Below are 72089 nucleotides of genomic sequence, written 5' to 3'. Positions count from 1 at the left end.
AAAGCTACAGTTAGTTTGAATAAGTTATTGTGTTCTATTAGGCAGTAGTTTAACTATAGCTAATAATAATGTACTGTGTATTAATAGCTAGAAGACAGAATTGTAAATATTCTTTTTATGCTGCATGTGAATATCTAGTTTTCCAATAGCATTTATTGAAGGAACTGTCCTTTCCCCATTGTGTGTTCTTGGCCCCTTTTTCAAAAATCAATTGACCATAGATGTGTTTATTTATGGGCTTTCTATCCCATTGCTCTTGTCGATGTGACTGCTTGTAAGCCACTGCCATGTTGTTTAGATTACTATAAATTTGTAACATATTTTGAAATCTGGTAGTGTGATTCCTCCAGCTTTGTTTATTTTTTTGGTCAAGATGGCTTTGGCTTCACCAAGAGCATAATATCTGATATATTAATTAAAATAATAATATGCTTGTTTGTTATCAAACTTCTGATGACATATCAAATGGCTACTTTTTTTTGAGACAGAGTCTCATTCTGTCACCCAGGCTTGACTGCAGTGGTGCGATCTCATCTCACTGCAGCCTCTGCCTCCCAGGCTCAAGTGATTCTCGTTCTTCAGCCTCCTGAGTATCTGGGATTACAGGCATGTACCACCATGCCCATTGTAGCTACTACTTTAACAATTCTGTTTGTACTTATGCCGTACTTACACATATTTTTATTCCTACTTTCAATGTGGAAACAAGCATACAATCTTCATAACACCAAAAATTTCACCAGTGCATTTTTAATAACATAAGAAACTATAGTTTTTATCATCCAATTATATACTTTAATAGTTAACATGTATTATTTTATTCAATTGTGCTTGCCATCATTTATCTTTCCAAACAATCTATTTTAAATTGCCAGAGCCTCTCTACAAAAATTCCATGTTTGGACTCTTAAATATTCCATGATATAGGAATAGGACACAAGCAGAAATCTGGGACATGCAACATAATATTCAGATAAGCCATGGACAAAAGAGCTCAATTCATGAAACAGAAGGAGACTAAAGAGTAGGCAGAAAGAAGAGGCTTCAAGGATGCTTTTCAAGCAATTTCCCCATGTCACTTAATATAAGAGGGAAGCAAGATCAGTGGATGAAGAAAAAGTAATTATTAGAAGCTAGGTTCTGCATATCATTCTTCTCACCCTAGCACATTTTTGATGTTCCATACTATATAGAACTTTTTTTAAAAGGCACCACATATGGATTTTTAAAGGTGAAACTCTGCTTCTGAGACTTACTTCTCTCTCCCTTGGTCATTAGAAAGCAGTGGTGGAGGTAAACACTGAGTCAGAGATGGTGCCCAGCACTGCAGCCAGGTCTCACGCACATATGTTAGATAAGTGCACCCCCTATTTCACTAGGCTCTAGAGGAATCTGTCCCAGCATTAGCTGCCATAAATCATACTTCTGGCATTTATGAAACTTTGTCAAATTCTTTTTGGAATGGATGAAAAACATTTTTCATTTAGGACACTCTATCCATGGAAATGTTTGGTGCTCATAGGTGTTGGGCAAAGAGTTCCCTATGGAGTCAGGATCCTTCCTGGTCCTGCTTAGAGCACTGAGCAAGTCTTTTCAGATGCCAGGAGTTGTAGGTGAAAGCCACTGAATTAATAATTTTATGTCACCGGAGTTTTTAATACGGCCGAGTAAGCTAGAGGAGACACAAGAAAATTTCTCACTAAGAAAAGGTCTCCAGGGGTTCAACTCCTATTAATCACGATTTTCATAGTCTTTAGTGTGATCTGAGGGTTGATCTGAACCATGTTCCTCTAGGTAATTATTTATAGAATTGCAGATGTGGGTAGGGTGAATTACATGGAGTGAAAAATCATAGAAACAATAGAAAGGAATATTTTGAGTAGAGGTATAGACTGTGTTGATAAAATAAAACCATGGTAGTTGGCAAAGTAGCCTAACCATACTGTCATTATAAAATACAGCACCATAGGAACTGTTCTTGCATGCTATTTATATAGTGAAGCTGGCCTTTATATGGAGATTGCTATTCAGACAGCAGAAATACTTTGATATGAGGGTTGTTGAAAAATAGAAATCACCAGAGGCCCAAGGTCCAGGATGCTTGGTCTTTGTCAGCTGATGTAGAGGGAAAGTAATTTTTTAAAGTGATATATTTCTTTGGTATGCGGTATTCCTTGAAAGAGCTCTCGCCTGCTCCCCTGCATTCAGGCTGCATTCCATTTCCTTGCCCTCCTTTGCCCTGTGCTGGCTCCTGTCTTTTGAAAGGTCTAGCTCAAGCCTCACCTCCACCTATTCCTCTTTATCTTAGTCCTCCAACCATAAACTTTTTTTTTATTCTTACTAAACCTCTGTCTTGTCTTTCAAATTCACTACACACCATTGCTTTCTATTCGACAAACTTTATTCTACAGAATAAATTTCTTTGCCTAAAAGCAAAGACTAAAGTAGCTTCTTAGTGATGGGAAGAAAACCACTGGTTAAAAAAGAGATGAAGCTGCACTGTTGCACTGATGCATGATGAGGTAAGAACTATTAATGGAAGCTCTAAAGCAATAGAATTATAGGAAATAAATGTAATGAATAAGAGTATAAGAAACTCTGAACTAGTTCAAAAGTGTGTGTGTGTGTGTGTGTGTGTGTGTAGGGAGGGAGAGAGAAAGAAAAAAAAACTCTACTGATTTGGAAATTTAAGCACCAAAATTTGTTTTACAAATGCAAATTCACCACATAGTTTTATAATGTGCAATATGACCTAAAGTATCCGAAATATAAGTTACCCTGCCAGGATTCTTCCACATGAAATTTTTTTCAAAAGGCACCTTTAAACATTTGTTTCCACATCATTCATTTAAGTTTTTCACCAATGTGCTAAATTATGCAGTACTCCAATTAAAGTCAACTTGGAAAAATCTGAGTGCTTTGTTAAATTAGTACCAGCAGTATTCTTCCAGATAGTTTTCCCTGTGTTCATTTGCCAGAAAGGATTTAGAAATTTTTTTTCTCAGTTCAGACTCAGATTAATCGAAGAAACATAGTTTTATCAAAGTAATTTGTTTTGGACTCAGAAGTTATTCTTCCCTGCTATAATTTTTGTTTATTTTTAATTTGAGTAATAAATGTTTAAAATTTAATAAATTTAGAATAAATGTTTAAAACTTAATAAACTATAACTTATGAGTAATAAAATAAATGCATGCAGGATGCTAAAATAATAAGGTCTGGTGCTGAAGTTATCTTGTCCTAGTATTTCCTAGAGCATGAAAGATAAATGTGGATATGCATAGTCCTCAACAAAGTAACAGGATGAAACATCACTCACTTCCAAAACAGATAGGATAAATAGAGTGGCAGCTTTAAAGTCCAGAATGCTGAAAAACTCCTTGCCAACACCTTATGACCCCACGTTCAGTACAGCGTATAAAGACCCTGAGCTTCAGCCCATGCTGAGCAGTAGAAGAGATTTGCTGGAAAAACAGCTTTCTGAAACATGTCTGAAAAGTTAAGCACAAAATCCCTGCTCCACTAGAGAGCACTAATGACCAAACTCTTCTTGCTGGAACTTTGGCAGAGACAATTTCACTTTTTATAAATCTCCTCAATACATTTTCACCACTTCAATTAACTTCCCTAAAGATCTAATAATATATATGGTGATGAATACAGAATCTTTAATAGAGAATGGCTTCAATGTTTTGTGTCATGACAGTATTTAACAACAACAACAACAAAAATAGAGGTAGATTGCAAACTCATTAGTATGACCTGTCTTTTTATTTTAAACTTCAACATAGCACAAAATATTTCAAAGTTACAAACAATGTCAGTACCGAGAGGGAAAGTGATAAATATGACTGTGTGGAATGTGACATCATTTCACTGCTCAAATTCTGGCACAATGTCATCTAGAATTATGCTATGCTCTGTCCTTTACCAAATGGCAATTGTGTGTTCCCTGAGGCTTGTAGTCAATCCTAAAGGTCTGTCCGAGTTTTTAGATGCAAAAGGAATCCAGAAAGCAACACCCAGATTGTTATGTCATTATTATCATAGAACCATGAAACCATTGGGTGGAGGTGATGCTGGTGGGCATTAAATATATAACATTTCAGCAACACAAAACTAAAATACAATAGAAATTAAAAAAATTATTTTCTAACTAAAATGAAATATTTTTGAAGAATATATCTTAATTTTGCCAGGGAAACTTTGAGAAATAGTGTTCTTTTGATAAATCTTATATATAAATTTATTTGGTTGCCAGCTTCTTCTGAGTTAAAATCCACAGATAATGGTTAGGAACTAAAAGTCCTTGTAGATTAAATGAGTATTGGATAAAAAACTTCTCAGACTTGGTTGTAAATATACTGACTCAGGATCTCTTTGTTGTGGTCTCTTTCCCCCTCCTCCATATCTCACACATATTTCATAGTTGGCTCCACACTTCCTTCTCAAATCTGTTCTCTCTCCCATATTTCCATTTTCATTGAGATACATCAATCCATTCAATCCATTCAGCTAGAAAACTGTGTGTCATCACTCTCCTCCCAGCCAACTGGCCAAGTCCTAGTGATTCTGTTTCTTAAACCTCCTTCGATTATTTCCTCTCATTTCCAGGCTGTCTATGACAGCTTTAGGTAGGCCCTCATTTATCTCATTTGGATTTGTAAATTATTAGTTATCTCTCTGCTTCTAGTCTCTTCCTTTCAAATGCACCCTCCCCATTAGCACAAATGCTTTTGCTTTCTCACCCCGACTTCAATACTTATATGCCTGTTTATTGCCAGCAAGAGTACTTCATATACTTTTTAATGTTACAAAACAGTGTAATAAGTGCTGTAGTTGACATATGCGAGATATGTCTATGTTTCAAAGGAGGGCAAGATCAACACTAATCAATTTTAATGCAAAACCTCCTCTGTCTGCCCCACTGCTTATAGGAGGGATCACACCCTCAGACAGGAGATCTTTTACAATGTGGTATATGTTTAATGAAATTGAGACTAGAACACAAGCTTTGGAGAGAGTAATAAATTCAAACTTCTAACCCACCAGGTACGAGAAGTGTATCTGGGCAGTCACTATATCTTTCCAAGTCCAGTTTTTTACCTCTAAAATGGGGATAATTATGCCTACAATACAGAGTTTATGTGATGGTTCATTAAGACAATTGATTTTATGTCTCTAACACAGTGGTTAGTGCATAGTAGGTATTCATAAATATTTGTACTTGTTCCTGTACAGATATGTAGGAAAACAAGAACATACCTTACTGCGAAAAGTCCCTTCAAGCAGGGAAAAACACAGAAAATAGCTCGTCCAAGTATAACTGTATGGCGTATTTGAGGAACTCTAAGTGATTAAGCAGTTTGAAGGGGAGAACAAACAGGATATAAAAATTGAGGGAAAAAAGCAATGGTTTGTTCATAGAGGATCTCATGTTTTACCTTATAGCCCTTCCTCTATACTAATCTATTTAAGCCTTTTCAACTTTTGGTCACTTTCATTCCCTCTGTAACTAAGTTTATGAACTTAGGAGACCATATTCACTGTTTCTAATTTTCTCAACCAACTTTGGTCTAGTTTCTAGTCCCATCACTCCATTGATGTTATCATCGACATCACTAACAACTTCTTAATAGCCACATCAGGTGGACCCTTGACAGCCCACAATCTTCTTGAACTGTTCGGAAGATTTTGGTATATTACTCGACTTTTGGAAAATCACTTCTTTCTTGATTTCAGTTATTTCTTTCACTTTTATGGTTTTATTTTTATCTATCTGGCCCTTTCCTTACCATCTCTTTCAGGAAATCCTAATTCTTTACAATCTCTTAAATCTGTGATTCTGTCCTTGGATCTTTTCTTTCTTTATTTTTATTGTCTCTTTTAGAACTCATCTTCAAAAGTAGCTTTAGGCATCTATAGAGTCCTTATAATTCTCAAATCTAATATGTGCTATAAGCCCACACCACTCTACTTATAATTTTAATCTCCCTACTAAACTGATTTCTATAAGGAGCAAAAACCTTGTCTTTCTTGTTCAATCCTTTGAACTGCCTAACTGTGGTAGACTGCATTTCCGTTTTCAATTCTTTGCTCCTTGCTGTATCCATTTACCATGTGGTTTTATATTCCCTCCTTTAGAGGCAATACGCTTTCCTAACACATTGATGTTGGCCTTGGCCATATGACTTGCTTTGGCCAATGCAATGTGGGCAGAATGACAGGAATACAGCACCAAACCCAGTCATAAGAGGTGCTATGTGCTCTACCCTTCCTTCTGGTGTTCTTACCCTCCCTCTGTCATAGAGTTTCTACTGGAAAACTGATGCCCATTCATCATTCCATCACTGGAATGATGGAACCAATTTATTCTAGTAAGTCTGTAGGTGGGCATAATGAAGCAGAACAGTCCCAGCCAACCTATAATCTTGTGACTGGGATATTAAATAATTAATATTTCAAGCTGCTGAATTTCTTGTTTATTTTTGATGCAGTATCTTTGTAATATAGCTAAGATATTAGTTAATACTGATGTGCAGTACATTTTGATAAACATTTGTTGACGAATGAAAATGGAGCCTTTTGGTTAAATGTAATCTTAGTCAAAACATAATTATAAACAAAACAAAAATGTAGCAGCTCTTGTGAAATGGGCATGGTGAGAATTGGCGGCCATGGATCTCCTTCTAGAAAACCTGTTGGAGAAGCATGGTTGACTGTGGATCCACCATATTTGTACCAAGGCCATCTTTCTACCGGTCTAGTTACAGCCAGTGAGTAAGCACAGCATGCATACTAGTGCTGTCCCATTCCTGAAAATGCAGTCTCTCTCTTTGGCAACTTTGGCTAAGAGACACTTCATGGGTGAGGTAAGACTTTCTTGCAGTTTTGCAGTTTGGCCCTTCCTATTCAATTCTTCTTTCCTCTTTCTTTTCACAGACCAGCATTGTGGTCTAAATATCACCCCCTGCCTGCTCCTGCTGCCTTCCCTTCATCCTTCATAGCTCCCCAAGAACATCTTTTATGTCTAAACTTGTCTTGAAATTTGATTCTCAGAGGATCAGAATTGACAAGGACCAAGTGCTTAGTCTATTTTGAGCTGCTCTAAAGTGATGTTCCCCCTGAGAGACACCTAATTGCTCACGGGAGCACAGGTTGAAAACCACTGGACTTGAGAGTAATATCCAAACTCCTCATCACAGCACATGTGATTCCTTATACAATGCTCTTTATTTTCTGCTTCTTCTCCCTAGAAATGCTAGTCTCCACCAACTTGAAGTGCTTACATATACCCATATGATCACTCTTAACAAGCAATGTGATGCTTATCACATAGAAATACTATCTGTCAATGAGATACCATCTCATGCCAGTCAGAATGGCAATTATTAAAAAGTCAAAAAACAACAACAACAATAGAAAACAGATGCTGGCGAGGTTGTGGAGTTAAAGGAACACTTACACTATTGGTCGGAGTGTAAATTAGTGCAACCATTGTGAATGACAGTGTGGCAATTCCTCAATGACCTAGAGGCAGAAATACTATTTGACTTAGCAATCCCATTACTGAGTATATACCCAAAGGAATAGAAATCATTCTATTATGAAGATACATGCATGCATATGTTCATTGAAGCACTAGTCATGATAGCAAAGACATGGAATCAACCTAAATGCCCATCAATGATAAACTAGATAAAGAAAATGTGGTACATAAACACCATGGAATACTACGCAGCCATAAAAAGCAAGATCATGTTCGTTGCAGGGACATGGATGGAGTTGGAAGCCATTATACTTAGGAAACTAACACAGGAACAGAAAAACCAAACACGGCATGCTCTCGCTTAGAAGCGGGAGCTGAATGATGAGAACACATGGACACATGGGGGGAACAACACACACTAGGGTTTGTTAGAGTCAGGGTAGGGGGAGAGCATCAGGAAGAATAGCAAATAGATGCTGGGCTTAATACCTAGGTGATAGGATGATCTGTGTGGCAAACTACCATGGCACATGTACCCCTGAACTTAAAATAAAAGTTGAAGAAAAAAGAAAAGGAAGTACTATCCCTAACAAAGTGTAAGCAATTTGGGACAATAACCATTTATTTTTTGCTGTTAATCACCAGACTAGTAATTATTCTAAAAATATATTTTAATAAATTTAAAAATAAAGCAGGGATTCTATAAAAAAAAATTATCGATTTAATCCAGACTTTTTTCTCTACTTGCACATCAAGCCACCAGCAAATGCACCAGCAACCTGACCACTCAAGGCAGTTACCCCACATCTTGCAAAAATAGTATAACATGATTGCTGGCTATACTAACTAACGTATTGTCTTTACAATGATAATCAATAGTTTTAAAAGATGTAATTTCCTGGTAGAACTCTATTTGTTTTGTTTTCTATAAATTAGGTGGTAATGATACAAAAGTAATTTGAATATTACTTTAGAAATTATATATATATATATATACACACACATATATACACATATACATATAGAGTTTTATCTTTTAGGAAAATTATAATTCTGCTCTTGCGGCTTACAGTTAACTTTTCATTTTCCTCTACATACACAATAACAGTGACATCCCAAAATATGGCATACAAAGCTGTCATTTTTTCTAGATTTCTGTACTATCATAGACTTAAATGGATCCAGTTAAATCTATATAATAGTATAGAAATCTGTACTATTGAACTGGAAAAATTTAGTAATCCTCTTCTCAATACCCTAGTCCATAAATTTATAGAATCCTCCATTTTTTAAGGTTTTACTTTTTTCTATTAAAATGACACATGGCCAGGTGTAGTGGGTCATGCCTGTAATCCCAATGCTTTAGGAGGTTAAGGCAGCAGAATAGCTTGAAGCCAGGAGTTCAAGATCAGCCTAGGCAACATAGTGAGACCCTGTCTCTAAAAATGTAAAATAAGACAATTAGCCAGGCATGGTGGCACACACCAGTAGTTGTAGCTACTCAGGAGGCTGAAGTGGGAGGATCGCTTGAGCCCAAGAATTCAAGGCTGTGGTGAGCTATGATTGGGCACTGTACTCCAACCTAGGGGACAGAGAGAGACGCTGTATCAAATAAATAAACTTATTTAAAAAATAAGAGACCATAGAAACAAAAAAAAATCCTAGGGAAAAAAACAATATAAACACATATTTTTTATACTGTGAAGTATACAAAATTACTCTGAATCCCACATTGCCCAAGGAAATAAAATCATCATGAACACTTTGGTATATTTTATTTAAAATATAGATAGATAGCTGCATATAAATACAGACCCACAAATACATATTGCGGCATATGTAACTTTAATATAATGGGATATACATATGCGTGTGTGTATAATATACATATACAAAAAGGTGTTTAATTTCTAGGTTTTATCTTAAAGCATCTTAGGGAAGAGGGGGAATTAGGAACTAAATGTATTGGTGGGGATTTAAATAAAAAATTCTGTGTCGAATATGTGGAGTTTGTGTCTACGAGATTCCCAAGTAAAAATACTGAGGAAGCAGTTTGTATGTACGTGGAGCTCAGGGGAGAAGTCAGTTATATGATGTTGTAATGCTACATTTAAGGTTTTACGTCAAACTTTCAAATGGTAGCTCATTGGCTGCTTCCTGTGCTATCTGAAGTGATTTCAACTCACTAATTTATTCAACAAATATATATGGCATTATCTGGTAGCTAATATAAAGTGATACATAAAACAGTAAATATGTAGCAAATCAGAAGCTTATAATCTAGTAGGAGAGATGACAAACAAGTAAACAAAGAACACTGTAAACAAATATTCCAGATAGTAATGAAGAAAAAAATGTTATTGAAAAACAACTGCTTGATTTGAGAGTCGGGGCATTTTAAATGGGTAGTCTGAGGAGATTCTTTCTGAGGAAATAACTTAGATCCAAAGTCTAAAGAATGAACCACATGTTTGATGCTATGATGGGGGGCCTGTCAGGCAGAGATGAACTTAAGAGTAAAGGTCTTGAGAAAGCAACAAAGTTGATATTTAAGAAACACAAAGTATAATTAGCAGGAAAAAGTACTGTGACATAAGGTTAGTATGATAGAAAAGGATGGGTCATATGGAGCCCTGCAGGCCTTAGTGTGGTGGTCAGATCTTATTAGATTTACAACTAGAGGACTCAGGAGAGTTTAAAATGTTATACTTTCTGGCTGTTGGGTTGAGAGTAGAAAACAGTGGTTCAAGTGACAGTAGAAAGACAAAGTAGAAGACTATAGCTATGCACCTTATAAGACATGATGGTGCTTCTATTTATTAAATATTTTGAATAAAAAAGCATGTGACTCACTTTGGATTTCCTATGGGGGTTATGGATGCAAAGATGTCAAAGATGACTCATTCCTAGGTTTTGAACAGTCTGATGGCTGATGATGTCATTTACTGAGATGGGAAAACTATGGAAGAAACAGGCAGTGAGGGACACCAAAATAAGAAGTTTGGATGGAATCTTTTATTTTTGAGGTTCTATGGAATGTAAAAGTAAAGATATGAATCAACAGGTAGATAGATGAATTCAGAGACCTTGGAGTTGTCAGCACTTTGATAAAATTCAAAGCCATGAATGAGACTATGTAAGATCATCTAGAGAAGCAGACCAAAAAGAGAAGAGAAGTCCAGGGCAAAACTCTGAGAAACTGTGATATTTAGATCAAGTTCAAAAAGGAGGAGCCAGCACAGGAGACTGAAATTAATCTGACAGCGAGCAGCCTGGAAACTAGATGAATGGGGTATCCCTGATCCCAGAGAAAGAAATTTTTCAGGAGTCATCACTGAGAGGAATGAATGCTGCTGAAAGAGCTAGTAAAATGAGACAGAGAAGTGATTATTAGAATAGTGAACTACATGTGGTCAGTGGAGTTGACAATAGCAATTTCTGTGGAGATGTGGGTTCAGACACTGACTTGCAGCAAGTGGAAGAATAAACAAGTGAGGAGGAAGGAATACAGCCAGAGCAGATCATTTGTGCATGACGTCTGGTGGTAATAAAGGCAAGAAAATTTGGGCAATAGACTTTCTTTGCTTTTTGGATGTGTGATACTATAAGTGAGTTTTTTTTATTTTTATTTATTTTTTTTTTTTTTTAGGATGTTGGAATAATTCTGGAGAGAAAGATCTTGATTACACAGGAATGAGAAGGGGTATCTTGTAGATGCCCTTGAAAAGATAAGGGTATGTGGGATTCCAAAAACAAGCACAGGGTTTGTCTGGCTCTTGCAATAGCTACAGTTTAACTCTTGTAATAGGAGGATAGAAAATACAGGAACAAATGCAAGTAGACATATAGATTTGCCACTGTTTGGGAAGAACTTTTGCCTGATTATTTCTATTTCTCAATAGAGAATGAAGAGACATAGTTAAGAATTGGACTGTGTGCAGAAGAAAGGGTGGCCAATTGTGATGAGAAGAAATTAAAGTTACAAAAGTTTCAAGATATGGGGAAGTAGAGTATGGGAAAGAAAAATGGTAGTCTTTTCAGGCAGTCTAGTGCATTTATTCATAAGTTTATTCGTGATTTAAAATTTCACCTTAGTAAATCACTTTTTTGTCTTATTTACATTTTTTTATGGTGTGAGTGTTTCTTTTGAATTTGTGTGAATTTTTTTATATATGAAGATATTACGCTCTGGAATGCTTCTTATAAATATTTTTTTTTCCATTTGGGAGGTTGCTCTTGTACTTTTGCTCATAATTTTTGGCATAGAAAATATTTCATGCTATTTATGTATCATAGAGAATGTTTTATTTTATGTAGGTTATTAAAACTATGAGTGTTTTCTATTGTTTTATTTTCCAGGCTTCCATTGCAACTTCTACAGAAAGTTCAGGAAAATAACGACTTTCAACATTATAGAATTTCAACTTAGAAGTGATCATTTTCAACTGCTGAATCTCATTGAGGAAGACGAGACATCAAGAGGTAGAAGACTAACTCAGCAAGTGGTACAGCTTAGGTTAGAGAACAGGTCTGCCCAACTCCTGAGCAAACTAGTTTGTGACATTAATGTTCCCAATCTCATCTCTTTTAATAGTATCTAATATTCCAAAGCTAGGGAACCTCGGATTTTACCTACGCATCATAGAGTACTAGTTACCACATGGAGATGATATAAATGGAAAGATATCTTACTCTACAGGTAGTCTAGAGGATTAGAGTCTCTGGGTCGGTACCTCTCCCCTGGTACTGCTGGACTACAATTTCTATGACATCTTTACTTTGTTACTTTGTGTCTCTGCAAAAGTGTCTTCTGGATTCTTTTTAAGTCGAATCTCAAACTGGACCAAAGATATTAGATGTTTGTTTAGGCATGGGATAGAATATGGAGAAATAGGAACACTTTTACGTTGTTGGTGGGACTGTAAACTAGTTCAACCATTGTGGAAGTTGGTGTGGCGATTCCTCAGGGATCTAGAACTAGAAATACCATTTGACCCAGCCATCCCATTACTGGGTATATACCCAAAGGATTATAAATCATGCTGCTATAAAGACACATGCACACCTATGTTTATTGTGGCACTATTCACGATAGCAAAGACTTGGAACTAAGCCAAATGTCCAACAATGATAGACTAGATTAAGAAAATGTGGCACATATACACCATGGAATACTATGCAGCCATAAAAAATGATGAGTTCATGTCCTTTGTAGGGACATGGATGAAGATGGAAACCATCATTCTCAGCAAACTATCGCAAGGACAAACAAACCAAACACCGCATGTTCTCACTCATAGGTGGGAATTGAACAATGAGAACACATGGACACAGGAAGGGGAACATCACACACCGAGGACTGTTGTGGGGTGGGGGGAGGGGGGAGACATAGCATTAGGAGATATACCTAATGCTAAATGACGAGATAATGGGTGCAGCACACCAACGTGGCACATGTATACGTCTGTAACAAACTTGCATGTTGTGCACATGTACCCTAAAACTTAAAGTATAATAATAATAATAATAAAAAGAATTCAAACATTACTAAAATTCTAAAGCATAAAAATAAGAGTGGGGTTACATGCTATAAATCTGATTTTAGTGTTTTGAGCTGTATTAAAGAAATTCTGTGCAGTTTGTACTTTTGAATGGAATCTCCTCTATATGATAGGGTTTTCCTTCAGTTGCTAGTGCAAAGAGGGAAAAGGGGGAAGGGAGAATTTTTGAGAATTTTTTGCATGTAAAAACTAGCATATAGAGGTTAGAATATGATCCTAGAAGCAAAAGTAGCACTTTTATTTATTTACACAATTTTCAAAATAAGTATTGCGCTTCAAAATCTTCCTTGATGAAAACTATTCAAATACTAAGTACATTTTCTAAGTTAATTAACTTGTCACTGATCATCTTGTTTCAAATATCTTGAAACTAAATCTTTAAGAGAACTGTTGAATCAAAGGTTGTAAAGAAAAATTTTTGTACCTTTACTAAAATATGCACATCAAAAGGAAGATAAAGTCATTCTACTTGCCTAGATTGTTATAGTCTAAACAATGTTAATCAGAAAAATTATGTTGCAGCTGTTAGTCCAGTCAGGTATAACTTTCTCTACATGATGATATAAATGTCTAAACCTCTGTCCCACTATCAAACAGCACATTAGCACTTTTACAAATAATTAGAAACATTTTCAGCTGAATAAAGGGAAGTTTTTAGCAGCTTGGGAAATTTTCACCAGTCTTTCTATTTACACTGTGGTAATGTGATAATTCATCTCTTAGCCATCAGTATCTTCAGGATGTTCAATAACATTCCTGTGGATTCTCCTCAGAGAAGTTTTTTTAAATAAACAGCATAGCGTAACTGTCTTAGTCCTTGTTGATTTGAATAACAAGTTGTATGTGCCTATCTGTGTGTTTGTATGCACAGACATATCTGTGTAATACTTAAAAACCGTTTGGCCTAGGTGGGGCTTGGTTCTCTGAGTCTGGCTAGTTTGTTTTTTCGGCTGCATGTATTTTGTTGAAAACAAGCATGCTCAGCTGATGAGGCAGTAGAAATGGCAGATTCTTTCTGCTAGGCATTTTTATTTTTATTTTTTGATTTTTCATTGCAAGGGACCATTTTGACTTTCTAGCCTTGATACTGAATAGATCATTTTGAAAACTGTAGACTTCATTTACATAGAATTAGAGGTGATGGGTGCAGGAGTAACTGCTGCATTATAGACTGAGTTATACTAGGTAACATGTAAAATAGTGTGGTTATGATTAGCCTGGCAGTATAATTATATCCATGTCACTGTATTTCTTGGAGTATTAATGACATTTTGTGTAAAGCAGTTCTTTATTGGCTGGATTTCCAGGAGTACCCACAAGACACTTATAGTTTTGGTCATTGCCAACAATATGCAAGTAGTGCCACTCAGACATTCTGGAAATCAAAAATGTCCCTTCATATTTCTAAATAGTCCAAAGAGGAATAGGTAACACCCTAGGTTGTGGACTACTAAATACGAGATTTCATAAAGGTCGCACTAATAAAATTTTCCAAGTGAACCCTTGTTTTACTCTTAGATCTTGTTTTACACTTAGATCTTCTAAAGCCCATCCTGAAATGCTACTTTTTAAATACTACCTAAAATCTGGTACAGCTCTGCTCTGTAAGATTTCACAAAGGGCAACATCAAAATGAGGTTTGGTTTTTTTTCTCAGTGCTAGTTCCATCTTGGGTTCACTCTCTCCTGCCACAAACTTTGGGTAAAAATCTAGAGTGATTTCTCTGAAAGATAATACTTTGCCCCTTTTGTGTTTTCTTTTGGAGGCTCTTCCACTCTATTTGCTGCTTTCCAACTCACTCATGGTTTAAGGATCTAATCTCCAACAGGTAAGAGATTCTGGGATGGGTTGAATCACTGTTCACCTAGAGAAGAGATGAAAGATCATAAGCAATGTTTTTATATACCTGGGTTAGTAGAGTTGCTAGACAGAGTGGAAGAAATATTCCAAAAAGAAAGCTAGGAGATCAAGGGGGTTAAAAAAAGAACAGTAAGATGTTGCCAAATTAAGAATACATCACGAAATCAAGGGGAAAATAAAAATTTGAACCACTGGAACTGCGTAACAGGTTGCATATTCCCTATAAGGTAAATCAGAATTATCTGAAAACAAAAAGCAGCTTCTGGTTCTTTCCACAGAAAGAAGACTTGTAGGTACTAGGAGTTGAGGAAACCAGCTTCAGGCCCAGGGAACAGAGATGAGAAATGATACGACTTGACTCCACGTGACACTTCTGCAACAGTTATAATTTAGATCTCACCTAGCTCCTTAAAACTGTAATATTTTTTGTTTGTTTTGCTTTCGTTTTTGTTTCTTTCTGTTTTGAAGCTGAAAGTATGGCTTAATTTATCAGGTTCACAAGGTTTTTCTATCTACTCCTGCTTTTTCATGTGGGTGAAGGATTGTATACTCCGTTGACTTGTGAAATTTTATAAGGAGGTAAATGCATCTAATTAGGTATCACAAAGCCCACATAAGATAAGATAAAAGATAAGACAAGATAAGGTTGGTGCAAAAGTAATTGTGATTTCTGCATTGTTGAAATTTGCCTTTTGATATTACAATAAGTTATTAAGTGTGGTTGTGTTATACATCATTTTAATGCACATTTCTCACTTTATGTCTTTTTGCTAATGACTTATTACTTGCTGTTTATTTTATGTTTATTTTAGACTATGGAAATGATGTCAGACAAAAAGCAAATTCGAGTGATTTTCTTATTCAATTTAAAAATGGATCATAAAGCAGCAGAGACAACTCGCAATATCAACAACGCATTTGGCCGAGGAACTGCTAACAAACGTACAGTTGTAGCTCAAGAAGTTTTGCAAAGGAGAGCCTTGAAGATGAGGAGCATAGTGACCAGCCATCGGAAGTTAACAACCACCAGCTGAGAGCATTATCGAAGCTGATCCTCTTACAACCACACAAGAAGTTGCCAAAGAACTCAACGTCGACCATTCCAGGGTCGCTTGGCATTTGAAGCAAATTGGAAAGGTCAAAAAGCTCAACAAGTGGGTGCTTCATGAGCTGAGTGAAAATTTTAAAAAATCATCATTTTGAAGTGTTGTCTTCCCTTATTCTATGCAACAACGATGGACCATGTCTTGATTGGATTGTGACGTGTGACGAAAAGTGGGTTTTATATGACAACCAGTGATGACCAGCTCTGTGGTTGGACCGGGAAGAAGCTCCAAAGCACTTCCCAAATCCAAACTTGCACCAAAAAAAGGTCATGGTCACTGTTTGGTGGCTGCTGATGGTCTGATTCGCTACAGCTTTCTGAATCCCGGTGAAACCATTATATCTGAGGACTATGCTCAGCAAATCTATGAGATGCACCAAAAGCTGCAACACCTGCAACTGGCATTGGTCAATAGAAAGGGCCCAATTCTTCTCCATGACAATGCCCAATCACATGTCGTACAACCAATGCTTCAAAAGTTCAATGCATTGGGCTACCAAGTTTTGGCTCATCCTTCATATTCACCTGACCTCTCATCAACCAACTACCACTTCTTCAAGCATCTCCACAACTTTTTGTAGATAAAACGCTTCCACAACGAGCAGGATGCAGAAAATTCTTTCCAAGAGTTTGTCAAATCCTGAAGCATGGATTTTTATGCTATAGGAATAAGCAAACTTATTTCTCATTGGCAAAAATGTGTTTATCATAATGGTTTTTATTTTGATTAATAAGGATGTGTTTGAGCCTAGTCATAAGAATTTAAATTTCATGGTCCAAAAATTCAATTACTTTTACACCAACCTCAGTACCTAAAGTATGCTTTACTTTCATAAAGCAGAACAAATGTGGATTTCTTTAAGAAAAAAAAAAACTATTAGAAAAAAATGTGATACATATACACACATACATGCACACACACACCCGTGTGTGAAAATCCAAGAATATGAAAAAAAATTATAATGATTTATAGACGACCTTCTCTATGCAAAGCACTTTCCCAGGCAATGAACCTACAAAATCTTTAGTTCTCACTAAAACCTGGCAAGGCATTCACACTTTACAAATAAGAAAACTGAAATTGAGAGAGTTTTAGTAAGTTGGATATTGCACATGTAATTTTTTGTATAGCGAGGATTCCAACGTAGTGTTTGTGATTTAAAAATTTACAGTTTTTAATATTTTTTTCAGTGCATGGTAAATTAGATTAAGAGAGGATTAAATGCAGCCTCGTTACCTTTGTGTGAGCGATTTATCCCAGCTAAAGGATACTGATAGTACCTTTTTCATATATTTCACAAAATTATTTCACAAAATTATTTCACAAAAGAGGAATGACCAAAAAATTGTGGAAGACTTTAATTCTATAGATATTAGCCATGGATTTTAAAAATTATTGACTTGTGTTGATAATATTGGAACTCTCAGAAAGTACATAAAGTAATAAGTGGAGTAATGTGAACTTCATTTAAAAAAAAAAGAACTGACTAGTGAAAAAAAAGTAAAGGAACTTTGGAAGTAAGTAATCATGTAATTTTGAGTTTAAATTGATCTGTGACAGGGACATTTATTTCGGAACTTTTTGTATGTTTAAAAATAAAATTTGGAAACTACTAGAATGTTCCCTAGTGTGGAAAGTTGAACAAATTGTGGTGCATGAAAATGCTGGAAAATTACATAGTCATTCAAAAGAAAGCCTTAGTTCTATGTCAGTCGTCTGGGTCAGAGTCTGATTATAGTGAGAAAGAAAAGCAAGAAACAGAGATGAATACGTAGTATGATCTCTTACACAGGTTAGATTTTCTAGGAAGCAGAATCTGAGATGAAGTTTAAGATATTCATTTGGAAGTGTCTTGCAATTAACATGTATAAACAGGGGAGAAAAAAAGCAAAATTGGGCAGAGGGTGAAATTGAGTTGTGAAGCAAGCCTGATGAGAATCTTGGCTGACCCAATGGGGAGGTCTAGAGATAAAACTGCCATCAGAGTGTCCCTGTATCAGGTCCAAATGGCCAGTAAGTCATACTCTTAACTAGATTAGTCATTTGATGTGGGCTGCTCAGGAAATAGTGTGACCATGGGTGAGGCAGCTCTCTGAAGCTAGTAATCACTGAAGGAACTGAGGCATCTACTCATAGCACCCCCACCCCCAAGCTTTTAGTCCTTCATTGAGGAGCAATCTGGGTGGTGCTTCTGTCCCTCACAATACCTAAAACAAAGTATGCCAAAACCCAAAAGGTATAAACATATTTGTAAATGATTACATATGCATGGAGAACAGTAGAATATAATCTTGGTCATGGGGAAAGCAATTGGGCTGGAGGTAGTATAAGTAACCAAACAAAACAAAAGGGAAAGATATTAATAACAAGAGTCCATAATATTTTATACAGGTAAACTTTAAAAGGCATCAATATAATACTTAGAAGTATTAAGGAATGGTCCTCCAATAGTATTTATCTCTAAGTTGTGACTGCCTTTCCATTATGTGTCTCTATGTTCTTTGAGTAAAAATAAACATGTATTGTTTAGATAATTTGAAAAATTACAAAACCATTAATTTTTTTTTGAGACAGAGCCTCACTCTGTCATTCAGGCACTTGATCTCTGCTCAATGCAACCTCCACCTTCTGGGTTCAAGCGATTCTCCAGCCTCAGACTCACGAGTACCTGGGATTACAGACATCCGCCACCATGCTGACCTAATTTTTGTATTTTCAGTAGAGATGGGGTTTCACCATGTTGCCCAGACTGGTCTCCAACTCCTGAGCTCAGGCAATCTACACCTCTTGGCTTCCCAAAGTGCTAGGATTACAGGTGTGAGCCACCACACCCAGCCAAAACTAAAAATTAATAGCAAATGACATGATCACTTGATTAAAACAAAGCCTTAAGTTTTCAAAGAGAAGATTTCCAAAGGTTTAAATCATGTAGGAAGATGCTCTAAAAGACAAATGGTTTTCAGAGGCATGAGTTGTGACACCAGTCATAATACCCAAAAGTTAATGTTAATAAATTAAGCTTTTTTTAATGAAATATACATTTAGTCAAATGTTTCTTGAGTGTATTTAATGTGGTGGAATCTGTTGTAGGTGTTGGGTTAATCCAGATGGAAAGCAAACAAAAATTCTCACCCTCATGGATCTCACATTCTACAGGAACACTTATTATTTGGCTCTCTGTTTGTCTGTTATTGGTGTGTAAGAATGCTTGTGATTTTTGCACTTTGATTTTGTGTCCTGAAACTTTGTTGAAGTCGCTTATCAGCTTAAGGAGATTTTGGGCTGAGACGATGGGGTTTTCTAGGTATACAATCATGTCATCTGCAAACAGGGACAATTTGACTTCCTTCCATTCACAATTGCTTCAAAGAGAATAAAATACCTAGGAATCCAACTTACAAGGGATGTGAAGGACCTCTTCAAGGAGAACTACAAACCACTGCTCAACGAAATAAAAGAAGACACAAACAAATGGAAGAACATTCCATGTTCATGGATAGAAAGAATCAATATCGTGAAAATGGCCATACTGCCCAAGGTAATTTATAGATTCAATGCCATCCCCATCAAGCTACCAATGACTTTCTTCACAGAATTGGAAAAAACTACTTTAAAGTTCATATGGAACCAAAAAAGAGTCCACATTGCCGAGTCAATCCTAAGCCAAAAGAACAAAACTGGAGGCATCACATTACCTGACTTCAAACTATACTACAAGGCTACAGTAACCAAAACAGCATGGTACTGGTACCAAAACAGAGGTATCGACCAATGGAACAGAACAGAGCCCTCAGAAATAATACCACACATCTACAACTATCTGATCTTTGACAAACCTGAGAAAAACAAGCAATGGGGAAGGGATTCCCTATTTAACAAATGGTGCCAGGAAAACTGGCTAGCCATATGTAGAAAGCTGAAACTGGATCCCTTCCTTACACCTTATACAAAAATTAATTCAAGATGGATTAAAGACTTACATGTTAGACCTAAAACTATAAAAACCCTAGAAGAAGACCTAGGCAATACCATTCAGGACATAGGCATGGGCAAGGACTTCATGCCTAAAACACCAAAAGCAATGGCAACAAAAGCCAAACTGGACAAATGGGATCTAATTAAACTAAAGAGCTTTAGTACAGCAAAAGAAACTACCATCAGAGTGAACAGGCAACCTACAGAATGGGAGAAAATTTTTGCAGTCTAGTCATCTGACAAAGGGCTAATATCCAGAATCTACAAAGAACTCAAACAAATTTACAAGAAAAAAACAAACCACCCCAGTAAAAAGTTGGTGAAGGATATGAACAGACACTTCTCAAAAGAAGACATTTATGCAGTCAACAGACACATGAAAAAATGCTCATCATCACTGGCCATCAGAGAAATGCAAATCAAAACCACAGTGAGATACCATCTCACACCAGTTAGAATGGCGACCATTAAAAAGTCAGGAAAAAACAGGTGCTGGAGAGGATGTAGAAAAATAGGAACACTTTTACTTTTACACTGTTGGTGGGACTGTAAACTAGTTCAACCATTGTGGAAGTCAGTGTGGCGATTCCTCAGGGATCTAGAACTAGAAATACCATTTGACCCAGCCATCCCATTACTGGGTATATACCCAAAGGATTACAAAACATGCTGCTATAAAGACACATGCACACATATGTTTACTGCAGCACTATTCACAATAGCAAAGACTTGGAACCAAGCCAAATGTCCAACAATGATAGACTGGATTAAGAAAATGTGGCACATATACACCATGGAATACTATGCAGCCATAAAAAATGATGAGTTCCTGTCCTTTGTAGGGACATGGATGAAGCTGGAAACCATCATTCTCAGCAAACTATCACAAGGACAAAAAACCAAACACCACATGTTCTCACTCATAGGTGGGAATTGAACAATGAGAACACTTGGACACGGGTAGGGAAACATCACACACTGCAGCCTGTTGTGGGGTGCGGGGAGTGGGGAGGGATAACATTAGGAGATATACCTAATGCTAAATGACGAGTTAATGGGTGCAGCACACCAACATGGCACATGTATACATATGTAACAAACCTGCACGTTGTGCACATGTACCCTAGAACTTAAAGTATAATAAAAAAAATTAAAAAAATAAGAGCAATTAATGAGTTAAATACTATGGTAGGTTAAAAGTTGGTGAAGCCCAGTTCCTGAGAAAACAGGCTGTCTGACTCGATGATTTGCATTCAGGAGTGTTTTGGAGGATGCTCTTGGGAAGAACAACTAAGAGAACAGAAGGAAATAGGTACAAGTAGCCCAAAATGATAGCTTAATGACTAAGTTTAATGACTAAGAGATGCTCATTGTGCCCCCTGTTGGAAGTTTTCTCCCTCTGAGAATAGGAGAAGTAGACGGATAGAATCTGCATTTGGATACTTTCAGACTAATTCTTGATTCAGGACAGGAGAGTTAAGGTAGTGCTGTATGAAAACTGAAAAGTATACTGTTGTCCATTCAGAGTGAATACAAATGGTTTCTTGCCCTCCTGTCTGAAGAGGTTGAAGAGAATACCCTGGCTAGATCACTTATTACATACCATGGACCACAAGCATTCTTAACTGGTTCCAGCAGGAATAGCTTATCTAGCAAAGCAACTGCACCTGGGGTTTCCTTTTAATTGAGTTACAGTAAGCCGTAAACCCAGGATCCATCTGAGTTTTCTAGGGACCTGTTTGGAAAATTAAATGAAAATATAATGCAAGCCACTAATCTTGAATCTATTATGTCTTTAACAGTGGCAATAATTTGCTTACTCTCGCCTGGTTTCAATAGCAATTCATCCACGACCACTGTGAGGGGCAAGTTCCAGTGACTTTGACTTTTTGTCTTTCCCACCATGATAGCTCTTAGCCTGTGGCCAAAGAACAAATGTAGGGTATTTTCAAAATCTAATTATGTCTATTTCAATTGTTCATTCAGAGACCAAGTGAGTCTGCAAACCCAGTGGTCCCAGTGAATCCACCGTGAGCCACACCTGGGGCTTGACTCCATTTAATAAGTACCATCCTTTCCCAAGCAGGAGAGTATTGCTGCTTTGGGCCTCCCAGGTATCTATGTCAGCTTGGACCTTGTGTCTAGCAAGTCTTGAAGTATGTTTTTCTTTCTCTCTTACTTCACTGTACAATTACCCAAGTAAATGGCAAGGTCTGATTGGGAGGGACTGGGAGAATCATTACTGTGTACTTTCTGTGGTGTGGCAGGTTTCTTCCTTCTGAGGCAAAAGTCTAGCCTGCAAGCAGCAATTTCGAGGTCTGCAAAACTGGCTCAGACTTCGAATCTGGAAAAGGGATTGAAACATTTTGTTTGGATGACTTCCCTCAGCCTCCTCATCTTCCATTCTTTATTTTGGTTGTATACATTGTGCCTTTGTTGGCTGCACATATGTCTTACTGTACCTAGACATGCCGTATTCTGTTAACCACCTCTATAGCTCTCCGCAGGTTCTCTCTCCTGGCTGCCACTCTGATGTTGCTGCCCATTATAATAATTGCCCCAACTGGTGTCTGACAGTTCAGCACTGCCACCTGGTCTCTATTAATTAGGGATCCTATGAGTCCCATTGCTATCAGTGAGCCCAGTTATTAACAGCATCTCTTACCCTCATCCCTGGCTGATAGAAGACAGCCACCACTGAGCTTCTCAGTAATGCCCATGCCCTTCTCACCAGCATATGCCTTTTTCCTTTGGTAAGTGAAATTTCCTCTCATGGATCATAGTGGTCTGGTAGGTTTTCTGACCTAGTTAGTGTATCCACTCTAGCATGCCCACTTCTGTGAGCCCTTTGATCCCTCTACAACTGTAAGATAAAGTAGTTCTGGCACTTCAACCTCACAGAGTGTAGTCCATTACTTTCTCTAAGCTTCTAGGAGTCATCCTAGTACCTTGTTTGCTCCACATCCCAGAGACCTTGCATAGGTTTTAAATCGTGTAACCTGGAGAGTGTTCTCACATCAATAAACTCTCTTTTATCCAGCATCCTCAGAATCCAGTCCCATGTATACTCTCCTGGATGCTGCCACTATACACTGGCTAGTTTTTGCTTCAGGTTATAATCTCTTTGCTACCTCAGCATGTCCCCTGATGGGTTAGGTTGTGACTTAACCCAATTATTGGCTTACTATGTGGGGCATGGGGGATGGAGAGTGGTGGTATATCCTAAAGAGAGCACAACTGGTCTAGCAAGGAAGACATCTCAAGCAAAAGTAGGCCAGCCCATTAATTAGCAAAGAGGAGTGTATCACTGTGACAGTCTAAAAGAGTTCAAGAGAATCTGTAGATTCAAAATTTGGAAGTGCTTCAATCCAGATATCCACATCCCAGTTTTCAAAGTTCTACTCTTTTCAAATCAGGGACCTAATCTTGGCATAGCAGATCCTGAAGTTGAGGATTCCACTTTTTAAAGAGTGTGCTGCTTTTTAATTAAATGTTGAATCTCTAGCTTTTGCTCTCCACTGGCCACAGCACACCCTTTTTATATTAGTTGTTAATAACATTCACACTTTTCTTGCCATTCTCCGTGTATCACTGGCCTGAAGAAATAGCCATCTAATTCCAAATTTCTTAAAATTACTATTATCCCTGAAAAATTCAAACTCCTGGGATAGCTTACCTGCCAGTGAATTCCTCTTAATGCCTATCTGTTCCCAGTTCCACATCACTGAAAATTTTAATAATTTCACTGCAACCAAATATCTGGACCTAACAATGTTCCATCTACCCCCATTGAAGGAGTTTTTATTGGCAGCTGGCCAAATAAAATCATGAACCTACAAACATCCCATTTTAGACTCTGCTTTCTGGGATTAGTTCTAGTACAAAAGTCATAGGTCAATCTTCATAGAACTCTGATAACAAAAAAGGTGTGTACCCAAGGAATATTGGATAGAGATCTCAGAAACAATTGTGAGGTATTAGAGGAGAAGAACTGGTCAGAAGGAGAAGCTGAACAGTGATGCAGTTGCAACAGAAGATTCAGCTGATCCTACAGGAAGTTCTAGAGTTTGGCTGGCCCATTACAGTTATTCCAACGTTAGGCATGGGGGACAGATCATCAAGCCTCTTGCAAAGGCTAATCATTGTATGCGGGCTGCCCCATAGGAGGGACATAACCTTCAGTGAGGCTGCTCTCTTAGGGCAATTGTTGGAGGGGAACTCAGTTTAGTGACTCTACGGGAGTAAAGGAAAAATCTAGGCAGTGCAGCACATTTTAACTGAAATGTTGATAAAATCTATAGGGAAAAAATAATTATATGCAGAAGATCACAATGCCTGAACTAGGGTGAGAAGAGGAGAAGTGGTGGGTTGGACTTTCAATAAAGAGTGGTAAAATGTAGGTCTCATTGAAAAAATAACATTTGAGAAAAGACTTGAAGTTAGCCATGTTGAAACCTGAAGGAAATATGCTCCTGGAAAAGGGAACAACCAGTGTAAATCTGAAGAAAGGAACCTGTTAAGTGTGTTGGAAAATTTGAAGATGGAAAAACCCTAAAACCACAAGTTGCAGAATTATAGTCACCATATAATAGTATTGCTACATATATGTAAAGAATATGTACAGAATTACGTACGCAACCAGAGAGAGAGAGAGAGTGTGTGAGTATAAATAGGCTTTCAAATCTACCTGTAACTTTTGTTTCACTTACTTTTGAAAATTCTGAAGAAATGGAAAAAAATATTGATGTTTTAAAATCTATGTAAAGATTATACGGTATTATATTACTCCCTATTATTTTTAATATACATGTTATATTTCATAACAAAAAGAAAAATCAATAGGGGTGCCAGAAACAGACATGAACATTATAAATTATTAGATGAGTGAAATAAGATACCCTGGCTGACCAAGAATTATTTACATGTAGACAGTGCTAAACCTAGTGATAATTTGTGTAATTAAACTTCGTCTTTTTATCATCAATTTTGGCCCTACTCTACCCTGTTCTTCTGAGCTACCAGCCACATCCTGGCTTATATATATTTTCAAATACATTCTTTGTAAGATTTTTAAAAAGATAATAACAGATTATTATGGAACATAATTCATTTTATATTTATAAAACTTCAAAATGTTAAAAAATATATATTGTGAAAATTAAATAAGTTATATTTTAAATGCCAAAATTACTACCAAAGAAATTTAAGAATTTGGACCCAAAGCCTATAGCTGACATGTTATGAATAAAGGGAATTTTGATTCATCTCCTTGAAGTTCAGAACCAGAAAACCATACCAAATGTCAACAGAGTTTAAAACACTGGAGAGTCTCAGCTACACTTGAGGGAGTTATTTAATCTTATTTTCCTTATCTGGAAAATGGGGGTTGTTAAGGTATGCATCAAGTAAGGCCATTGTGAACATGAAGAGATGGGTATGGATGAAATCTTTGCCCAAGAGCTCAGTAAGCATTTGCTGTTACTGTTAGCAGCAGATTAACATAGACTAATTCTATCATCTTCATGAAGTCTGACCACCACACTCACAATGCCTATCATCTGCTCTGCAGGAATCCAAGAACACTTTTCTTAGCATTCTGCTCCTGAGCGGCTAGAAATCCACTGCAAAGGTGTACATTCATTTATTTCAGATTGAACTATCAATATTGCTTTCAACCAGCTTACCCTTCTCTTGCCTACTTAATTGAATTCAAGCCAACACATACTCATTGAGCATTTAATACATTACATATATTATATTAAGTCCTAGACTTCCCTCCTTGCTTTCCAAAGCTAATGTTTCAGATATTTACTACTGATTTTATGCATTGAATCTGCCCTCACTTTTACCAGATACTCCTCACCTCTTGCTTCAATGAAACAATACAAGTAATCAGAATTGAAGTCTGTTTTTCATCCCTTCACCTCAGAATTTGCCTTTTTATTCCCTCATTTTCTCTTTGCTGCTTTAGCTTCCCTTTTTGTTCCCTTTTCGGAGAGAGAGGAGAGAGAAAGATTTATTATGGGAAATTATCTCTTGAGATTATGGAGGCTGAGAAGTCCCATGATCTGCCATCTGCAAGCTGGAGGCCTTCGAAAGCTGATGGTATTGTTCCAGCCCAGGCCCCAAAGTCTGAGAACTAGGAAAGCCAATGATGTAAGTCCCAGTCCAAGTCCAGAAAACCAAGAACCAGGAGCACAGATGTCTGAGGGCAGGAGAAAGTGTATGTCCCAGGTCCCAGTTCAAGAAGAAAGAGACAGAATTCTCCCTTTTGCCGCTCTTTTGTTCAATTCAGCAGTGGATTGGATGATGCCTTCTTGCACTGGTGAGAGCGATCTTTACTCAGCTTACTGATTCAAATGCGAATCTCTTCCAGAAACACTCTCAAAGACACACCCAGATATAATGTTTTGCCAGCTATCTATTAGCTCAGTCATTCTGACACATGAAATTAACCATCACAGAGATAAAGGGTAATAAGAATGACCCCAAGATTTTTGATCTGAGCAACTAGAATGATGGAGTTGCCATTAACTGAGAGTACGTTTTAGGGTAGTTAAGGGAGAGAGGTGTTCAATTTTAGATAATTGAAGTGAAATTTTAAAGTAATTAGATATAAAAGTCTTGACTGGAGATTTACATTTTGGAGTGTCTAGGGCAAAAGCCATGAGATTGGACGAGATCAGAAAGATAGTGAGTGTAAACAGATAAGAAAAAGTAGTCTAAAGTCTAAACTCTGGGTCACTTCAGTGTTAGGAGGATAGCAAGGTAGGAGATAAATCAGGGAATTGGTTTTCTAAAAGTCCTGGAAAGAGAACATCAAATGTTGCTAATGGGTAAAATAAGAGGAAGACTGAAGTTGATCTTTGAATTTAACAAGGTACAGTCACTGGAAATCTTGAAAAGAGATGGACTAATGTCAGTTCAACAGATAAGGGAAAAAGGCAAATTATGACATTGGTATATACCATTCTTTTAAGAAATTTAATTGTCCAAGGAGTGAATGGGGTGATTGGTAGAGGGAGAAAATGTGGTTTAAATGGTTAAAAAATGTATTCTAACGGTCATACTACAGTTGAGAGGAATAGTTTGATGATGACAAAGAGGCGAGAATTGCTGGAGTGAGACTCTATGTGTGATCCAGTGAGAATGGGAGAGAGTGTCTTTAAATAGAAACATGCAGAATGTATTCCAGTGGGAGGAAAGGAAGAATGTCTGTATACAAATACTAGAAGGTAAGTAGATATGAGAGCAGGAGCTCATGGAAACTGCTATTCTAGTAGTTTCTATGAACACAGTGAAGTAGAAACTTGCATAAAGAACAGGGAGATGGTGTTAGATGTTTCAGAAGAGAAGATATAAAAGAGAAAGAAAAAGGAAGAGTAAACGTAATATAATTGCTCTGCAACATTAAAGGCCCACTTGAGTAACTACCATGAAGCTAACATGAGACTTAGATTTGTAAATATTTTTCCAGCTATATGTGGCTATTCAGGTAAGGGAATGGAGCAGGCATTCCTTTACTGTGTTTACTTTGGTTAAACATAGCTTACAAATCCCAAAGTAAGGGTTTAGCCAAGAGATAGCTAAATGAATTGAAGTTTAGGAAAGGGAGTATTCAAAATGATTGATCATGGAAAATTTAGAGTGTTTGAAAGGGAATGTTTATAATGATTGACCAAGCTGAGTATGTAGGGAAACAGAGGCATGGGAAGATGAGGGTAACAGTGGCAGGATCAATGGATTGTAGGTTCAGTGGGAGGGACCATTGAAGGATATTTGAGAGCCAAGGATTTGAGGAAGTGATCTAGAAATATAGGAAGTGATGAGTAGACAGTGGGTCTAGAGTGTGACCAGAATTTAGTGACAGAAGGGAGGTGGGAGAAAAAAAGAATCAAAGGGAGGTGATCAAGGAGGCAAGAGGACTTGAAGAATTATATGGCTACATACTGAAAACACTCAGAATCAAGGAAAGAGTTGTTGTGGTGTGAGCCAAGAGTTACAGCTAAAGTTTTCATAGATTGAGGAGAGCCCTTCAGTGCTTTAGATGATTTAAACAAGGAACAGAAGTAGGGAGCGCAGTCTTACGGCATTACTGTTACAGCAGTGGAGAATGGGGCTTGAATAGCTTGGAACAGTCCGGAAATGACAATGAAGAGCAAGAAGGAACCTTCCCCATGATCACCATTTGAGAGCACTACAGAGCATGCAAGTGCTTCCCAAAGAACCACATTTCAACAAGAGCAAGATGAAGGGAATTTTCAGAGAAGTTATTGAAAACACGGGGCTTTGCTGATGGCAGACACTCATTCTCAAGAATCAACAGTGTCAGGAGATGGCTACTAAAAGGTGGATATACGGAGCTATATATAGAAACTGGAATGTGAAAATCAACAATGCTGTAGGAAGCCAGGGTTTATGGCTGTGACTGACACAATAGTGATAAAGTGTATAAAGAAATGAGTCCTAATGGTCTTTGGCCAGTATTGGAGGAGGTAAGTGTTGGGGAGTATGCAAAGGTTAGAATTTATGGGATTCTCTTCTCTCATAAATCATCCTGATGACAGTGTGAAGACCAGAAAAGGGATGATCTTGACTGCACAGTTATCCATGTAACCATTAGGTCTTTGAAACTGTTTACTGACAAGCTTTTCTTATTGCCACATTTATTGGCTTCAATCTGGGGCAAGCTCAAATATGTAGCAAAAGCCTCTAGTTTTTCTTTTTCCACACAAAATAAATAATAATTTCCCATAAAATAAATCATGAAATAACCATAGTTTTGGCACACAAATGAGCAGAAGCCAATTTTGGCATTGTACTCCAAGCAACAGTAGAAATAGGAGTTTCCCATCTCTTCCCAAACCAACTAGTGGTTAAAAACTGCTCTGAGCACAACTCTAGAATTGCCCCTAGAAGCTTCTTTCAAGCCTTTGTAGACCTTTCAGCATCAATGGTTCACTCGATTTAGGAATATCCTTTCTTTTGGGATTTTTTTTTTTTTTTTTTTTTTTTGGCTAACATTTCCCTTCCAGATGACTTCTTGTGAATCACCCTTCTTGTCCTCTGAAGTTCATCTTTCCTTCAAATGAACTGTAGGTTTTCCTCAAATTGTCTACATTATCTCCCTCCTATTCCATCCTGTTGCTGGGATCTTTATCTAAAATGCTGCTAAGGGACAAAATGTCTCACCTCCTCTAAATCATCTTCTCCAATGTAAGTCAGAAGGATACTTTAAAACAAAAATAAACAACAACAAAAAAAAACACAAGTGAGCATAGACATCCGGAAATAAACAACATTTATTGGCCTCTTTTTACCCCTAAGCAAGTCTTTTTCCTCAGCATAACCTTAAAGGCTATAGGCAATTTAACAATATTCTTCTTTCTGGGTCTCATTTCCCATCACTTGTCTCTTCTTGATGTCTCATTACTGCAGCCACAATCAACAACATACCATTTCTGGGCTCTGCTATGCACTTGTGTTCCCCCAGCTTTTGCTTACACCCTGTCCTTTCTGCCAAATATTCTTTCTCCCCTTCTCCGATTGTTAGTCATTCCACTTAAAATACTTCTTTTGTGAGGTTTTCCTCAGGAGCATCCCAGACCTCCAAATTATCCAGTCCTTCCTCGTTGCTTTTATTGCACTACATTGATACTTACAATATAGAGATTTTCAGGGTCTGGTTTTTATTACACTCTACTTACTTAAATTCTTCTTTTTATAGGAGAGGTGAGATAATTATAATATTAGACCTGTCTGTGTGTGTTTCCTGTCTGAGTACCCTCTATTAAATTATTAGTTTTCCAAGGAAGTTTCTCATTCCTTTAGTACTTGACATTATGTCATGCACATAACGTGTTCAAAAAATACTTATTCAATTAAAATATGATAAAGAATAATCCAGGCTGGAAAGAAAGAGTAAATGGCTATTAGTTGAATTAAGATGTCAGTAGAATATAAGTTCCATAAGGATAGGGATTTTAACATGTTTTGTCTTTTAAGAATGCTATAAAAATATATTGAATAAAAAAGATTAATTTAGGAGATTTCATACTTAATATTTAACACTTAATCTGGAGCAACATACAGGTATTACATGAATATTGGGGTTTGCTACATCCCAATTAAAATGCACTTTTGAATAAAATCGCAGCTATTTTTCTCACAGTCAATGTTTAAAAAAATCTGAACAGACATAAAGGAGAAAAATGTTTTTCCAAGTATAATACTAGAAAAAATAGCCATTCTTTCTTTTACAGAACTTTAAATTTTAAAGAATGCCTATGTTTCTTAATTCTATTCAATTTTTAAAATCAATCACTCTCGTGCTGAATATTTTTAAATGAATATGACACTTTGCATAGATCCCATAAATAAACAAAACGTGCACAGCTTTGTTTATGTTAGGAACCTTCTGCTAAGTGTTGCTTCTATTTATTTACTTTTAAATTATGCCAGATTTTTGCAAATTTGAGTCAGTTTGGGGATCAACTTGAAATTTTAAGGACTGGCTATTTACTTTGCTTCTGATTACTTGCAAATATGTTAAGGTAATAGTTTTAACGGCCAGTAGAAGGTATAAGATGAACATATACAAGATGTACTTAATTATGGAAATAGATATACCTTGCCATTTTTTAAATTGTTTCTCTTAATTTCTTTTAACTTTCTCATCCTCTTTGCTTTCTCCTCACATCCTATAGCCCTATACCTTATAGTTTCAAGCTCAGATACTCCCTGATTTATGTAACATAGTATAAAAGGTCTGTAATGATGAACATGAGATAAGTTTCAATAAAGATAGGTCAGTAAATCAAAACTTTGCCAGGAAAGCCATGTTGCTAAAAATAAATCTTGCTTATAGGCATTCATAGCTGAAATTATAATTCATTAATTAACTCATAATAAAGAGCTGGCATCCATAAACTGACTTTCTCTTATTATATGTAATCTTGAATGCTTCATGAGATTTAGGGCTGGTTAGTTTTTCTAAGATAATAGAAATCAAGTGATAATAGACTTATATAAGACAGCAGACACTGATATTGGTCTCACCAACAACCATCCAATCCCCTATCTTCTTCCTTCTTAACCAAATCATGGCTATGTTCAGGTATTTCCTATCCTTCACACTGTCACGTGTTTCAGAATGATTCCACCTCTAGTTCCAGGGCTGGTAGATACTTATTAAGAATAAGACAATCTCATTCTCTTTGAAAATGGTTGGTTTATGTGTCGTCATGTAACCCAATTTTGGGTAATTGGATCTTAGCAGAAGTCAGTGGTGGTGCTTCTAGGAGAGTTCCTCCCTCTAAAGACACAAACACATAAAAAAGAGAAAGTCCTTTTCTTTTCCTGAATGCTTTTTTATGCATGGATTATGATGTTGGAGCAGTAACCGTCAGGGAACTGCTTGAAGGAAAAAATAAGATAATGGGAATGATGAACAAAGAGATGGAAAAAGCCTATATTATGTGTGACATCCATAAGCCACACAGGTTGTTCCTTGCCTAGAGTCTGCCCTACAAGAGACCCCATCATTTAAGCCAGTTTGAGTAATTTTTTCTTACATGTACTCAGAATTCTCAAAACCTTCTTTCTATCTATTCTTGATTAAAGAATAAAGTTATTTTGTTTTCTATAACGAATGAATATACCTGTCTGGATTTCCTCTGCAAGGAGATTAGCATGCAGTAAAATATCTAGAGGCTAGCTTTTGTTGGACATTCTTCAAATTTTGGACTCTTGATACTTGGTAAAGAAAGGTATGTAAATCAGTGTTCCCATTAGGTAACAGAGTTGTTTCCTTTTCACTAATGTAAAGTAGCCAATAATTACACGAATAGGATATGTTTTAAAATAGAAACATTTTAAAGGAAATGCCATCATATCATCGTGCATTTTAAAAGAGCCAAGTTACAAATAGGTAAAAACAACTGCTCTTTCAAGCAGTGCTACCATTATAAAATGTTAGCAGATAACAGAAAGGAACTGGGGTCTGAACAGTGTCTGCCGCTTTTTAAAGAGTAGTTGTTCCCAAAGAAAGAAATACAATGTTATTACGACGATCCAATTCACATTACTAGTCATTTTGTTGATATTCAATGAAATATAACTCCTGATTCAGTGGTAATGAGTTCATACAATTGAAAATTTCATATTATTTACATCCTATTCTAAAACTAGTTCATATTGGAATATATTTTAGGTGAAATCAGTTCACAAAAAAGGGATAAAGATAAAATTGAATACGATTTTAATATTAATCTAAATATAATCTTGTGGGATATAATTTCAAAGATGAGATGCTAACGTTTTAATATGAATAAAGGTGGTTGCAATGTTCATTGCTTTACTTAATTGGCCTATAATGGAGATACTGATAAGGCCATTTCTAGCCCCTAGAATGCCTTTTTGCAAATTAGACCCGCCAGAACATGGCTTGGCAAGCAAAGCAATGGGCTGGATTCCAGCCCCTACTTGCCCATTTGGCCATGCATTGTTGTGCAGTGAACAGCTAGCACAAGTGTACTTAGATGCCTTGAGTTACAAATTCCAATGCTTAGGTGGGCAAGTGTCAGAGAGCAGGGAATGCTAAAAGTGCCAGCAAACTAGAGACTCCATCACTAATAATAGCTACAGCTACTATTTCCAGGATGGAATGTAGACACAATACTTTCAGAACTTCCAACTTATGAAAAAAACTGGAAGTCTAATTCAGTTTGTTTAATACCATGGATCCAAACAAAAGGTATTTGAGAACCAAATTCAAATTGTTAACTGGCAGTTTATAACTGGACTTAAAGGAAGTATGTAGCCACAGCTACTTGCTCAGATACTACTGTTAATCCCAATTCAGTTAGACTCGAAAATGTTGAGCTCCTGGAGGTGATCGTGCAATCTAACAAAAGTGGGACAGAGGCTATGTTTTACATCCAAAGTAAGTCTCAAGTAGCAAAGACCATAGATGTAGATATGGAGGGGACAGTAAAAAAAAAGCAATAAATATTGTTAACTCTGAAGGAAAAAGAAAAGGATTGTGCAAAATTAAGTACTATGTGGGGAGAACATAGTTGTGATTTTCAGGTAGTTTGCTTTTTATAGTACTATTCTACCAAATAGCTACAACACTTTGCTAACATTAATTAAACCTCGCAAACCCTGTGAGATAGGTAATTACTATAATTAAACTGATATTCCAGATCGGTAAAATGAGAGGTAGAATGCCCAAGGTCATAATGATTGTATGACCCAGGCTGGCAGAAAAACTAGGTGTTCTTATATCATGTTACTCCCCTAGAAGGGGCTCTCTCTCTCTCTTTTTGCTCTCGTTCTGTTTTGATTAAGAAGATATAATGATAGGATAAATAAACTTGATCACTGAGAAGTTAAACTGCAAGTTGGTCAGGGAAGCTCAAAGACAATCTAGAAAAATGCCTAAATGAGTGATCTGTATTCCATAAATAACATATATAATGTGCAAATTCCATTTCAATTAATTGCATTTATTTAAAAAATTTCCATTCAAATTGCTGGTTTAGCTAAATGCATCAGTAAATCAAGAAATCAATGCACGTAAAGCATTCCCCATACTACACAACAGCATATAAAAGACTGTCATTAGTTTGGAAAGAGAACACAACAGACAGACAGAAGGAACTCTTCTTGTTGCTATAACTACGGCATAACAAAGGTCAGCACTGGGAAGGAAAAAAAACCTTTCTGGACTGAACGTTAACACTCAGGGATATTATCTTGAATTCTTCCTCTCAACAAAGAAAAATAGAATTCCTTTTTTAAAAAGGGAGTTAATTGAAGATAAACTAAATGGAAACACACTTTAAAAAAAACAAGCATGAAGAGTGGCTTTGATTTCAAATAAAATATTGAGACTAATATTAAGAAACCTGAACTTTTGCAAATGGAGATATCTAGGTTACACTGGAAGTCTAAAATCTCCAGGGAAAAAAATACAATTTTTGTGTTCACAACCATTTTGTAAATATTTCTTTATTCTACTTAAAAATGGCAAATTCAAAAATGGTGATATTATATAATAGGAAATGGTTTAAGACAGATTTAATTTTGGAGTTTCACAGAGCTTAACAATATGACTTTTATAAACCTAATTTTATGTCTTTACAAGGTACATTCTTGAAGTAACTCTATTATTAAAAATTGAAGATTTTTGTTTTCTAACTGGGTAAGTCCTGTCTAGCAATTTGAAGATTCAGAGGCCTTTTAATAAAATGTCCAGTGTCTGCATGTAAGCTTGTTTTAAATAAAAGTTCCACTTCTTCCTGTTGAGTGAAGTATTAATAGAACATTGGTTTCCTAAGTTACTGAGTTTGGAGTTTTGATAGAGGATAGGAAGAATTGAGATAGGGGACTATGTTACTTGATTTCCAGTGTCCTATAAATTCTGTCTAAGAAGACTTGTGTGCAGAAGAGAATGGCCGACAGCAGAAGGAAGTGACACCACCACATTCTGGACTGCTGTCACAGGAACACGGACAACTGGCACACTGAGCACTGTGGACAAAGTGTTTCCTGGTTAGCTCTTAACTATAAATTTCGCCACAGGATTTCCTCACTTTATATTACTTTACCATTACTTATCTATCTGAAGAGATTTATCTCTCCAGAAGGCACACAGGTAGTTCTATGATTAAGGAGAATTTTCCTGGGACAAAGGCCAGCATGGGATGCTTTGATTCTGCCAGGAAAAGGAAAAGGGAGACCCCAAAGAACAGCTTGGGGCCCATGTTACAAATCTGCATTTAGATTTGTTAGTGCCTGGAAGCTATTTACCATCACTTGGTGTTTTGTAGCAAAAGTGACCCATTGTTTCCTTCATGAGTAAATACTTTGAAAAATCTGGAATGTTATTGTTTGTATTTTCTAATAATCCAATGAACAAAGGATACCAAATATTTATGGGAAAGTACAAGGAAAGCAATAGCTAACAAAAATCAAGCTATGTCAGTGAGCCTATGGAAGAAAAAACATTCTTTTGGAGTTTTCCCTTTCTAGCCTACCAGAGAAAGTTTGGATTTCTGTGTTTGGGGATAACAGTTTCCATGGAGGGTTAGAGCTGTAGTTTTATAGAAATGAGAATCTATATGATGGATGAGAAAAAATATCATGAGCAAATTAAAATGGGGCTAGACCAAATTTGGTCTTGCAAAGAACAATTCTAAAAATTAATGCCCAAAATAATACTTGGTACATATTTGTCTAGTGTCCAAGCTGTACATGAAAATATGTGAATGTGATAAGCTTGATTAGCTTAGTTGATTTGAATATGGCGTTAATGAGGCCAACATAATGGGTTTAACCCTGTGAACCCATTATTTTCATTATCCTCAATTGTCACAGTTTTTGTCCTTAACAGTGGCCAGCCATTCCATAAGTGCGTCCTGTTAGTCACTAGAAAGACAAGGTAAGAGAGTAAAGATAGCTGGAAAAACAGCTCAAAGCATGTGACCTACTGTGTTGGCAGGTTAAAAGTACCAGCTTTGAATATGAAGGTCAGCATTGTGATAACAACGTATCAATATTTAATTAGAAGTGAAAGAAAACAACAGGTGTGCAGAATATTGATTTTAAGAAGTAGCTTCATCAAATCCCAATTGTTAAGTCACCAAGACAACTTCTGAAAACATTCTGAAAATGTTAAATTAAGGGATTTAAAAATATTATTTCATTATGCTATAATAATTTTTTATATGCAAAGATTTCTTTTATGGAAATAATAGTACTTCATTTTAGCTCACAGTTCATTATTAACGATTTTCTCCCCCTCTGGTCATAAGGCAAATGAAGTTTTCTGAACTAAGTGGATCTGCTGGAATAGTGGGTTCTTGGAATGAATACTAGTAGAGTAGATTCAAAAGATGGAACCAGTTGGAGAAGGGCTTCATAAAATTAATTTTATAAATTTTGCACTTTTATCCAATAGGCAATGGGAAATTTACTTCCATACATTTTGTGTATACTACATTATTTCAATATGCATGACTCAGAATGTTGGGAACCTTCCATGTGGTAGGCATAGTAAGTATGAGGTGGGACACAAAGCTGAGTAAGACACAATTCCCAATGTCAACCAACTCAAATTCTGGGAAAGGAGCCAGGTAAATAAAAATCCTAGGCAGATTTTTGGCCAGTCTAAAGAGTTAAAGAAATTATTCCCTATTTGTTTTAAGGGAATATTCCTTCTATAAAGGGTGTGGTTATTTACTATATCCACAGTGAATTACTGTGGCAAAAGAGGTGGTCCTCAGAGCCCATGAACATGAGTTGAGATGTGAGTCCTTGGATATTAGGTAAGAAAGCTCCACACGCCTTTTCTGACCTTCATGTTGTATATTTTCTTATGACTAATAGGAAACATCTCATTCGTGGGAGGTTAAAAATTACCTCTTGGTTTGAAAACACCAGCAGACTAGCTGCAGGTCCCCAAGATTTATCTCGGTTAGTTTATTTTTTATTTATGCTATTTTCTCTGATTGTATTACTTCTGCTTTCTTTATTCTTCAGTAAATTCTTGTTTAAATATTCTAACCTTGTCTTGGCTATCCTACAAGTATTTAAGAAAGCTTAGTTCTTTCACAGTTGCCAAACTTTCCCTAAAGTCATTAAGACTGTTTTCAGTGGTAATCAGCAAAATAACTTCCAGGGAGCAGAGGAATTTCAAGGTTAGATTCAGGGCTGTGTGGTCTACTTAATCACTTCATCAGATTATTCTCCTTCTGTGTTACTCTGCGTGGAAGATAGCTAGCTGTCCCTCAGAATTGTTTCTCTACCCCATAGTAATAAAGCTTGGAGTTGGCTTCCCAGTAATCTTTGCAGCTAGGTGTGGCACGTAACAAGTTTTTGACAATTGCATGTGAGCTACAGTGCTATGTTCCACTTCAAGACCAAGACCTTTACCAAGCCATCATAGCTCCTTCATGCCCTTCTGCCAGCTTGATGTAGTTGAGCAGTCCTTTGGAGATAAAATGTCCCCAGATAAAAGGAATCTTAATCTATGGATCACTCACAGAGAAGAATGGTCTCTGATCTGAAATTCTCACCCTGGACTGTTACATGAGAAAACATATACTTCTGTGGATTTTGCATTGGTAAATTTTGAGGTCCATTTATTTCAACAGAATATGCTACCTTTTTGGAGATTCTGGATAACAATGATGATCATGATTATGTTGGAAAGTAGCAGTACTTTAAAGATATTTGAGAGCAGTACAAAAAATGTATGCTGAGTGGGGATACTTTTTTTGGGTGATGCTCAAGTTGGGATTAGAAAAAAATTCCCATCAGGATATCTATGAAACCTTTGAACTCTCTCCTAGTTAAGATTTAAAAAAATCATAAATCGGGGTAAAGGCACAAACCACTTCCAGGTAATTGGAAGCTGTAATGGGCATTTTGCAGAGAAAACAACCTCACTTTTTGGTATATCATATGAAACTGTGGACTTAAAAGAGAGTTAACAGAGAACTGAGTGTTCTCAGGTATTATTATCAAAACCCTGATATATCATTTTAAAGAAGACAAACATAGACTAATGTGAGACATGCTGCATATATGTGTCTACACTAGTATAAAAAATTAATGGATATGAGATAGATGAGAAAAAAGATTTCCCTTGATCATATTTGGCTAAGTATGCAATCAATTCCCTAGTGGAAAGGCAAAAGAATGCTATATCAGAGCCATGAGGTATATTGTTTATAATTTATTTTATAAATTTAATTGATCCCATTCAACTAGGGGCCTACAATCATAATTAAATCTGAGGTTCCAGTATCCAGAGAAGGTTTATTGATTGATTAATTATTGATAGTGAGACTAGGGTAGAGGTTATAAACATAAGGCTTTGGAATAGACCAGATTGGGTACAAATTTCAAACTTTTTACATACTAACTTTGTTACCTAATCTAGGTTACCTAATTTCTCTGGGCCTCAATTTCCTTGTTTGCAAAATGGAAATAATAGCCACTTCACAGGATTATTGCAAGCACAAAATAGAATATCTGCAAATTACTTAGTGAAGGATCTGACACTAATGGGTCATTAATAGGGGCTATTATTATTAATTATTAAGACCAAGAATTCTGTAGTATTCCTTTATCAGCTGGAAAGTAAAATTCATTGGAATTTAGAACATATTTTCTCTCATGTGTTTAAGATTTCATTTTGAAAGTAAGCTTGAAGAGTCCCAAAAAGGAAAGCATGAGAAAAGGAATTTCCAAAAAGGAAAATTTCCAGAAAAGAAAATTTGGCAAAAGAAAGAATGATGTCTTTATTTGATTAAAAACATTGCTTATTTATAAACTTCAAAATTCCTAACATTGGACTGATATTTTAAATATTGTGAAAAGATGTTTAAGAATCTATCATTTTTCTAGCATGTTTTCACTCATTAAAAAGTGACTACATTTTCCTGATAAATTTCCTATGAAGCTGAGCTAAAACAAAATAATCAAATGGAAAATTTCCTTTTTTGCTTTTATAACGCATTAGCACAAGAATAAAAATATCTTATTAACTTGAATAATTATTAACCCTCCAGTTATTTTGTCTATAGATGTCAAATAACCAGTAATCAAACAGCTTATGCTTTAAAAAAATTACAAAACATGTATATTAATCAATGAGTCACAAAATACACCTGTTTCCTATTGCAATAGTAGCCCACTCTTGAAATAACACCTTCATTTAGGCATACACACACCACAGTTTTAAACTTGCTATCAACAATTTATCCTCCATAGTTGGTAATGTCTTGATATGGTCAAAGTCTATCTTTTGAAAATTCAAAATGGTTTAAAATGTCTTTTCAACATTTTTTTCTTATTAAAGACACAAAACATATTTTCCTCACTTATCTGAAAAATTAATATTGCATTACTCTAGAATAAACACTTCTAATTTTAATACAAAACTTGTACTCTGCTTGATAACACCAATTTAAATAATCTTAAGTTTTTTCTTTCCTACTCTATAACTTACCTTAGCCACTGTTTTTCTCTTAGAAAAAAAATCATTCAAAGGTATTCATAATTCTGTATCTTATAACTATTTCCACTAGAGTATACTTTAATAGTAGGATAGCATGTGTCCACAAATATTTTATTTGAGGCAGCAGTGAAGAGGTTAATTTACAGCTGCATTTATGAACGAGTTTTATTTATATTTGACGTGCCGTAAAATATTTATGTTTCAATTCGTAAACTATGTTTTCCCAAGTGGCAAGAAGTGAAATGTTAATCACATACTATTCTAAAATAGATTGAAAGACAAAAGTTTTTGTTTAAGTAAAGTTTGAAATTAAAAAATAGGGCAGTGAGTTAAAAATCTGATTTATTCTTTGGAACTACCAGATGGAAAAGTAAAAGAGGAGTTTGGGAGGAGAGGGAGAAGAGAAGAGTAGAGAAGAGAGACAGAGATTGAGATGGATTTTGAGATTGGCCAAGCATCATATCACCAATTTTTTACATTCTGGCATGATAGTATTTCGAGGGTCTGAAGAACCACACCGGTCCGTTTCCCCTTACTTTAAAGATCTAAATGGTATTTTTTTTTTTAAGTCTTCCTGGGTACACCAGGAAATTTATTTAAAACCATGCCATTGGGTACGAACTAAGAGCATTCTTCAAACAAACATGACCTTTTCTCTGTTTCTTGTATTGCTCTTCTCAACCCAGCCAGAAATCCCAGACAAGTTTATTTACACACACTCCCGCACACGCACACACACCCCACACGCAGAGTGGCGGAAACGCCCTCTTTCCAACCCTTCCGAACAATTATCTCCGAGAGCAAAAGAAAATAATCAACAGCCCTGTGTGCTGGGCTGAGCCGGAGAGCCGGGCGCGAGGAGGGAGGGCGATCCGCAGGCGAGCATGGAAAACGTGGCTCCTCTGCCGAGGAGAGGATTTGTGAAAAGGAGCGCTGGCCCGCGTGCGCCTCTTGTTCCCCGTGTAATTTGCAGCCAATCATCAGTAGGTGTCCACGTCCCTGCGTCCTCCTCACCTCGGCGCCAATCACCCCCACCCCCGCGCCCCCGCCCCCAGCCTCCACACCTCCTCCCTCGCCTTTCTCTGTGGCTCCCCTCCCCCAGCAACCGCACACTCGCACACACACAAACAGAGAGAGAAGGGGGGAGGGTGAGAGAGAGGGGAAGAGAGAGAGAGAGAGAGAGAGGAGAGAGAGGAGAGACTCCCCGGCTCCCTCCCTCCCTCGCACACAGCGACTGGAGACGGACGGAGAGCAACGCGCTGGGAGAGGAGAGACCACCGACAACATCCCCGCGCTCTCACACATACACTCACACTCGACTCTTTCCTCTCCCCCCACCTCCTCCTCCTTCCACCCCCACCACTAACACCATCTCCTCCTCCTTCTCTCTGCAACAAGAAAAAAAAGCCATTTACAGGTATTTTTTTTTGATCCGCATATTTATTTATCCCCCCTCCCCAACAGTTTGTTTACAAGTATTAAAGTTGTAATTGGGAGCTGCCAAGACACATCTGGATTTGTGTTTCTTTGTGTTAGGGGGTGATGTGCAACTAATTAAAGGCAGACTGGCAGCGTCTGCAAATTCTAAGGCTCCCCAAATAAAAAGAGACTGGTAAGTGATTGTTCTTTCTCTTTCTCTGGCTTTTTTTTCTCTTAAATGTTTGCTGTCCGTTGGGATTGTGAAAGTAGATTATTAATGCTGGACTCCAGCAAGAAAAAGCGTCGCTGTATTAATTTATTAATTAATCTGCACCCGCCCCTCCTCCTGAATGTTAAATATGACCTTTGATCTCTATGTCTCTGGTAGACCAGACATACAGTGTTAGGCATGTAAAGTCACATTGTTTAGAGGCAAAACAGGATCATGAAGTATGGATCTCTAATTTAGCTTTGGCATAGAACTATAGTTATTTGTGTGTGTTTTATTTTGTTTTTTTAATAAAATCCAAACAATAGCTGTGGCTTAGATACCTTTTTCATGCTCCAGAGATGCATTGATTAAACAATAATGACCTGGATACTGGGCATAATCATTTTCTACAGTTTCTGGTGGTATTAAACCTTGAGGTAAGAAGAGGGGTGGTGATGGCAATCAGAAAAGCAAGGAAAGCTTGTGTTTGGAAACACCACTCTAAGACTCTAAAAAAGGGACATTATTTATTTATTTGGAACAAGGTCAAAAGACTGAAACGTTGAAAATTTTCCCTCCACTCAATGTGATGATATCTAATGCATGGTTAACATAACTAGTTTTTACTGAGTAGCAGTTATTATGGTCTTGCAGTTACAATGTGATTCGCAGAAACTGAAGCTATATGCATATTCTTGCTGTGTCTTCCCCCACCCCTTCCAAGCATCAAGAATATTTAGCCAAGAGCATTTTGGGGGCACCTTTTGTATTGCCCTCAGACCTCAGAAGGGAGCAGTTTTCTCTAATGCGAAACCACAGAGGTGGTTCCTGAGTGATTAGGGACTTGCTGTGATTGAAAGATGCCTGCAAGCTTCTAATCCAGCCTGGGGTGAGGTTCCTTATCTTGATTTACTTTGCCTAATAGGGATTTGTTTACATAAACCCCTCTTTTTAGAGCACCTCATCAGTAGGTCTTGAAGTTTTTGCACTTGGAGTTTGGGCATAACTGGTTCATTAACCTAATTATAAGCATAATTACTATAATTGATAACCATTTTGAACTCTGAATATTTGAGACTGAGACTATTGGGCCCCCATGTAGAATTCCCTGAACTCTGCATTCTAGACCAATCTATGGGCTTCAAAAGATGTCACAAAAAGATATTCTGGCCAAAAAATCTGGAAACAAAGAAACTGGTTTTTTAAGTGAATATACACTTTATGCCTTTGCTTTACTTCTTAAAAGGCTGTGATGTACTTCTCCCTCTGTAATAAACAACTAAAATACCTCTTCCTAAAGCATAATAATGGCCTGTAAGCAAGGAGATGAATGCAAATACCCAGTTAACATTAAACTTTCCTCTTAAAAAGAGCAAAATTAAAAAATAATTTTAATGGTTATTTTTCTCTGGCAAAGAACACCTTAAAGGCTCCCCCCCCCTTTTACTCAATGTAAAAATCAGTGATTGTGAGAGATCCTTTTCAAAAAGTCCCATGTTTTCCTCTTGTCTAGGGAAGAGACAGCAATCTCCATTAGGAATGATTAGGAATATTCTTACAGAGGCTGCAGGCACTTGGTTTAGAACCTGAGACATTGCTGATATAAATAAATATGTATATATGTAATTATGTGGCTTATCTTTATTTTCTACCTTAAAAAAAAAATCAAGTAGAACACCACCCTCTTACCCCCACCAAGACCCACCACCAAATGGCTTGTACAATTGAGACCTGTCCTTGGTCCATTGAATTAAGACCCTAACAGAGCCAGCTGTGCTGGGATTCAAACTAATGACCGCAGACACAGAAGGACACTGTGGCAGCTGGTAGTTCTTTTTTCCCTGCCTCTTTAGTTCAGATTGTATGTGGGCAGTCTCTTAGCTCTCAGTTGTATTGTGTTTGCTTACAGTTTATACTCCGATGTATTGTAGACTTTCTCAGTACTTCATTTGCTAATTTCCTGTTCATTTTCCTCATAGGGCCATTGCTGTTTTCTACTTTACAGCATTTGCATGCCCAGGCAGCACTTGTTCACACATTTCATAATGTTTAAATGCCCTCTGCTTATAGGTAGTATCGCCCTCCCACCCATGATTTGCATGTCTTTAGCACTCCAATTGCCCTTTTCCTTAGGCGTTTGTCACCCCCGTCTTCCCTCTTTCCCTGGGTATCCTGGCTATTAATACATTTTCTCAGGAGGGTTATAAGAATAGGGGGGAGGAGCTGTGGTTTGCTGTGGGGAGGGAGGGAGCTGGGGTTGGGAGAGTTGGGGGAGGAATGGGCTGGGGGGGGTCACGTCTTGATGATTCTTATGCAAACGACCTGATGGAAGAATGTGGGAGCTTTCGGTGTTTGCGGTGGGTTAGTGAGGGAGGTTGTTTATTTATTTTTAATCTTTTTCCTCGTGCAGCTCGTTGGAATGACTTTCTTTATTTTAGTTGTAACAGTTGGAGGATAATGCAAAGGAAGACGCTGCCTGGGAATTCACCGTCTGTGGAAATGAGCCCCAGAGAGGAATAAAGCAGCCCTCACCTTGCTCTCCCCACCCGAACCCACTTTCCCCACCCGCCTCGGCCCCCACCCCAACACCACCATCACTCCCTTCCCTCCCCCCCACCTTTCCCCCTTTTCCACCCAGGTGTCGGACCAGGCGGTCCCCACTTCCACCCTGCACCCCTTCTTCCCCCCCTGCACCATGAACACCAATGTCTGCGTGGAGCCCGGGCCGAGCCCGGAGGCCCCGGGCTTGCCCAAGGAAAGCCACTTGCCCGAGGGGTCTCTGAACAGCCTTGTGGATTACAACTCGGAAATGGAGCGCTACCGCTCCTTTGCCACCTCCTTCTACAAGACCAACGGGGGCGCCTTCCCACAGGCGGCCAAGATCGCGCGCATCACCACCCCCATCTTCCCCAGCAGCGCCGCCGCCGCCGCGGCCGCCGCGCGCATCGGCATGTCCCCCTGGAACTGCGACAACGCGGCCACCGCCGCCGCCGCCACCGCCATGCTCTGGGGCAGCGGCGGGGGCGGCGGCGGCGGCGGGGGTGGTGGCGGCGGCGGGGGCGGGGGCGGGGGCGGGGGCGGTGGGGGCGGCAGGAAATCCTCCTCCGCCGCCGCCTCCTCCTCCGCCTCCTCCTCCTCGGCGATCCTCCCCGCCGGCGGTGGCGGCGGCGGCGGCGGCGGCAGCAGGACCAGCATGCACCACCGAAACGACTCCCAGAGGCTGGGGAAAGCTGGCTGCCCGCCAGAGCCGTCGTTGCAAATGGCAAATACTAATTTCCTCTCCACCTTATCCCCTGAACACTGCAGACCTTTGGCGGGGGAATGCATGAACAAGCTCAAATGCGGCGCTGCTGAAGCAGAGATAATGAATCTCCCCGAGCGCGTGGGGACTTTTTCCGCTATCCCGGCTTTAGGGGGCATCTCATTACCTCCAGGGGTCATCGTCATGACAGCCCTTCACTCCCCCGCAGCAGCCTCAGCAGCCGTCACAGACAGTGCGTTTCAAATTGCCAATCTGGCAGACTGCCCGCAGAATCATTCCTCCTCCTCCTCGTCCTCCTCAGGGGGAGCTGGCGGAGCCAACCCAGCCAAGAAGAAGAGGAAAAGGTGTGGGGTCTGCGTGCCCTGCAAGAGGCTCATCAACTGTGGCGTCTGCAGCAGTTGCAGGAACCGCAAAACGGGACACCAGATCTGCAAATTTAGAAAATGTGAAGAGCTAAAGAAAAAACCTGGCACTTCACTAGAGGTCAGAGGAGATGATTTCTTGTTTTCCAGTCTCCCCCCTTCCCTCCTCACTCCCTCTCCCCTTCAGGGATTCTTGTCTGGCTTCAAGATGCAGTACCCCTTCCCAGAAGCTTCATTCAGGTGGTAAGAGTTGTAGGTGGTTTGCGAAAGGCTTGGCCTCTCCACCACCCGCCCCAGCTGCACTTCACGTGACACCGCCCTTCTGATAGAGAGAGTGCCCTCCTTTTTATCCCTGGGGGGAAAAATGTAATTGGTTTGAAGAATCAGAAGTTTCACATTAAATATGCTCAATGTTTTCCCTTGGTGGTTTAAAATGCCCCCTCTTCCTCATTAAAAAGGGTGGGGCATCTTGCCCAAAGGACTGGACACATCACATCCTATACAAGTTTACTGGCTAAGTTAGTGGCCCATTTATAACAGTGAGGACACAGTTTGTGGCACACAAGCCTGTTCTCATTAAAAAAACGGTAACAAACCACACAACAGTATTCGTTGAAGTTGAAACACCTGGATTCAGAAGGGGATTTCCTACCCTCTTCTAGAATCGTTTTTCTCTCATAAAGGCAGAATGTTTGTTTCCTATTTTATTTTCTGCATATCTGATATTTTTGGAGAAAGCTGAAACTGTGTAGAAAGCGGATTTCCACCTGCAAATTTAAAGGAGATGTGACTTAGAATAAAGGGATACAATTAGTTAATTTCAGGGCAGATAAGAGTGATTTTTAAAAATTATTTAATATAGTTTTAGAATGATTAATTTCTAAAACTCAGTTACAAAAAAAGTATTTCCCTTGGGCTCTGCATTGGACAAAGTAACCATTTTGTGGTTACAAAGTTGGTGTATACACCAAGCACAGTTTTGGTTGATACCTTATATGGTCAATAATAGTTTCTTTTACCTATAGGTCTTTAAAACAGATATTGTACAGATGCTCACTAAAGTAATTGTTAAATTAGGTTATGAATTATGCTAAATACAGAGATTGATACGTTTGATAAAAATTTTGTATTGTGTCCTGATCAAAACAAAAATGGGGAAAAATGAAAAATCACAGGTAAATGACTTTGGTGGTATATTAAACAAAGAAATCTGGACAAGTAGTTATAGTTAGTCTCTTGATAAAATTTACAGTGTAGATAATTAGGTGTTCATATATACATGAGACTGTAGGTGATAGGTTTAGCATTCTGTCCTTTAACATTTTAACATTCTGTGGGGTGAATTGCAGGATGAGAGTGGTTCTCACAAGTTATCTTAGGATTATCTGTACATTCTTTTAAAAATTGTGAGTACTGCTTAGAGGAGTTTTCTTTATGAACTGGGAAGCAGTCTTTAAAAGAATAAAGAGAAGGGTTAAAGATCTTTGGTACAGGTTTGAACACAAAGAAGATACATTTTTTTTTAACCTTTAATTGTGTAAATCAAACTAGGTAGCCCTCTAGGATTCTAAAAATATCAGAATTATGTTGATGTCATTATTGGGTATGATCAGTTTCATCAAAATATTGCATTTATTCTTCTTTATAAGATAAATCAGCTCTTTTTGGAAAGTTTAACTTTACTCCTGGATGGTTTATTACATTTTCTTTGGCAACTTTCTTTGTGCAAAGATAATAGCAACTATAATGCAGGTCCATTTATTTTCTTAGGTGGCAAAAAATAGCTTTTGAATCTTCTTTTCCGGATTAATTTGTTGTAACTTCTAAGGACTATGGGAAATTAAAATTCAGTTCATACTGAAATTCTCTATTCCCAGTTGATGAGGACAACATAGCTTTTATTTTTCCTCTTGAAATGTAGTATCTAGAATTATAAATTTGGTTCTGCTGTTAGGCCTCATCTTTAGCTAGACTCATGGCACTACTTGCATCCCAATTTAAGATATGTAGTAACTGAATAATTCTGATTTATTTAGTAAATAATTACCCTGGAGGAGTTTGATATGAGTACCAGTAGGTTTTCTACACAAGTTTCTATGCTGGTGTAATTTTTTTATTTGATGCTTTTCCTACAAGCTTGTTGTAATATTTAAATTCCTCAGGCATTTTGATGAGAAAATCCCGTAAAACTACATTTTCTTCTTTTTAAAAATTCTCATGCACAAAAATTCTGTTAATCTTCACAAGGTGGGGTGTGGGTAGAATAGGAAGCTGATTTTTTCCTTTGAACTCTCAAGGTGATCTTCTAACTTCAGACCCCTTCTATCAGAGCATGGGCTGTGTTTCAAGGCTAAGATTATTAGCGGAATGCTATTTGGCTAAAAGAAATAAAAAGTTTTTTTTTTCAAAATTGTATAAGATCCTATCTAGATCATTAAAAAAGACAATGCCATCATGACTACCTTAAACCTATGTGCAAATACACAGTTATGCTTGTAGGAAACCAGCTGAGCACATGTCAGAGTGACAGGGCTTACATGACTGAACCAAAGCTGGAAGAGGAATTGCAGGAAGATGAAAAGTCCCCTTGCTGACCTGATTTCTCTCTTAAATTTGGTCCATCCTCATCTGGGAAAATGTTTTAGAGATTGGATGGGTTCCTGGCTGAGGGCAGTGATTTGGGGACTCATTGTGGATATCACCTGTGGGTTCCAGATGTAAATCCATAGCTAATATTTGTTGGCTTTGAATTATGGGTGCCAATTAACATCTGGATCATAATAATAACATATATTCTTCTTTATCACTTCAAGACTCATGTGCCACTCTTCCCTTTGACTTGTTCTCATCCCAAAGACTGGAGACATAGTCAAATTTTTTTTTCAGGGTAAGAAAACTGAAATTAAGACAGACTCACATGGATATGTTGGGACTCTCATCCAGATTTTTTTCAAAGCCTCCTCCCTAGTGTTCCTTTTAAATCTGCCTTCTATTTTTCTGCTTAGTCTCACCTTAAGAGCATCTTATGATGCCCTAGAAATGTGTTTATAAAATCACCCCTTGATCATATTTGATATGATAATGCACACAAAACATTTAGTTTTTGTGTTATACTGTGCACTCTGTATTTGCATAACCACTGTTCATTAAGTCAATTACTCTGTTAAAAAAATAGCCACTAATTGTTCAAAGCAGTCATTACAAATGTTCTCTGCCCCTTGTGTGACAAAAACTGTTCTGAAAATTTCTATCCTAAATGAAAAATATTAAGTTCCTCGATGTTTTAATAAACGTGATCATATAGGAGATCCTTATGATAAGTTACATGATAACACTTTGTCCCTTGCAAAGATAATCCTTCAGTTTTTATATTCACTACAGTTACATTTCTGATACTAACTTTTAACTTTTTAAAAATATCCCGATCTGATATGGCTCAAGGGATAAAATTGTCCCATGGGCAACCCCAGCCTCTTAGTCTCTGAACATTGTTCAGGTGACATGATTGATCTCTGTGGGACAGCATTAGAGACCACACAGATCTGGTTTCTCTCCCATTAGTTGATTTATGGAATTACATTAGTAAGCAGTGCCTCAGGAGGTTTCCCTTCCCCCACTCTTGGCTCTCTTTGCAGTAAGTTTCACACTGCCACCGCTGAGACTTTCCTTGAGCTGGAGAAGAAACTAGAGAGGGCAGGTTATAGTGAAGACATTGAGAAACTGGAAAGTCAGGAAGAAGGATGGTTCCATTTTTTTTCTTTACTTTCTTTTATCTCTTAAAAATCTGTCTGCCGAATGTACAGGCCAACAGTAATTTTTCCACAAGTTAGGTTGAGCTTCTAAGGAGGTTGGCAGAAAAAAAATTCAAATACTGTCTCAAACTTGATAACTTACTTCAGAAGAGTGTAATAGGGGAGGAGGGACATATTCTTTATGCTGTTAATTTCTAAGAGCCCCAACCATAAATGGCAATTGTAAAACTCTGGACAAAGCACCATCTGTAATGAGTGCAGGAAGGTGGCACCTGCCTCCTGAGGAAATTAACTTGTAGACCAGATGTAAAATAGGTGTGTCACTCAAACTAAGAGCTTCTAGTTAATAAAATAAGTCAATAATTGAACATATACATTTCTGAGGTTTGGTGACTTAAAAAAATCTATGGATAAAATGCAAATGTTTTGTGTCTTAAATGGAAACATCCACCAGTTTTTCTTTTATGTCATAATTTTTAAGAAATGAGTTTTCAATTTTTCATCTCAAGAATAAGAAACTTACCAGTAGAAAAATATTTTTATTTTAACCAAAAAATGCAAATATACAAGTGAATATGAAAGGGAAAGAGGAAATTTTTCAATAAAATTTAAACAAAATGATAGTATATTAACATTAGAATGTAACATATAAATAATGTAGGAAAAAGCACTTCAATTTTATAAATAATTAAGAAAAAGCTTGGAAAATTTTATCTTTGACTAAAGCCACAAATGAATTTGTGGCCAAGGCATCAAACTGCAATACAAGTTCAATGAGATTATTTTTCCATCACTGGATTTAATACAAGGGAGTTAAAGTTATTTTTTATATGCTTCAAAATATCATGTTGTACCCACAGTAAATACATGTAATTTTAACTGTCAGTTTAAAAACTTACAAAGCGTACGTGCATTTTTAATACTTCCTAAATGAAAACAGTACCCTCACCCATCCAACCATCATGTAAATTCTAAGCCATGTTTTAGATGGCAATTAGGAATAGTAAAATAAACTAATTAAAATTCATTTGTCAATTATGCTATAAGAACGTTTGAAATTCAACCATCATCAAACAAAATATAAGCAAGCAAACACAAGGCATATAAGAGCAAATTAAAAAAATAAACTTAGGTTTCTGAAAAGTGTATCTAGTGATGAAATAAATAAAAGTTGTGTAGCTTTTCAAGTTCTTAAATAATTGATTACTGAAGTATTTCTCTATATTTTGTTTAGTCTCAGTCATCTACTTTTCTGAATTAATAGTTAAGTTTTGCATAGTCAGACTTATAGATTGATAAGTACAGAACAATTTAATAAAATAGCCTGTCAGATTGAAAATTGAAAGGCATGCAAAAAGAACAGGCATTTGATCCATATTTGCTCCAGTTGGAACATTGTTTTAACAGGTTCCAGACTGAAGATCAATGGTGGGGTGGAAACATTGTTGGAATATTCTGGATACAAAGTATTTTTCTGGATACAAAGTTAAACATTATACTATTTGAGTATTTCTCAGGCATAGGTTGAAAGTGTGCTTTTAAGAAAGTCTTCTAAAGTTGGTGCTCTTAAAATTTACTGCTCAACCTCAACTGGTCAGATTGTCTGAATATGCAGAAAACATTTCACTTTAATTTGCTCTGAAAAAGCTTGACATAATGTCCTATTATTCAATATGAGTGGATATGCTTTAATTTCTTAAATTTATTTTACTCCCATTGTGCAAAATACCAAAAATAAACTTTTGCATTTGTCATATAGAAATATGTAGTTAAAGTCATAAGTTAAACTCAAGATTTGTTTAAAAGCCCATGTAAATATACAAATTGGAGAAAGGACTAATTCTTTTACAGTTTCTCTCGTATTCCCAGATTAGTTTGTAAAAAAGCAAAAACGAACTGAAAATAAAATCTAAATTTTATTAGTAATGTGACTTTTAGTCACTGATCAAAATGTCAGATGATCTTAGCTGGGGAAGTAGGGCATTCTAGGAAGCATCATCTTTTATAAAAACTTGTTTTCAAGAAAGTATGTATTTTTTGTAATCCATGTAAATTTTGAGAATTTTGTGCATGTGTAAGTTTGTTCCTTCATTTGTGCATCAGTGTTTCTGCCCATTTTTAACATACTTTTAAATGTAGCATTTTGCTATTATTCTTAAGATTTTCAAAATATTGGGGGAGGGGCATAAGGGTGATTTTATCCTTGAGTCATATCTTGTTCCATCACATGCAAACACCTGTCCTGAAATTGAATTATTCTGCAGGGTAATCGAAAAGCCTCCCTCCATTCAGCATCATATGTTTTCTGTTGTTTATTGAGTTATGTTGTACCATACTTCAGATGCGACAGCCATTTAATAATGTTGAAGACTTAGCTCTGCAGGGGCTAAAAGGATCCCAGCAGGCTTGTTAACTTCTACTCTAAAACATTATGAGAAATATTTTTTCCTCTGTGAAACTTCTGGGCTTTCTCTTAATTTATTTTAAGAGCGTAAGAATCCATAGCTAGGTATGAAATCAAGCCTGCTGAATTTTTTGGTTTCCTCTTTCTTAATCTTTAACCCATTTATTTCCCACTACGTTTTTTACTAAAGAGATTGTGGCAAAGCAAGCAATTACTTTTTCAAAGACCTCTTATTCAAGATGTATTTCTTTGGTTTATATAAAACGATATAAATTATATTCAGGAAATATACTACGAAGCTCCTAGATTGTAATTTCTTTTTATTTAAAATTATATGTGGTCCGTGTGGCCACATAGCTAAGAAATTGTGAAAAGAGCCACTAGTATCAAGTAACTTCACAGTTGAACAATGTTAGGTACATCAGCATAACTTCTCTGAACTTTATTTCCTCATCAGTAAGATGAAAGGAATATCAACCTACCTTGTAATGTTTTAATATTATATGTAGTTTAATGTTGTTGGCAAACTAAAAGATGCTATATAATTTCTCAGTCCAATTTTAAAACCATCAATAAAAATGGAGAAGAAGGCAACTGTATTTATAGATAAGAAACCAATAGGTTACTTACAGTTTTCAGACATTAAAGCCCTGATGTCTATTAGTGGTATGTGGTTTTTGAATATTTGTTTTGATTACCCAGTTGGCAAAGATATGACTTGAGTTTACTTGGAAAGAGATAAATCTAATTAAACATGTTTCCTTGTTCCTACACTTGCATTGTCAAATGTCTTAGGAAACTGAGCATATTACCCAGTGAAGTCAGTCAATATGGTGAGCCAATTTCAATTATTTAGTGCTCTTTCTCCTTCTTTACCACAGACATATCACCACTATTAATTTTTATATATTTTGATAGATGTGTGTGTGTGTGTATGTTTCACGTTACTAACCCAATACTTTTATTTGACTTTTTTTTCCAAGACACAGAGATATTCTAAATGTGAATTTGTGAGGTCAAGAGAATAATTGTAAGAAAGAAATGAATTCCAGTTGGAAAACATATGTAACAAATATTGGAAAGTGAACATATTTAACAAATGTGAAAAATTCAAAAATATATACATATGAGTGTACATAGGAAATAAAACAGGTAGATATACATTCTTACATAAAAAGTGAAGTAGCTATATGAAGTTTTTCTGTTTTTCACTAAAAACAGAATATTTTAAAAAATGAAGATAGTTATTAAGCATTAATCAGAATAGCTGGTGTTTTTCTGGGGAAAAAGAGTGATAAGCCCTAAAAGATTTATAGTGCTGACCAAGAAAGATGAGAAACAAAGGAGAAAGGAATATTTAAGCCAGAATCCAATGCAGTGTATAGAAAGAACTTTGACAAGATGGAATTTTGGATGTATGCTTTGCTTCAGCTGTTATAAAAGCTTTTTAGATGATAGAAAATATTTTTAAAAAGAAAGATAATTTTTTTTAATGACTTGACTCAATACTTTTGGTTTGAGAGTCAGAGCTGAGGCTTGAGTGGAGTGGCAGATGAATTAGAGATAAGGAAAAACAGATTGTGTTATAGCTGATGTTATTATTTTTACTTATGCATTTGAAACATTTGGTAGAATAATTCCAAAGTGTAACTAAAAGAGAATACTTCCAAGATGGGTGGAAAATGGTATCCCATTTGTGTCTCTTCTGCATTAAAATTCATATTTTAGAAAACATTCTTGAGAAAGTAAAGTGTCAGACTATGGGAAAGACGGTGCTGAAAGTGCTGCTTCTTGCCCAAAGACTAAAAGACAAAAACAAAAAAAACCCACACCATACCACAACTGGGTTATTGATAATACTATAATGATAGAGATCAAGTAGGATGAAAAGAGAAAGGGATATATGTTTGTAGATTAGGAAAAATTATGGACATTTCTGTCTATTTCAGCAAATCTGGCAAATGCCAGAGAAGATAGATATATTTTCTCCAAAATTTAGAGAATGAAACAAGATTAAATACATTTTTAAGTGAACAGAAGACCATATAAATTTAATCGTGTGAAATGGCGAGAACTAGTGTTGGTGAATCAGTGGTAGAAAAATAACTATGCTTGGGAATAACTTCTCTATTGGCAATGTTTTTTTTTAATAGATTAAATTAGATAAGTGGTGATCTTAATGAAGTGAAGTTATGAAAAAAGGATAAAATTAACAGCCATATGTAGGTGTATAAGAAGTGAAAAGTTGTGGAGTCTTCCATTAAACATGAAATATTTTGTGTGCTCTACCTTTAGTCCATGAAAAAGAAGAGAAAACTTTGGCTTATTTCCATCAAAAGAGAGATACATTAGCTCTTCTTTGTAATGCTACTATATGTAGAGTTAAATTCTTTATGAAGTGGAGTGGTTTTAGATTTTCCTCATGTGATTCTTTTCACATGAATTCATTTTTGTATGGTATGGAGGTGTGTTTATCAAACTACAGGTGACAGTATGTTGGTGGTCCATGAAACCAATGTTTTAACTTACCATCATGATTTTTTAGAAAGTAGATTAGAATAAAATGGAGCAGAAAATATATGAGTTTATCACATGTAGTAATAGCAAGTATTGTTCAACTTCTGTTTCAGTTATGTACACTTAAAGAAATGTATGTGTATGTATGTGCTGAGTTGCTATGTAAAATGTATTTATAACTTTTAGTTGCAGTCAAATTTGAAAAACATTAATCTAGCAACAGCAACATCACTATTGAACAAGTCTGTAGTGAGGAAAGAAATTATATTTGAACAATGTTAACAAGATAAAGAGTAAAATTGAAATGTTTCTACAAATAGTGTATTTTTACTTATTCCAGGCAGGTCTATACCTATGCTGTCCATTCATGAATATATGGTATTAATTAGCACATAGTAAACCCTTGATAAATTCAATTCAATTTAACAGATGTTTAGGTGGAACTGTTATCTTCCAAGACTTAAGTTCCATGTTTACATACATACGTATATACCAATATATATGTACATGCATATATACACACACACAAATCCTGGCTTAAAGAACCCTGAATATTCTTTATTCCTGCTCTTTTTACAATACTCATGTAATTCTCTAGCTCTGGGTCTTAGTCCTTCATCCAAGGTACTTAGTTCCATATATATATATATATATATATATATATATATATATATATATATATATGGTTTTTTTTTCTTTTTTCCCTTGAGACAGGGTCTCGGTCTGTTGGCCAGTCTGGAGTGCAGTGGCATGATCTCAGCTCAGTGCAACCTCTACTTCCTGCATTCAAGCTATTCTCATGCCTCAGCCTCCCAAGCAGCTGGGATTACAGGCATGCACCATGATGCCTGGCTAATTTTTGTATTTGTAGAGTTGGGGTTTCACCATGTTGGCCAGGCTGGTCTAGAACTCCTGACCTCATGTAATCCACCCACCCCAGCCTCCCACAGTGCTGGGATTATAGGCGTGAGCCACAACACCCGGCCTCCCTATTTATATTTTTAATTTTCAGCCCAAGAAGTGGACAAATGACCACCTTTAAACTAACATTGAAATTTTAGAAAATTCTGGAATCAATCTCACACCTATTTAAAAGCCTTAGGATTCCTTCACTCATCCTTGGTTTAGTTCTCCACATCTAGATAAGTAACACAGACTAATATGATCTCTGCCTTCCTATCTCATGTGATTCTGTAGTATTATATTTACTGTTTTATTTCAAGGCATATTTTACAGACTGCTGGAAATCTTTGTTTTACCTGAATAAGAGAAAAGATTATATTGGAAGAAAGTAAGAAGGGAAGGAAGGAAGAAAGGAAGGAAGGAAGGGAGGGAAGGAAGATAAAAGCAGGGAAGAGAGGAATGAAATACAGGAAGGTTACAGAATTGCTACTGTTTAAGGGAAATCAGAAAGGGGCATATTGGCAAAAAGAAATGGCATACTTAAGGTCATCTTGAGTCTGGTTTCAATAAGAAATGGGAAGCAATAGTTAATGTCTCAAAATTTAGGAAAAGGTGTCATGGGTCTGGGTTTAGATCCACTAGAACCACTAAGCTTTTTTTTTTTCCATTTACCATGGTGGAAAAACTAGTTTCAGGAAAACTAAGTATGTTTATGGTTTTTTTAAAAAAAATTTTTTAAAACTAATTCTCAAGTCTGCAGTCTGCAATTAGAAACATAGAAAGGCCAAGATGGGAAAACCAATGCTCGAAACTAATGATAGTGTTTAGGGAGCTCAAGGCTATCCAACCACTATAATGAACTGATGGTACAAAATGTCAGTGTACTTTTTAAGTAATCATAAGGAGAATTTCTGAGAAAATACAGAATCGTGCATATAAAAAAGGCTACTGAAGAATGATGATGAGAAGGCTATCAGTCACTACATCTTATAAATCCTATGGTGGAAAACTTATTTATTTACTTTGCTAGTTAGTTGACTGTCTGAATGTGGCTATGTTCTACTGAGTATGTAGATTTATATACTCTGGATGGAGCACATGATACTTATAGAAAAAGAGGTAGTTCATGAAAGCTTCCTGAGGAGAAATTAGTATCTAAATACTTGAGAATTTGTTCCAGCACAAGAGCAAATGCCTACCATGATGTTATGGTAGTGGAAAATGCTTAATAGTATTTATCTTCTTGATGAAAGTAGATGAACCAAAGTATATTTCTAAACAGTTAAGAAACATGTAAAGACTTGATAAAAATTAAATTAATTATTGACTGTATACTTTTCAATTTTATTATTTTAAAAGAGAATTAAGAGAAAAGACCAAAAGTCAAAGTCAGAGTGATTGTTAATTTGAGCATTCCATATGATGGCAATTGAAAGGAAGGAATAAAGGGAGAGAGGGAGGGAGGGAAGGAAGGAAAGACGGAAGGAGGGAGGGAGGGAAGGAAGGAAGGGAGGGAGGGAGGGAGGGGAAAAAGGAAGGAGAGAGAGAGGGAGGGACAACAAAAGCTACATTTTATTATTAGAACTATAGTTTTAATCAAAGTGAATTATTTTGGTGGTAGCATCTAGTTGACTGAAATATTTAGAATTAATGTTTTCTAAATTCCTCTCAGTAGTGCATAAACATAAAACATGCTGTGAATTTTAGGCTGAGTCTCTCCCAGTGGTTGGATAGTTTATAACAGATTCTGAGCCACATGAAGTTCAGTGACTACATCCAAAATGCTACTTGACTTAGCCTAACAGGAAATTTTCTATTAAACTTATTTTCATTTTTATGTAATTAAGAAATAAATATTTATCAGATCTCAGAACTATAATAATAAAAGAGATACGCCATATTGATTTGCTTATGGAGGCTAAATATAACTACTTTATTTTTGTATAAATTAGAGGGTGTCCAAATCATAGTTTTGATAGTCAGTTTAAACATCACCTCTTAAGATTTTTTAAGTGACTTCTCATTTTCTAGTATTTTATATGAATATTTATGTTTCTCTTCAATAAAAAAGGGATAAAGTTAATACAGTTTCACTGACTGCTTTAAAATTAACCAGATCTTCAAAATTGTCCAACTACTTGGTCTGGAAAAGGCTGCTCATTGTTTTTCAATGGCTAATTACCAATGAACTCACCTAATGCTATCCTGTTGCATTCAACAGGAATTACTTGAGAAGAAGTTGAATTGTTGAACTTTTATACACACATATATATTCATATATACATATATACACATTTATTTAGAGTCTATAACCTATATATACATATATATACATGCAAATGAAATATGAACATATGAATATATAAATAAAATAATTTCAGTCATTCTTGAAAGTATAGTATTGATTTTATTAACCTAATTTTTACTTTTTAAATCTTAATTTTACTTCTAATTTTCTTTCACATTCTCTCTTACACATAAGGTTAAATATATAAAATTGTTTAGATAAATACCTTTTAAATTTGTGAATTATTGAAAGATTTTCCTCTTTCTGCTTACCATGGTACCACTGTACTATGTTTTATTTTTATATGGGTAAGAACATTTCAACCACTAAAGTACCCACTTATAATACACTAAATATACTTATTTGTTAGAATGGTATGGTTTGAAGTATTTTTACCAAATTTAACTGAAATATAATTATATACACATAGCTTTATCAAGAGACTTGCTTAACTAAAGTAGTTACATTAGACCTATGGCCAAAGTGGGTACATTTTTTGGTCACTTCTGGACCAGTGTGAATCGTGGTGTTAATCTGTCTGTCATTTTACCTCCCACCAACCCACTCCCACCGTGTACACACATTCTCCTTTGGACAGCTGTTTTCATGACAGGCTTTATCACCATATGGACTTGACTTAGTGCCTTTACAACATAATGTATAAAGTCATCTTTCCATTTTCAGAAGTTAGCTAGGTTTACCTTCTAAAGTCACACTGTCACAGTCTAAAATCATGCTGTCACAGTGGTAATGGTGACTGTGGTAGTTGCAGTGTAGGAGTGCAAGGCAGAGCAACAGGAGCAACAGCCAAGGAGAATCAGTTATCAATGAAAAGGCCATCTCTAGTTCTCCATCATTAATCGGAGAAATCTTGGTCACAAATGTCAATTTGGAAACCAAAATATGGAATGTTTCTTAAAATCATATTTAAAGCCTCCAAAAGTTATGTCATAAAAATTATCTAGTTATTTGGTGCTTTCCCCTTTTTAAATAGGGGTCTAATATTCCAGTTAGTGGATGATGTTGAAAGTTGTTTTTAATTTATATTTGGATAAAGACCAAAATAAGGTGTTATTATACCAAAGACATACAGTTATGTAATAAATGAATCTGGATTATTAGAAAAATTAATCTGCTATACATTACAGACATAATATGGATTTATTACAACAGAGCAGAAGAAAAAAGTGAGGTGTAATTTAAAAAATGGAAACAAGTATATACTTTATATTACTCCAAATATTTTTAAATTTAGATATTATTAATAAAATGTTTTGTTTATAATAGCAATAAATTATTGGACTGTGTGATTATCATTAATAGTTCTCTTATATTATTAGCCTATACTTTATCAGTGTTTTCTAATAACTCTATTATACTTACTAGACTATGATTTCTAAAATGTATCATTTACAAAAGGAATATAGAAAAATCTTTCTGCTAAAAACTTGTGGGGGAGGTATTCACCTTTGCTAGGTATTATTTTATATCATAATTATTAATTATTCAAAGATTCATATTACTATGTATTAATTTGTGTCAATCAGTTTGTTCACATTTACAATACTGTATATGTAATACAATTTCCAATTTCTCCAAGTAGATTTTGAAATTTTGTTAGTAACATAATCAAGAACCTATATAACAATGTTTTAGCATTCTTCGTGAATCAAATCAGAAAAAAAGGTAGTTTTTTTCACCATAAGGAACCTGCTTGCATGTGTTAATCTGGAAATTTCTAAAGTTTGAAAGTTTTATATGTAGCCACAAACAAAATCTATACAATTGAATAACTAAAGGCAAACAATGGGGTTCATTATTATGTTTTGTCATATTTATTCACATACTTTCTACTGCAAATTTTCAGTGATTCATTAAGATCTTTGCATTCTAGTGTGAAATGGTAGACTTGAATGCAGTGAAGATTTCCAGTATCAAGGCCTTAGATGCCCAGCAGTCTAAGAAACTTACAGTGGGACTCCTTATAGTGAAAACAATATTTCAAAAGGTTGTACAATAGGTGGTATTGGCTAACTACAGCCTGAAATTGCCTTAAGTTTGGTTGGGAAAAAAGCATGCTTCACGATTATATGGGAATCATAAAATGATTTCATGACTTTTGTTTCTTTAATAATAAAAGGGAAAACAGGAAATTATTTTTGATTAGTATAGAAATAATGGTATCCCCAAATAGTGACCTTCAGTTGGAAATCATGAGAGCCATCTTGTTTCACAGTAGAATTTTGAAGGCCTAGGTGAGTCACTGAAATTTTTAGATTTGAAAGTATGTGAATAAATATTAGAAAGATAGGTTTAACTTTAGTTATGGACATTTCTAGTATCATAATCATGATCTCAATTTAAAATTGTATGTGTTTAAGTTGAATTTCAGCATCAAAAGTTATCATTAATTTCCTCTTTGAAACCTCAGGTCTAACATTATTAAAAGTTTTAAGTTCAATTTTGTAAATATTGCTACATTTTACACACTGTACCTAGATATGAATGGCCAATCCACATATCCTCATATGTACAGAGTTAGAGATGCCCCATTTTCAGCTTTTAGGAGCTGATGTTTTATTAGACTTGACATATTTCTAACAAGAATATGTAGATGCATTCTTCACCTGAAGATACCACTTTCCATGTGACTGCTTCACAGGTATGAGAAGAGAAACATGCTAAAATCCTTAAGGTGAAAGCTTTTCGTATTCTTTATTATTTTAGGTTGTTTAATTATTTCGTCACTGCTGATTTAATGAAAATCAAACTGAAATATATATATATCTGCCAGGAACATTATTAATTTTTAATTTATTTTTAAAAGTAAATATAAAATGTACTTGGACTTAGGTTTTATCATTCTTTTATTCAAGGAAATTCCCTTATTTTTAATGTAATTTAAGGAGATAGAGAAGACTCCTTTAGACTTGAAGGTAGTGTTGTACCTGGTTTGTGTAGGGGTGAATTCTCTGGAACACTGTGCTTTACAGCAGTACTGGAAAGAGAGCTGGGGCTGCAGGTTTCTCCACAGGCCTCCTGGGAGCAAGATGGCTGTTTGTCAGTGTTTGCACCTGCATGAACAGCGAAGGCTGCCTTAAACAATGCTGATCAACTCAATTCTATTCTTTACCTCCCCACCCCCTTCTCTTCAGGGGAATCTGGCTTTCCTGTCACTCAGGATAAAGATCCCCTGCAAGCATCACTGAGATCCAGAAAGTCACTGTAATCTCATCAAGAGTGTGAATCCCTAGCTGGGACTTTGAATTTATATAACCCGAAGGTAGCTGGTCAGGGTATTTAATCCTGCACATTGGTGTGCTGAGCCCCTGCACCATTTAAAAAGAAGTCTTCTTACAAGGATAACCTCATTAGTTGACAGAATGAAAAAATATGTGTCTCCAAATTAGTACAAACTTAGTTAGAAACCTGTAGTTTAACTCAATATTTTATCTATTAAAACATTGTTGCTTCACCCAGCTTGGCTGAAACAAACTCAGTCAGTCCTAAAGTACATTTCCATTGTTCCTGATGAAAATTGGGCAGGAGATTAGATATACATCTATTTTGGGTAGGCTACAGGACCGTAAAGAGTTTTGACACTTTTAAAATCCTGAAATACAACTGTTAGAGAAACCTTACTACAAATTTCTGGTGTGTGCCTTGATTATTTTCTAATTACTGCACCAGTAGTTTTCCTAATTTTTCTCACATATTTTATTTGGTGATTTCCCAACTAATCATTTTTAGGCTTCTTGACCTCAAGGATCTTAATATAAGGAAGAAATAATTTTTAAAAGAGGCTTCCCTGCTTACCTTCTCACTTCTCCTGCAATAAACTGTCCATATTCTTACATCTGGGGATGCATACTGGTCTCAATGTATGCATAGTAATATCACGATGCACAGTAATATCAAGTAAGTGTAGAAAACCTTTGTTCTGCTTTTCTCATGTTTGCATTGTTTGATTAATTTTTACTGCTAACAGGTATTGAGAAGTGATTATCTTTTTTTCCCACAACAATGACCTTTGACACTAAGTGGCGTTTTATAAGCTTGCTTTTTCTAAATGTTGCAAATAAAATTGAGTAGCTGAAAGGGGCACAGGAAGAGCGAGAATTGGAAAAGAGATTTAAAAGTATATCTAAGACATAAGGACTTCATCTCATTTAAAAAATGTACTCCATATATTTTTGCTGTTTATCTTCGTAAACATATATGTTTATCAAGATACAAGATTACATAAGTATATATTTATAATCTTGTTTCCAGTTGGCATCTGAGAGTAAGTTGGCATCTCTGTGTCATACATATACACATAAATGTGAATATATATGAATATATATGCACATGTTTATTTTTCATATGTGAATCTGTAACCATAGATCTATAATTGCATGAATATGCTTGGATCTAACTTATCTCGTTAGAAGTGACTACATTTATATAAGTGTGCATACTTATATAAAATTTATTCTTAGTTGGCATCAGCCAGTAAGTTAGCATCTGGTATAAACTTTTAAGTTTTCATTTATTGCTTTTGTGTGTGTATAAAGCATGAATATTAGAATGGGCATGTTCTATTTCTTATTACTTCATATAGCTTCTTAATAATGATTAAATTAATGTAATCAAAGCATATAATTATTACATTTATCCAAAAGTTAACTTTACAAAGTAGTAAAGGAGTTTTTCTCACCAACTAAATCAAATGATAGAGAATCAGGTATGCATAGTGAACCGGAAAGGAGAAAACCGATGAAACCATCAGGAGTAAGGCATAACATGTTAATAAGATCAGTACAATTTCCATGAGAATAGTGAACTTTTTTGTTTGTGCTTTTAGAAAGCGCTGCTCAGGTAGATTTTGTTCTATATACATATATGCAAACTTGGAGTAGGAAGATAGTCATTTATCAATGATTTGTTCTCAACACAGTCATTTTGAAATTTATTGTGTTTATGGTGAGGACAGTCTTTTAAAAAATTATTTTAGTACGGATAGTGAAAAGCAGGTTTGCTTTCCAAAATATTTGTTTTATTGTTTTCTAATTGACATCCTAATCAATTAATACTTTTATTATTAGATGACATAATTACAATAGGACAGTGTCAACCAAATAACACGTGTGAGAAAGTAAATAAAAGCTAACCTCAATTATTAGAGGGTTTTTAGTAGAATTTTGTGTTTATTTTCTGAAATCCAAAAATCAAGTGTTATTAACAATGTTTTAAGATGCATTACAAGGAATGTGTGTGTATGTATGTGTTCATGTGTTTTTGTTTACCTAGTAAATATATTGGCACTTACATTCAACACATCAATTTATATACTTATTTATCCTTAGCAGCCATCTTACAATTTATACAGGCTTGTTGGGCTAGTCTAAGGAATAAAGTCAACTTTCTTTTACAAGAGAATGTATTCTTAGCTTGTTGTTTCTTGCATACCTTCACTGTATATTCATGTGATTGTTTTATGTATATCATTAGAATACATTTTAAGGAAGGATATGGCATGAGGAATTATTGGATGTTAATGTACATAGAAAATTCAAGCTTAACTACCATTTACCTAACAAGAAAACCTCGTAGTAACTATAAGCTTTTTGTTAAAAGGATTGCTTATACTTTGGTGCTAGCTTGATACTTCTTTGGAGAAACCATTTATAGTGTGTTTACAATTCAGTAGGGCAATTATGCTTCATTGAATATCATTGGTTAGTAATCAATTTACTTTATATATATATTTGTTGAAAATACAAACTCACCTTGAAACAGTGATATATTTTATCAGTATAGTTCTTACTAGACTATAAAATGTGTTTAGAATTTAATGATAAGTGTTGCAGGTAATATTGGTATTTGTTATTATTCTGTCATTTAAGAAAATCTTCAGAATAAATTACTTAACTGAATTTTGAACATCAGCTTTACATAATTGGATATGTATGTATATAGTGTGATTTCTATACATAAAACAGTGGCCTAAATTTCAGTTTCAGTTTTTGATTGCATTTTTGGTAGGGTGGTTAGAGGCAGAGTAATTCAATCGTAGTCATTTTAACCGCATAGAATGCTTATATGTCTCACTCATGTTTAAGACCATGTGCATAGCTGATGGTGTCTTTAGAAATACAAAAATACAAAATAAATATCTATCATGAGAAAGGACTAATGTAGAAAGCTAACCAGCAAAAGTGAATCCTTTCCTTCTTCATTATGTGATTGTGCCTTCTGTGTGTATGTTATCCTGACGGTAAGATGATCCACTCAAAATGATGTAGGCATTCTGCAAGGCAGATATAGATTTTAAGTACCTGTGCTGACTGGTCTTCCTAATATTGGTTAAGAGGTTGAACTTTACCTTTATTCTGCTTCCTATATGTGTTTCAGGCTGCATTTCCTATATTTTTAAACCAATGTGTTTTAATCAGTATATTCAGCAAGTTAGCATTAAATTCAATATTCTAATTATTGTCATGTTCTAAGATTGAGCATTTCTTCTTTTTATTAAATGTTGAAATATACAAGTTATTATGTTGTACATTGGTAACTAAAAATATTGCTGAAGTGTAAAGGAGAAAAATCTAATTTTATATTGGCATAGAAAGAAAGCTTAACTTGTTTTCTTGCTCTTTTTTTATAGAGAACACCTGTTCCCAGCGCTGAAGCATTCCGATGGTTCTTTTAAAGCAGTAGTATATCTTATTTTCAAGGCATTTGGAAATGAAGGGCAAACTAATGTCTTGTTTTAAGAAACTGCTTAGTCCACCACTGAAGAAAATATCCAGAAATTATTTTCATTTTACGTATAGGGGTTTCTTCAAAAAAAAAAAAAAAAAAAAAAAGAGGAAAAGAAAAGAAAAAAGACAAAAATAATGTGGGAGCTTGGAGAATTGGCCAGTCTATTTACTTTCAATATGCTGATTCTTTCTTTGATGTAATTTAGCTATAGTAGTGAAGTTGTTGTCTATTTTGAAAGTGGCTGTAAAAAATAAGTTTGGGTAAACCCCTGCTGTAAAATCATGTATCTTTGCAAAGTACATATCTATACTTCATTTTCAAATATATGTGTTTCAGTACTGTAAACTGTACAGATAGCAGCTTGTATTTTGTGTGTTTAGACACAAGGAGACAATCATGTCTGAGCATCTATGGAGATTAACAGTTTGTACACAACAGTATGGTTCTGCAAGTTAAATCTGGAGCAATAAATTTTAGCTTTAACTATTTTTTGCCAGTGGTTTAGAAGCAGCAACAGCACTGGCACCATTTTGCCATGCATCTTTCCATAGAGACTTGATGCCAAGTTTTACAAGACTAAAAGATTATGATGCATCCACCAATTACCTTCTGTTTTATTGTTATAAGAGGGGAAGATGTTATGAAAGTTTCAATTAATCTTTTGAGCACTATATTAGAGTAGTGGTTATGCACTTGCATTGCTTACAAACGAGCTGTACAGAAGGGTATACCTCCCAAATACTTAGTGTAGTTGACTTGTCTTGGGTTGCACTGTAAGGCGGAGTACTCACAGTAGTTGGAAAATGCAGCATCAGTTGTATAATTTTTTTTATAAAAACAGTGTTTTTTAGGCTAAAGAATAAAGTATCATATCTTAGGAGGGGAAACTTTATAACTGACTTTTCTCCCCAGCCCAACATGGGCTGTGTACGTTTTATTGTTTCTTAATTTTTTTCTTATTTTTTCTGTAGGAAAAAATCTTAATAAAAACTACCCCAATGTTTTAACTTCATGTATGATATTAAATGGGTAGTTTTAACACTTGAATATGTTGAGGGCTTCTGCCTTGAGGCAGGGCTTGATATATTTTTAATTTACAAAGAATTAAACATATTCATAAAAGTGAGGCATTTTATCTCTTTTTATTTTCTTTTCTCATAGCCACCCAGTTGGACTAGTGGTCTTCCCCTGGTCCTTCAGTAAAATGCTCCATTGCTGCCATTTCCATTCTTGTCACTTGATGCTTTCGTTCCTGAGAAGGCAGGGCCGCAGTCTCTGGAATTTCATAAATGCATGACATACCCCTCCCCCCACAACCTACACACAAAGGATCTAACGCTTCATAGAACCTGTGCTACCTTTTCATGTTGGAGTTGGTTTTCTTATCACAGTCAGGGTTCTTAAGGCCATCCCATCAGGACAAATATTTACATTTCATTTTATTTTTGTTTGTCCCAATTATAAAGACTACTTTCAGTTTCAGGAGTAGAACAGGGTTTAGCAAAAATATGTAGAGTATCAAAGTTACCTACTGCAACTTTTTGTTCTTTGTCCACTAGCCAGTTGATTTAACCCACTAAATCCGTTAGCTTGCTGAAAAATGTTAGCAAAGTAAATCACGAGAAGAAAGATAATTTGAGAAGAGAAAGGGTATGGTACAATGAAAGAAGCTGTAAAGATTAGGAAAGACTAGTAAGTGAATATTTTTAAAAATTTAGTTGTAGATTTCAACGGGATACGATAGGACAGAAAAGATTTTTTTTAAAAGCAGAAAGAGTTTCATGGTGAAAGTACTGGGGGAGGGTGGACAAAGCATGCACACATGCCAATTTGAAAATCAAGTGTGACTTACCTCATGTAGAGTATGAATACATGGTCCACAGTTATGGTCAACAAGCATTTTCAAGAAAAACTCATGATGTATTACACCCATCCATATTTAGAGATGAGAATTAAATGATTACAAGCTAAAATGTGCTGTATACTGTATTAATTTTGGGATAGCTTTCTACTTGATGTATATTTCTTTGAGGGTTTCTATCTAGTTAGAATTTCAGCTTCTGCTGTGGGACCAATGAGAGCTGTATGAGTTTTTTTTTTTTTTCTTTTTCCATTATTTTATTTTTTGTCTTTTTGTTTACCAATTTGCTAATTAATTACAAGTAAGTGAAAACTTACTTTCACACTTGAATGATAAGCTTGCCTTGCTCTTTGGAAAATGATGATTGTTATTACAGAAGTGAAACAAACTTCTATTCAGGCTATATTAGGCATACAATAACATAAAGATCTCATAGAAGTATACTGAGAGTCTAAAATACATTCTAGTAGTGCATGTCTTGGTGTGCTTTTGTTTGTTTGCTTTCTAAAATAACTAATGAATCTGTATATTGTAAACTGTGGTGTTTTACATGTCAATTCATTTTTTTAATGAAAGAAAATTTGTTGCTTACTGAAATGAGAAAGTTTAGCTTTTCATTAATTCTCTTATGTTTTTTATTCTTGATATTGTTCTTTTATACCACCCACTTTTTAATGTTTTTGGTTAAACTCCATTTATATAATGTAGGGTGCATATAAAATTCTCATTGGTGATGTTGAAGAAAGAGATGACTCTTCTGGCCTTTTCTAGTTTTCTTCCTCATATGTCCATGTACTGAGAACTTGTAAAGCTTATCATTATAAACCTAAGGCAGTGATTTGAAGGTTTACATTTTTCACGATTTTAAAATACCAATGAAATGTGACTTTTAAATATTCCTCACTGTATGTTTTATATTCACTGTCAAGAAAATTCAGAATGTAGATTGTGTGGACAGCTATACACAACTTAATAATTATATATCAGATAAACTGAATAAAAAACTTTGTAAGAGTGGTCTACGCATACAAGATCTTGTCCTCCCTAGGCGTGGAGGGAGAGATGCCATAATCTGCCAGAATTTGGGGAGAGCATGGTAAATACTTGAGGCGTTGATACATAGTGCAGTGAGCCAATTTCCTTTTCAGTTGTCACTCAGCACCATAACATCATGAAGAACATCATTAATGCAAACCTCTCACTAAGCCTTCAGACCAAAGTGGCTTTCTGATGGACTCTGCCTGTCTGTCTACAAGTGGAGTCAGATTCAAAGTAGAAATGTATCCATCCTTGGGAAAGAAAATAGGAAGTCTTCCCCCAATGTAGGAGTGTATAAAAATGTCTCCTGGTTGCTTAATTCCCAACACTCAATTTCCTTCTTCTAAACACATTTATAGGGAGCGAGAGATGGTGGACTTATTATGAATTAATATTAAGCAATCACTAAAAGAAAGGAATATTCTCTTCCTTTCAATCAGAAACCCTGGTATGTAAGTTGTGCAATTAATGCTAACGCATATAAAGTCTTTAAGCTGATAAGTATCTGTAATCAAATAATGAAAAAAGGAAAGCAGTTAAATGAACACACTATTCAGGGTCAAATATGTTCAGCAAAAAGCCATAGTGGGTCTTTGATCATGGTTAGATTCACAGTGATATCAAACAGTTGGTTCTCATGTAACAGCTAAATGTTTCAGATTTTTTTTTATTAAATTTGGCATTTCACACTGAGATCTGTATTCCTAGTGAATAAAAGACAGCTACTATATTAGGAGGGATTCCATTTTCACAATTGCAAAATAGATATTTCAGGAACATGGGCCACAAAATGTACTCCTTTCACAGTGTTCTCCCCTTCTGAACTGTGCAGTTATCTATTAAATTTTCTAATAGATATTTGTGTAAGGTGTATGTATGCTTGTGCAATTATTTAAAAAATGGTTTTGGAAAACAGTGTATTTATTAAAGAAAATTACTTATGGGGCATGTACAAAACTGTAAAAAAAAAAAAAAAGTAAAAAAAATCACATTCAATTTGCCCAGTAAAGTTGTTTTTGTGAAATTTCTGTGTTGTTGAATAAAGGACTTTAGTATTCAAAATATCTCTATTTTTCCATGATAAATTTTCCTTTGTGGGATTTTAAGCAATGAGCATATGATCATAAAAATTTAATTTTGTTTATGGTAAAAAAGTTTATAATTCTACACTTGCCCTTATGTCAGCAGAATGAGTGCTTTGTATAAGTCTTTCATAAAATATTCCAGGGATATTTTTTTGTTTCTCCTTCTATATTTTTTTTCTCATATACTCAAAGAAAAGAAAAAAGAACATGATTCCTTATCCATTTCTAGAGAATATATTTTTGTTGAAAACTCAAAAGGCGTAAATAGAGGAAGAACTGAATGCACCCAAACATCTCTCCTTCCTTCTGCATCGTAAGTATGCCAGGAGAAAACATCTCAGGCATTATTATTATTTTTTTTTACCATGAATGCAAAGTCTTGGTGATGCTACTTGAAAGCATTAATGTGCATGAAGAAATTTGAAACACTGGAATTCTGTCTTCAGCCACTCTCAGCAATACTCTGAGATGAAATTTTTATTGTGTTACTTTTTTTATTATGGAATATTGTGGTCCACACATGTTACTCATTAGTTGATAGTGAATGTGTTTAACACTTATTTCACTGCTTCTCAGTACTGATTCTCAGTACAAGGTCCAGTTTTTTTGATGCCTTATAAACTACAAAAATATGTAGAACATGGTTTTATATCTTGGAAATATTTAATATGGCTACAAACACAGAACTTCATACAATTGAAAGATTTCATGTCTATAGAACATAACACCATATTAGAACATTTTTATACATTTATGAAACATTAGCATGTGTTCTGTTAGTATAATATCAAAAATATAAAATATCAGGGCTAAGGCAACAGAATTGGAATATATATGGTAAGAAAAGATAATTAGGTAATTTTTATTATGTGAGTTCCTGAATACTCAGTAATTTTCAGGTAAGTGACTATGCTTCTGTATCATATTTTGGTATAAGCAACAACAATATGGCAAATAGATTTAAATGGATTTTCAAGATAATACTCATTTTTTAATTTAAATCATCAAGGATACAAATACTTGAATGTTCATGTGTAATGATAAAAGAGAGTTTGAATAAACCAAAAAGGCAAGCGGGCAAGGAATATCTGTAACTTATTTAGATATTGAGTCTGATAATAATTTCATGTGGACTTTGCACAAACATGTATTTTTTCGAGTGTGTTTATTGGTGGCAGTTGTTTTTGTTTCTGTATTTTCTACAGAAACTTCTTTCCATTTTTTTTCCACTCTTGTCTTTTCTTCTTTTTCTTTTTTAACTTTGAATTTCTGGGGTACATGTGCAGGTTTATCTATTTTACATAGATAAACTTTTGTCATGGGGGTTTGTTGTATAGATTATTTCATCAACCAGGTATTAAGCCTAGTACCCATTAGTTATTTTTCCTGATCCTCTCCTCCCACCCTCCATCCTCTGAAAGGTCCCAGTGTGTGTTGTTCCCCACTATGTGTCCATGTGTTCTCATCATTTAGCTCCCACTTATAAATGAGAACATGTGATATTTGGTTTTCTGTTCCTGTTTATGTTAAGGGTACTATGTCTTGTTTTAATGGAGAAGAAAATATTATTTGAGGTAAACAAACACAATGAGCACAAATTTAAGGTTATATTTGCATACACTACATAAGTAGCATAGTTACACAGAAAATGTTTGCTTATTTCAAAATTTTGTTTTTAATATTTTATTCTAATATCTTGGCTTGTGATCTATCTTTGTGCCTTTTAAAATTCAGATTTTGGGGGCCAGTTTGTAAGTCAATGTTTCTTAATTTCAATGTATTTATACAAAATGAAATATTAACCAAATTATCTTTTTAGGTAGGTCTGCGCTTTGTTTACAGTATGTTACTTATGACCAAAAAATCATTCTGGTTAACAGGTGTTATACTTTCACAAATTGGAAGCAATGTGTGTATCTCTTTCCAAGAACACTGTTTTTAAAACTATTCTTGTGTCTAACATAAGTATAAAGTATTTTTAATACTGAACTGGGTTGCATGACTTTTTTAACAGTTAGATGGTAGGAGAATATTTTTGCCTGGTTGGAGGTATGATCTTCTCTTTACAACTTTTCTGAAAGGTAATCTTCTATTTAAAATTCTACAGCTTCCAGAAAACTTCATAGTTGTAAGGGAAATTGGTAAAGAACAACATTTAAATGGTACTAGTTAACAATTGATACTATCCTAAAACAAATGTAACTAAAAATCCTTATTCATTTGATCTTTTAACAACTTTTTTAAAAAGTTGTTTCCATGACTTGCCTTATACTTTTATTTAAAACATTAATATTGAATTAATATGTGTAGGTGCATATATGGACATATACACACACAAATATGTGTGTTTGTGTAGGTAGATCAATCTGTGTATGTATGTGTGTGTTTTATTCAACAGAGTTTAGGCCATGCTCTAGAGTAGCTGAGGGCCGGTCTAGGTTATTAAGAATCTCTAATGGAAAGGATTCCATCACTATTGTACAGTTGAAATTAAATTAGATGATTCAGCATTTTATAATGGTTGACCTAGTCCCTGGGAATTAGAAAATGTGGTGAAGCCACATAAACTCTTTTGGGCTTGTTAGGTATGCTTTAATTAGTTGCTGCTTTAGTTCGCTGTATCCTATTTTTAGCCATTTGAGGAATTTTGTTGAAAATTATGTATATAATTTATTTTCCTAACGCTTTCTTTCTTCATATAATTTGAACATTTGGGGCATGTTTATATTCTGTTGGGCTATTTGTATAGTTGAATATCAAGTGCACATCCAATCACTAATATATAACTTGATCTGGAGCATATATGCTTTGACTATGCAGAAAAAGCCTTTATCTCAAAGGAATTCATGTCTACAGAGCAGTACTGAGAAGAACATTAGGAACATTTTGTTGTGTTGGCAGACTACCAATTGACATAATTTCTCATTTATTCAACAAATATTATTGTGTGTCTTCAATGTAGCAGCTACTGAGGATATCAGGATGAACAAAGCATGATTCCCAACACTTTACCATCACCATGGAACTCAACCAAATGGCTGAAACAAATATACAAATACATAATAACTGTGGAAAACATTTGTTGTGAAAAGAGCAGGCAACATGTGGTGGAGTGGTAGAAAATAGTACAGTGAAGCTCTTCGATTTCAACATTTTCCAGCTGAGAGAAGGAGGTAAGACTTGAACACTCCTAGAAGTAAAGACAAAGAGATTAAGAATGGCAGGAAAGAAGAGGATAAGTGCAAAGTGCTGAGAAATACGTAGTCCAAGCTGCTATCATGTCTCATGGAGATTACTTTCATAGCTACCACAATATTCTCCCTCCGTTTATTCTTATCTGTCTTCAACATATTTTATATGCTTCAGCTTGAGTTAACCTTTTAAAACAAACACAACACACACATTTATGTGATTCCATGTTTATCATCAATGACTTCCCATTGTTATTAGAATAAAACCCAAAATGCGGTCTATAAGGCCATTTGTGGTCTGGCTCTGCAATCTTACTACATATCATGTCACTCCTTTCTCTCTCTAAGCTCCAGCCACTTGGACTTTCTTCCAGTCTCTGCAAGTCCTATTTATACATATAAATAAAAACTGGAGTTTCCCACATTTGCAAGATGGGCTTTCCCTCCCACATCAGAACATTCTGTTCATGGCACTCTTTATTGTCACCCAGGCTGGAGTGCAGTGATGCAATGTAGCTCACTGCAGTGTCAACCGCTGGTCTCAAGCAATCCTTCTGCCTCAGCCTCCTGAGTAGCTGGGATTACAGACATGAGTCACCATCCCTGGCTACTCATGTTATTCTTAATACCTAGAATCCCCTTTCCTTTTCTCTCCTCCTGGATAATGTCTCTTTATTCTTCAGAACTTTTTGATTCCTTTTTTAGAAGCAATTCCTTCCTAATTATTGTGACTGTCAGAACTCATGTAATTTTTTTTTCTTTTTTTTTTTGTGAGACGGAATCTTGCTTTGTTGCCTAGTCTGGAGTGCAGAGGCAGGATCTCAGCTCACTGCAAGCTCCGCCTCCTGGATTCACGCCTTTCTCCTGCCTCAGCCTTCCAAGTAGCTGGGACAACAGGCGCCCACCACCACGCCTGGCTAATTTATTTTATTTTATTTTATTTTATTTTTTTGTTGTTTTTTTTTTTGTATTTTTAGTAGAGACGGGGTTTCACTGTGTTAGTGAGGATGGTCTCGATCTCTTGACCTCGTGATCTGCCCACGTCAGCCTCCCAAAGTGCTGGGATTACAGGTGTGAGCCACCATGCCCAGCCAAAACTCGTCTATTATAGGCTCTCAAAGTGCCTTATACCCTTCATAGCAATTATTGATGAATTATTTCATTCAATAAATACTTACCATGTGCTCTCCGTTTATCTAGGCAACTCATAGTTTCCTTTCTAGTAGAAGAAAAGATGTTATTAACAAGTAAGTAAATATACATGCACACATATAAATACATACATACGTATATAAAAATATATATACATACAAATGTCACGTGGTAATATGTGCTATGAATGCAATTTAGGAGAGGAAATGAGATTGATTAGGAATACCTGTAAGGTGAGAAGGTAAGGAAGAATTTTAAAAGAGTAGTTAGGGAAAACCTAGCTGAGAAAATGATATTGGAAATAAGACATGAAAGAAGCAAGGAAGGAAGCCACATGGATACCTTGGAAATAGCCTACCTGGCAAAGGGAATTAACAAATATGAAGACCTCATGACAAGAATGGGTCTGGAATTTTCAGGGTCCAGAAAGAACCCATTGTATCTGAAGTGCAGTGAGTAAGAGAATAGCAAAAAATATGGTTAAAAATGAGACAAGACTGTGTAGTGCCATGTTAAAGACTTTGACTTATACTCAGTGTGAGAAAGGATATCTTTGGAGGGTCTGATTAGAAGACATAATCTGATGTATACTATGAAAGGACAGCCTTGGCTACTGTGTTAAGAATAAACTATAGAAGGTCAAGGGGAAAAGAGGGAGACCAGCTTGGGGAAGCTAATTCTGTAATCCAAGTGAAAAAAGATAGTGGAAATAGGGTGTTAGCAGTGGAAGTTTTAGAAAACAAAAAGAGGTTGAGTTCTGCATATAATTTGAAAAACAGGCAACAGGATTTGTAGACAAATCAGGATTTACGTATGTAAAGAAGAGAATAATTGATAATGACTTCAAGTTTTTTGACACGGATAACTATAAAAACAC

The 72089-nt window shown here is 35.8% G+C and overlaps 1 protein-coding gene across 4 annotated transcripts; it reads left to right on the top strand.

The window, feature by feature from the left end:
* Positions 1–40101: 40101 nt before the first annotated feature.
* CXXC4 (CXXC finger protein 4) lies at positions 40102–66784 on the top strand. Of its 4 annotated transcripts, XM_054554228.2 has the most exons (4): positions 40106–40438; positions 40558–40633; positions 43090–44396; positions 62788–66784. In XM_054554228.2, exons 3-4 carry the CDS (start codon positions 43347–43349, stop codon positions 62830–62832), a joined length of 1095 nt encoding a protein of 364 aa, XP_054410203.1. In that variant the 5' UTR covers positions 40106–40438; positions 40558–40633; positions 43090–43346; the 3' UTR covers positions 62833–66784. The 4 variants fall into 4 exon arrangements, with proteins under 4 accessions (XP_054410201.1, XP_054410202.1, XP_054410203.1 ...); XM_054554226.2 differs by lacking the exon at positions 62788–66784 and having other exon boundaries at positions 40102–40438; positions 43090–53604; XM_054554229.2 differs by lacking the exon at positions 40558–40633.
* The last annotated feature ends 5305 nt before the right edge of the window (positions 66785–72089 follow it).

The sequence above is a fragment of the Pongo abelii genome, chromosome 3, assembly GCF_028885655.2.
Source record: "Pongo abelii isolate AG06213 chromosome 3, NHGRI_mPonAbe1-v2.0_pri, whole genome shotgun sequence".
NCBI classification, from domain to species: Eukaryota; Metazoa; Chordata; class Mammalia; order Primates; family Hominidae; genus Pongo; species Pongo abelii.
The sequence above is the reverse complement of the archived record's forward strand: the minus strand, read 5'-3'. Positions and strand labels throughout refer to the sequence as shown.

Excerpts from the sequence above, each read along its gene's own strand:
- CXXC4 (XM_054554227.2), top strand. The coding sequence starts at position 43,347 with ATGAACACCAATGTCTGCGTGGAGCCCGGGCCGAGCCCGGAGGCCCCG.